The sequence below is a fragment of the Lathyrus oleraceus genome, chromosome 2, assembly GCF_024323335.1.
Source record: "Lathyrus oleraceus cultivar Zhongwan6 chromosome 2, CAAS_Psat_ZW6_1.0, whole genome shotgun sequence".
Lineage (NCBI taxonomy): Eukaryota > Viridiplantae > Streptophyta > Magnoliopsida > Fabales > Fabaceae > Lathyrus > Lathyrus oleraceus.
Window position 1 is genome coordinate 197390487 of NC_066580.1, and position 72089 is coordinate 197462575.

The 72089-nt window shown below is 37.4% G+C and overlaps 1 protein-coding gene, 1 long non-coding RNA gene and 4 pseudogenes across 2 annotated transcripts in view; 4 read left to right on the top strand and 2 right to left on the bottom strand.

The window, feature by feature from the left end:
* Positions 1–888: 888 nt before the first annotated feature.
* On the bottom strand, positions 889–1506 carry LOC127122586 (NAD(P)H-quinone oxidoreductase subunit K, chloroplastic-like). The gene is made up of 2 exons (XM_051052894.1): positions 1369–1506; positions 889–1278 (listed from the first exon to the last, which is right to left on the bottom strand). The coding sequence occupies exons 1-2, from the start codon at positions 1504–1506 to the stop codon at positions 889–891; spliced, it is 528 nt and encodes a 175-aa protein (XP_050908851.1).
* Positions 1507–8299: 6793 nt separating this feature from the next.
* On the bottom strand, positions 8300–9795 carry LOC127121304 (ATP synthase subunit beta, chloroplastic-like; annotated as a pseudogene).
* Positions 9796–11514: 1719 nt separating this feature from the next.
* On the top strand, positions 11515–49781 carry LOC127118863 (ribulose bisphosphate carboxylase large chain-like; annotated as a pseudogene).
* Positions 49782–51215: 1434 nt separating this feature from the next.
* LOC127118864 (maturase K-like) lies at positions 51216–52738 on the top strand (annotated as a pseudogene).
* A 672-nt stretch (positions 52739–53410) lies between these two features.
* On the top strand, positions 53411–54490 carry LOC127118865 (photosystem II protein D1-like; annotated as a pseudogene).
* A 15963-nt stretch (positions 54491–70453) lies between these two features.
* The window catches only part of LOC127118866 (uncharacterized), a 1703-nt gene continuing 67 nt past the window's right edge, over positions 70454–72089 (top strand). The window contains exons 1-2 of the long non-coding RNA XR_007802418.1: positions 70454–71093; positions 71789–72089. The exon at positions 71789–72089 is cut by the window's right edge and continues 67 nt beyond it. This is a non-coding gene — a long non-coding RNA (uncharacterized LOC127118866). The remainder of the gene's footprint in view (positions 71094–71788) is intronic.

The following is a 72089-nucleotide window of genomic DNA, read 5'->3' on the forward strand; positions in this document are numbered from 1 at the left end:
ATATTTCTAATATAGACTCATGATTCAATTCTTTTTTTTTTTGAAGTTAAGTAAGAAACTTGTATTTGGTGAATTCAATTCCCACTCTTTTTTGTTTGTCCATTCCTTCACTATGTATCTATTTCGACATAAACAATAAGGAATCAGACTCTAGGAAAAGACAACTTATCCTTCCTAGAATCTTGTTTTCCCCTTTTCTATTTCTACTTTACCTAATATTTTGTACCTTCCTATTTTTTAGGTTTAATATTGAGTTAATTCTATTAGAAATTCTAAGATTTCTATTCTAGAACATGAAAATCTAAAAACAGCGACATAATCATATGGTTTGAATTAATTCTATAGTCTTCTTCACAATATACATACTATGACTGACTAATTGTACGGTACAAGGAATTCTCTAAATATAGTATAAAAAAACTAGAAAGAACCAATGGTCTTTACAAAATTTATCAATAAAAATGAAGTTCTTTTTACCGGCTTAATATGTTGATAAATTCACATTCCTAAAAATTCATTTCGGACAATTGAACCTTCTCAAATTGTTTCTTTGTAAGAACCAAAAAGATTTGTGCCAAAATAATAGATGCCAAGAAGAGCAAGAGACCTTGGACACGTAATGGATCTTGAAGCACTATTTCTGCATCCTCATGAACAAATCCACCCACATTGGGATTACTCGTTAATGGTTGATCAAGTTTGATAGATTCACCCTCTGAAACAAGAAGTTTTTGGTCCTGGTGTTATAATATCAATCACTTCACGTCCATCTGATGCATCTACTATCGTTATTTCATATCCACCTTTTTCTTTTCGCATTATTTTGTTTACTACACTTGTTGTTGTAGCATTAGAAACATTATTATTACTCTTGCTTCCTATAAAGATTTAGTAAACATACCTCCTGAACATACCTCCTGTAATTGTACAGGCTCCCATAACAATAACATATTTTGGTTCGGGAATTTGCTCATATAATCGAACTAAAGAAGGAGTTGTTTTCATAGTTACGGTGCCCGCTGTTAAAATGAGGTATGCCTTCCTAGGACTAGAGCGGGGTACCAGTCCATAACGATCGAAGTTAAATCGCGATCCTATTAGTGAAGCAAATTCAATGAAGCAACAACTAGTACCATAGAGAAGTGGCCATAAACTGGATAGTCTTAACCAATTTGAAAAATCATTTAATGTAGTAGAGATAACTGAATTTTTGGTTTTTTGATCAAGTAGGGGAAACTCAATGGAATTCATAAATGTCTCAATGTTTTGTTTAATTGTCTAAATATTCAAGAATTAAGACCATTCTAATGCTCCCTTTCGCCATGCATAAACTAAACCAACAATTAGGATAAGCACAAAGATGAAAGCTTCTAGAAATATGGATACCCCCAATACATCAAAACTCATTGCCCATGGGTAAAGAAACACTGTTTCAACATCAAAAACAACACAAACTAGAGCAAACATATAATAACGGATTTGAAATTGTAACCAAGCATCGCCCATCGTGTCTATTCCAAATGCATAACTAGAAAGTTTTTCTGGCCCTTTCCTAATTGGAGCTAAAATTCTAGAAATTAGAAATGCCAAAATAGGAATCAAGATCGATATTATTAGAAATGTCCAAAAAATATCAGATTCATAATGCAAAAACATACATGTACTTCTATATGAATGTGGAAAATATACTGGATTCATATTAATTCTTAGTTGATTTGAATTGAAAATTTCCAATTCTTAGATTCATTAATCTAATCTAAATCGAAATGCTTTATATTTTATTAAGTTTACATTATTTTTAATAAAATTGAAATTAGTATCTGAGTATACTAATATCATTGTTGGAAATCCCTAAAAACCTATGGAGAATTTCAATCAATATTGATGAACAAGATTGTTATCACCCACACAATAGCAATGAAAATAAAGAACAACGGAGAAAGAAAGAGTGTAAAGACCGGTGAAGGAGAAGAGTAATAAAACTTTGTAGAGTTTCTCTCTGCCCACAAACTGTGGAAAACTTCTTATTCACGTTACAACTGCAAAATACTGTGAATACAATGTTATGAATACTCTATTTACCTCATTACAAAAAATAAGGGTCACTCCCTCTATTTATAGATTTAGGTTAACTTGGACTTCAAGCCAAAACCCAAAACTATAAAAGCCCAAAATAGCTAACACTACTAGAATAAGCATAGCTGGTTTGATACTTCCTTACACTGTCGAGCAACCTGCTTCGACACAAGGAATTACAATTCAATACACCACCTGATTCATTGTGCCTAAGTTATCTACATTCATCATAGCTCTTAGTCTTCTGAGCACTTTGACCTGCACTCCATTCATAATGATGTCTACAATCTGATTCTCAGTTCTACAGTGTTCCACATTCACCTTCCCATCTGCTACCTGCTCTCGAAGATAATGGAACATCATTTCTATGTGCTTGCTTCGACCATGTGCTATCAGATTCTTCGCCAAATTGATAGCTGACATGTTGTCGATCTTCATAGTAATTGCTCCATGAATCTTCATTGTTATCTCTTTGACCAGATTCACCATCCATGTTGCTTGACATGCACAAAGAGAAGCACCTATGTATTCTGCTTTGCACGATGATAATGCTACTACTGGCTCTTTTCTCGAACTCCAAGCAACTGGTGCACCACCTAGCATAAACACATAACCAGTTGTGGATTTTCGATCCTTAGCATCACTACACCAACTTGAGTCGGTGTATCTCACTAATTTGCATTCTTTTCCTTCATCAGCTGCAGGAAACAAAATTCCATAGTCGAAAGTTCCTTTCAGATACCTTAGTATCCTCTTTTCCTCTGCTAGATGTGATACCTTTAGCTTTTGCATGAACCTACTCATTATACCTACATTGTATGCTAAGTCAGGCCTTGTGTGACAAAGGTATCGAAGTGACCCAATAAGTCTTCTGTATTGGGTTGGTTCAACATCATCTTCATCTGAATCTTTCGACGGTTGTAATTTGGGTTCAGCTGGAGTCGAAGTTGGGTTGCAATCTTGCATCTCAAATCTCTTGAGAATTTCACCTACATACCATTTTTGGTGCATCATCAGACCTCTACCACTCTTGTAGAATTCGATGCCAAGGAAATATGAAATGTCACCCAGATCTGACATTTCGAATTCCTTATTGAGACCACCTTTGAAGTCTTTGATCTCATTCTTGCAGCTACCTGTTATCAACAGGTCATCGACATAGATACATAGTATAAGCAATTCACTCTTGCTTCTTCTCACATATACTCCATTTTTAGATTTGCACTTCACAAATTTCTTCTCCCTTAGAAAACCATTTATCTTCTTGTTCCAAGCTCTTGGAGCTTGTTTAAGTCCGTACAGGGCTTTATGCAGCTTGTACACCTTTCTTTCTTCGCCTTGTTTCATAAACCCAACTGGTTGTGCAACATACACTTCTTTTTCTAAGGGGCCATTCAGGAATGCACATTTCACATCCAACTGACACATCTGCCAGTTGTTCATGTTTGCTAGACTGACAATAAACCTGATTGTTTCGATTCTAGCAACAACTGCAAAAACTTCATCGAAGTCGATTCCTTCTTTCTAAAGAAATCCTTTCGCCACAAGCCTCTCCTTGTGTCGAGTCACTTCTCCTCTGGGATTCAAATTCACCTTGTATACCCATTTCACATTGATTTCCTTCTTGTCTTGGGTCAATTCGACAAGTGACCAAGTGTTGTTGACTTCGATTGACTTCAGTTCTTTGTCCATTGCTTTCATCCACTTTGAATCTTCCAATGCCTCAACTACATTGACAAATTCTACATTTACATAGAAAACATAGTGTACCGGCTCACCTTATTCACCGAACACATCATCTGATGTAATCACACATTCTTGCAACCTTGCAGGCATGTGTCTTGTTCTTTGAGGTCTACTTGTGCTTGCTTCACCTCTAACTTCTTTCAGTCCAATCCCACTCCTTAAACTCATCTATAATTACATCTCTGCTGATCATTACTTTCTCATTCACTGGGTCAAACAACTTATATCCTCCAGTCGAATGATATCCTATCAGGATCATCTGACTTGACTTGTCATCAAGTTTTCTTCTCAACTGATCTGGCACATGTCTATATGCTATAGATCCAAACACCCTGAGATAACTCAAGATAGGCTTGACACTATACCAATATTCTTCTGGCGTGATTCCTTCTAGCTTCTTCGTCAGACATCTGTTCAGGATATATGTCGCAGTCGACACAGCTTCTCCCCATAATTCTTTGGGTAGATGCTTGCCTTCCAACATACTTATAACCATATTCATGATGGTTCTATTCTTCCTTTCTGCGACTCCATTTTGCTGTGGAGTGTAGGGTGGCACCACCTCATGCACAATCCCTTCTTTCACACATAATGCGTCGAAGTCTTTCGACACATATTCTCCACCACCATTAGTCCTTAAAATCTTGATCTTTCGACCGCTTTGTCTTTCGACCATAGATTTAAACTTGGCAAATACCTCAATCACTTCACTTTTCTTCTAGATCAGGTAAGACCATAGTTTTCGACTAAAATCATCTATGAATGTAACAAAGTATTTGTTACCTCCAATTGAATCCACCTGGAGAGGACCACATACATCAGAGTATATGAATTTAAGAATTGCCTTCGGCCTACTTCCTGCATCCTTATTGAAGTTGTTCTTATGTTGCTTTGCTTGCACACATTCTTCACACACTTCGTTTGGAATGTCGATTTATGGTAATACTAAAACCATATTTCTTCTCTTCAAATATCTGATGTCTTTGAAATTGAGATGGCCAAGTTTGTAATGCCATATCCATTCATCTTTGTTGGTTGCTGTTGCAAGGCACTTATGCTCCATCACATTTAGTTCAATCTTGAAGGTTCTATTTTGAGACATTGGAGCCTTCAAGATCAACCTTCCATTTGAGTCAATAACTCTCATAATCTTGTCTTCGATCGACACCTTGTAGTTATTTTCGACTAACTGCCTTATACTGAGCAAATTACTCTTCATGCCTGGTATGTACAAGACATTTGAAATTATTGACCTCTTGCCATCTTTCCTCATAATCAGAACATCACGAACACCTTCAGCTGCTAGAGTGTTGTCATTTGCAAATTTCACCATGTTCTTCATTGAGGGCTTTATGTTGACAAACCAATCTTTCCTTCTAGACACGTGTGATGAGCATCTTGAGTCCAAGTACCACTGGTCCTTGAATCTCTCTTCATTTCTTGTTGTAACCATCAGCAACGTCAATTTTTCTTCATGTTTTGCCAACTTTGCATAAGTTTCTTGATTCTTCTGCTTTTCTGGACAATCACTAGAATAGTGACCATACTTCTAACAAGTGTAACACTGAATGTGACTCTTGTATGGCTTTTGACCACCACCTCTTCCTCTACCTGAAACACCACCTCTTTGGTTGGCTTGGTTCTAGGGTTTTCTCTAATTCAACCAGTTTCCTTCTTGCTGATTTTGACCAGTCGAATTGTTGTAACCTCCTCTGCCTTTGTTGCCATTCCAGCTTCTTTTGCCTTTTCTTTCTTTTGCTGATTGAGCCTGCAAAGCCATTCACTCTTCGACTTTCCTGCAACTCTTTCAGCCATTCTTTGTTCATGAGATTCAAGCGTCCCTTGAAGCTCTTCCTTTGTCAATTTTGACAAATATTTTGACTCTTCTATGGCTACTACCACGTGGTCGAACTTTGGATCCAACAACCTCAAGATCTTTCCAACAACAGATCTTGATGTCAACACTTCTCCACATACCTTGATTTGATTCACCAGTTTCGTAACCTTGGTTAAGAAATCAGTTATGCTTTCATTATCTTCCGTCTGAAGTAATTCATATGTTCTTTTGTGAGTTTGTAACCTCACCTCTTTCACCTTCTCCGCGCCTCCAAACGATTTCTCCAGAATTTCCCATGCTTCTTTCGCTGACTCTGCATCGCTAAACTTTTCAAAGTTATCTACATCAACATATTGATGGATTATAAAGAGAACTTTATAATCTTTCTTCTTTAATTCTTTATATGCAGACTTTTCTTGATCCGTCGCAGCTTCTGCAAGCGTTGCTACTCCTTCCTTCACAAGATCCCAAAGATCTTGATGACAAAACACAACCTTTATCTGCTTACACCAATTCTCATAATTGTTGTTCTTGAGAATCGAAAGATTTGCTATAAAATGTCTGTTTGGATGATTCGTTGCCATGGTGATTTTCATCCCATGAATCGATTAAACTAGAGCTCTTGATACCAGATGTTGGAAATCCCATAAACCTATGGATAATTTCAATCAATCTTGATGAACAAGATTGTTATCACCCACATAATAATAATGAAAAGAAAGAATAATGGTGAAATAAAGAGTGTAAAGAACGATGAAGGAGAAGACTAATAAAATTCTGCAGAGTTTCTCTCTGCCCACAAACTATGGAAAACTTCTTATTCACTTTGCAACTGCAAAATATCGTGAATACAATGTTATGCATACTCTATTCACCTCATTACAAAAATAAGGGTTACTCCTCTATTTATAGATTTAGGTTAACTTGGATCTCAAGCCAAAGCCCAAAACTATAAAAGGCCAAAATGGCTAACACTACTAAAATAGGCATAGGTGGTTCGATACTTCCTTACTCTGTGAGCAACCTGCTTCGACACAAGGAATTACAATTTAACAATTCTATCATTCTTTCTATTCCAAAAAGTATTTCAAGTATATTTATACTACTAGTATTACTAGTATTTCCTATTCAATATAGTACTAATATAATAAATATAGTATTGTTACGAATCTATTTGTAATGACAGATATGAGATAATAAATAGAAATATGAGTAGTATCGGTAGTAATATTAGGGCTATACGGACTCGAACCGTAGACCTTCTCGGTAAAATAGATTAAAATATTCTTATCAAAATGATTTGAATTGTTAAAGACTCAACATGCATTTTTTAGTGGGCTTTTTCATTAACGGATAGAAATATCAATTAGTCTACCATCTTTTTTCTTTCCACAAAGAAAAAGGAAATGACTCCTTGCGCTCTGATTTCTTATTTAGATGAAAATCAAAGAGCACTACCAAAGTTTTTTTAAGAAGAAGGTTATCCTGACGTAGGTCTGCTTCTGGCCTGGATCAACTTAAGTTAAATGGACTCTCTATCAACCTACTTAAATAAAAGTATAAAATAGGAAATGAAACTTCATACACCTTAAAGTTCATAAGATAGTAAGAAAAGAGAATTTTTTTGAGGTCCATAGACTCATTGCCTAGCATTGAATAGATTAAGTATTCACATTATTAATATCTCAAATCCATTATGGATTCCATTTGACGTCTAAATGCTTTGTCAGGTTATTGTTCTCATATTTTGTTCCTAGAGTAAGACATTGATTTATCAATTAAGATCAACTCTTTTAATTACATGATGGACTCCTACGAAAAAACATTGGCGCGTGTGTAAACGAGGTGCTCTACCTAACTGAGCTATAGCCCTTGTGCTTTTGATATATACATATTGGATGATATTTGACAAATAAATTCTTTTCAAGATAAATATTACATTACATGATCCAATATCTTTGATTTATATTGCGTTTGTATTGTTTATAATTAATATAACATTTAGAATCCATTGATCTGATAGACATCTACTTTTTTTATTTAGGATGATAAATGACCTACTTAACTCAGTGGTTAGAGTATTGCTTTCATATGACATGAGTCATTGGTTCAAATCCAATAGTAGGTAAGGTATTGGGAGAACTTATTAGATACCATTGATTCCGGTATCTAATAAGTTTCTCTACTCACCATTTTTTATTGTAATTTTCCATCTTTTTTCTATTTTTTGGCTGCACCAACTTGTTAGGAGATCCTCTTGATAGTCTCTATGATAGCCTCTACTTGTGTATTAGCTCGCCGGAGAGATAGATTTGCTTAAATTGTTTCTCTCTTTCCTTCAGCCTTATTTAAGTTAGCTTCTGCTATTTGAAGAGTTTGTTGTGCTTCTTGTGGATTAATGTCACTAGCGCTTTCTGCATCAGTTACTAAAATAGTGATCTCATTATTGCCTATTCTAGCAAAATCGCACATAAGAGCCATCGTTAACCATCAGTCCTTAAGGCGTATTCTCAAAATACCTATATCTAAAGTTCTGGCAATATGCACTAACCAATTTTTCCATTATTAGTAGATAAAATAATTTCTTTCGCTTTGGAATCCCAAACAATTCGATTGGGGTTAGCATACAAAGATTAAAAGTCATTTCTTGAATTTGTTCTCCATTTCTAAGTTAAGTTCGTAGCCTTCGCAGTAGGTTCATTGATATTACCCACCAAATAAAAGGCTTGTTCAGGAAGACTATCTAATTCTCCAGAAAGAATCAATTGAAATCCTCTACTTGTTTCTGCTAGACCAACATATTTTCATAGAGAATCGATAAATACTTCTGCTACGAAAAAAGGTTGTGAGAAGAAACGTTCAATTTTTCATGCTCTTTCTACATTTAAGCGATCCTCTTCGGATACTTCGTCCAACCCAAGAATTATATCCTGAAGTTCTTTGTAACGATGTAACATTTGTTTAACTCTTTGCGCAGTTTCATAATGTTTTTCACCAACGATACGAGGTTGAAGCATGGTTGACGTTGAATCTAAAGGATATACTGCTGGATAGATACCTTTGGCAGCTAATCCTCTTGATAGTACAGTAGTTGCATCCAAATATGCAAATGTCGTGGCAGGAGCAGGATTGATCAAATCGTCTGCAGGTACATAAGCTGCTTGAATAGAAGTTATAGACACTTCTTTGGTAGAAGTAATTCTTTCTTGTAAAGTACCCATTTCGGTACCCAAGGTGGGTTGATAACCCACAACGGAAGGCATTCGGCCCAATAAAGCGGATACTTCGGATCCGACTTGGACAAAACGGAAGATATTATCGATAAATAGAAGGACGTCTTACTCATTGACATATTAGAAATATTCTGCCATAGTTAGGGAAGTTAAACCAACTCTCATACGAGCTCCGGGGGGTTCATTCATTTGACCGTAGACTAGAGCTACTTTTGATTCCACAATATTTTTTTCATTAATTACTCTAGATTCTTTCATTTCCATATAAAGATCATTTCCCTCACGAGTACGCCCACCTACTCCGCCAAATACAAATACACCTCCACGAGCTTTGGCAATGTTATTGATCAATTCCATAATGAGTATTGTTTTACCTACCCCAACTCAACCGAAAAGTCCTATTTTTTGGCCACGACGATAAGGAGCTAAAAGATTGACTACTTTAATTCCTGCTTCAAAAATGGATAATTGTGCATCTAACTGTATAAAAGCAGGCGCAAATCTATGAATAGGAGATGTTATGCGAGTATCTACAGGACCCAAATTATCAATAGGCTCTCCAAGCACGTTGAAAATTCGACCTAGGGTTGCTACGCCGACTAGAACATTTAGAGCATCTCCCGTGTCAATCACTTTCATTCCTCTCTTTAGACCATCTGTAGCACTCATAGCTACAACTCTAATTCGATTATTTCCTAATAATTGTTGTACTTCACAAGTTACGTGAATTTGTTTGCCAACCGTATCTCGACCTTGAACTATCGGAGCATTGTAAATATAAGGCATCTTCCCTGGTGGAAAAACTACATCAAGTACCGGACTGATTATTTGCGTGATACGCCCTAGATTTTTGTTTTCAAATATAGAAACCTCAGTATCAGAAGGGGGATGAGTTATTGTCATATTGCATAATATCAATTTTCTTTTTAAAAAAAATGCTCGATAACAAAGTAAGTGGTTAATGATATTGAATAATAAATGTAAGTTAATAATCTATTTTCTTGGTACCATCCAATCAATTCAATTGTTTTAAAATTTCAATGATTGAATTTTCAAGGTCAACCCAATCATCTAGATTATAGACAATACTATTTATATTATCTATGGAATTAGAACCTGGGTTTTGTTTATGATTTCGTTTTTCTATTTCATTGGTCCTTCTTTTTTATTTCCCCGACATAGGATTTAAACTTAGCATATCATTTTTACCAATTTTTCTTTTTATTGAGAAAATTATGTCGATTTTTACATCTAAGATTTACATATACAACATAGATCACTGTCAAGGTCAAGAATATATTTTTTATTATTTAGATTAGAAAATGATATTCCAAAATTAAAAAAAAAGACTAAAAAAAACGATTGGGTTGCGCCATACATATGAAAGAGTATAGAATAATGATGTATTTGAAGGTGAGAAAAACAAGAAAGGGGGGGTTTGAATTGTTTGGAAAAATAAGCGCTTTTCAAAATGAAAATCACACAAGGATTTTATACTGGTTCGCTTATAACACAAAGCTACTCCAGTCCACCCGGCCGAGGTGATTTCGCCTTCAACGAGGACTTAATCCACTAATCTTGAAAGATTACAAACAACGTCTAAGATACAAAATCTCTTAGCCCTCTCAAGTATACAGACTACACATAGTCACTTGAGGAATTTAACAAACAAAAGATGAAAGATTTATGTAATCTAGAGTGCTTCTAAGAAAGCAAATATTACAATGTAAAGAACAAAAGTTTTTCACGTTATAAGCAAAAGCTTCGTGAAGATCTTAGAGAGAAGAGTGTTTTTCTTGAGTGTTGATGTTTCAGTATAGTTTTGGCTTATTGGCTTGCTGATGGTTAACATCTTCAAGGTTGATTGCAGCCTATTTATATATCAGTTGAAGTAGTAGTTGAAACTGGTGGATATTGAGATGAAGTTACGCCATCACATAATTAGCTAATGCAGGATGACTTTTTCTTCTTGAAATGACTACTTACCACAAGTAGTATTTTCTTTATTGAGATTGGAGATTAACGTCTCTTTCTCAATTAGGAAATCCATTTGAAAATCTTTACTTGTCTTCAACGTTACTCTTTCATGATTAGCAAATCCATAATCAGAGTATTTGTGTTTCTGGAGAACCTTGGAATCTTGCTTCTGATGTTGATCTAAATAGATTCTTCAGATAGCGTTGTTCAGAGTCAGAGGTTCTAGGACTTACTTCTTGTTCAGATGCTTCTGATACTTGTTGTTTAGTTCAGAGTTAGACTTTCTTGAACTTGTTTCTACTTCAGAGCTTCTGATAATTTGATAATTTTGTATCTGATCTGCTTTTGTATCTGATGATGTTATCAGATTTCTTTCTTCTATCTTTAGAATTCTGCACACTTAGAAACTTTTCGTTAGGGTGCCATTTTTGGTTTCATCCTTTGTTATCATCAAAATCAAGGAATCTGTTGTAGAACAATTTTTGTTCTTACAGTATTTCCCAAATCAAATATCATGGTAAAATTTAACAATGACCCATTCGGATTCATTGATAATATTAGTTGATGGACCATCTGTAAAGAGGTTTTATTAACTCCTAAGTTATGTCGAGTAAACCTTGTTGTTGTTGATATAATTCTTAATTCATGCGTTGTAGGGGGAGATTTATGTCACCACAAACAAAAAAGAAAGCAAAGGTTGGGTTCAAAGCTGGTGTTAAAGATTATAAATTGACTTATTATAATCCTGACTATCAAACCAAAGATACTGATATCTTGGAAGCATTTCGAGTAACTCCTCAACCTGGAGTTTCGCCTAAAGAAGCAGGTGCAGCGGTAGCTGCAGAATATTCCTCTAGTACATGGGCACCTGTGTGGACCGACGGACTTACCAGCCTCGATCGTTATAAAGGACGCTGCTACGAGATCGAGCCTATTCCTGGAGAAGATAATCAATTTATTGCTTATGTAAGTTATCCCTTAGACCTTTTTGAAGAAGGTTCTATTACTAATATGTTTACCTCTATTGTAGGTAATGTATTTGGCTTCAAGGCCTTACAAACTCTACGTCTGGAAGATTTGCAAATCCCTGATGCTTATGTTAAAACTTCCCAAGGTCCTCCTCACAGAATCCAAGTTGATAGAGATAAATTAAACAAGTATGGACGTCCCCTATTGGAATGTACTATTAAACCAAAATTGGGTTTATCCGCTAAGAATTATGGTTGAGCAGTTTATGAATGTCTTCGCGGGGGACTTGATTTTACCAAAGATGATGAAAATGTGAACTCCCAACCATTTATGCGTTGGAGAGACCATTTCTTATTTTGTGTCAAAGCAATTTATAAATCACAGGCCGAAACAAGTGAAATCAAAGGATATTATTTGAATGCTACTGCGGGAACATGTGAAGAAATGCTAAACAGAGTTGTATTTACTAGAGAATTGCGCGTTCCTATCGTAATGCATGACTACTTAACAAGTGGGTTCACTGCAAATACTACCATGTCTCACTATTACTGGGATAATATTCTACTTCTTCATATCCACCAGGCAATGCATGCAGTTATCGATAGACAAAAAAAATCATGGTATGCACTTTCGTGTATTAGCTAAAGCCTTATGTTTGTCTGGTGGAGATCATATTCACGCTGGTATTTGTTGGAACAGGGATAGAGTATCGGGATTTGTTATCGTCTCCACAGGGATTATGTGATATTGTCGCCGTTCGACAGTTGTTAAGTTCTTAACTTATAGTAACAAGGGGGTTTTAGTTTTCGGTTACGGTAGCTTGCATAAAAAGTAAGAAATTGCAGTAAAAGTTTTGGTTTTACGATTTGAGAAAGATTGTCAAAGTTAGGGTTCGACGATCACTTTGCATGCATATGTTCAATCAAACAAAACTCATAAACTCCATTAGATGATAAACACATTCACAAAATCCTCCCAATGTGTTTATTTCTAACACACATTGTGGGTTTTTCCCATTTTGATCCATTGTTGATTTCTCACACAATCTATCATAATGACAACTTTTAGGTTTAACTTTTTAGTGAACAAACTCATTCAAAACTATCTCTAGCTAAAGAACAAGGATGGATGAAAACCTAGGTCAAGAGTTGGAAAACACCTTTCAATGATAAACCAACACAAAGAGTTATCAATAAAATAAGGTTTTCACCATACATTCATCATCAAAGAGTTTACAAATGAAGATCAACCCATATACATACAAAGCTTATGATCATCTACATCTAACCTTAACAAAATGAAAGACTTAGCTACTCATTTTCATGGTAGCTTGAGCAACAAGTTTCAGAAGAAGGTTGATCAACATCCGAGTCGAAAAATCGAAATTGGATGGGAATCCACCTTCTTTTTGTAAAATATTGTCAAGAGAAGAAGAAGAATGAGAAATTGGGTTTTTAGGGCACAAAAATCACCTCAGCAAAAAACAAGTAAAAAGATGAAGATAATATCCCTTCCAAAAAGTAGCCCATACTACTTATAGAAATGGTTGCTGAGCTGACATGCTCGCTAGGCGAGCAGAATGGTTCGCCTAGCGAGCCCCAAAATAAGTCACCAGAAGAGCCTGCGTCCAGAGGAATCATCCCAGACAAGTTTGAATCTGTTCGCTAGGCGAACAATCCTTCGTTAGGCGAAACCCTCGCTTCTCTCTTTCGCTCCAGCGAGTCTTGATGTTTTTGCTACTGGAAGTGTTCGCTACTTGCTCGCTGGATGCTCGCCTAGCGAATACTTCGCTACTTCCCTCGCCATAGTGAGTTTTGATCTTTTTGGTTCTGTCCAAGTCTGGGAGTGTTCGCTGGCATCTCGCTGCGTGCTTGCCTAGCGAATACTTCGCTACCTCACTCGCCTAGCGAGCTTGCTTATGTTTGCTTTCTTTCTTGGTTCCTTTGCCATCTTTCTTATGCCTTAGTTTTCTACTCTTTCATTCCTAATTCCTGCACAATAACACACAAATTAAAGGTACCAAGATCATTTCACATAGTATTGCAAATCAACAAAAGCAAGGGCGATTTCGAACACTTTTTCGACAAAAAGGAGTGAAAGATGCCCACATTTGATAGCTCAAATAAGAAAACTTGGGCATCTAACAACTCTCCCCAACTAGATTCTTGCTTGCCCTCAAGCAAAGTATGCCTCTTGAAGGACAAGAGGATTTGCTTAAAGAAAAAGGTTTCTCCGAAATCGGATAAAATGGCTCAAACACAAGAGAATCAACCAGACACAAGTTCCCAATGGTTAGAATAATACAATACACAAGAACTAAAGCCTTATAGCAATGCAAAACATGTATCAATCCACAACAATGTTATCCTGAATGAATCACCCTGTCTCTCCTCTTCGAATAAGGATTGAAGAATTTACGCGTTTGCAACCGCTGGGACAATTTCACTCTCCAACAAACAATGCAAAAGTCAATTCAATTCATACAATGTCTAACAATTATAAATGAAAATGCGGAAGCACGAATATCACTAAGGTCTTTTCCGGTTGTAGCTTGGTCAGGTTTACAAACAAAGGTCATATCTAAGGCCATTGAAAACGAACTTGCCGATGCAAAAGAGACATTCACTGTAAAAGCTATTCACACATCTCAACTTCGTTCCACTTGTTTCTCATTTGAAACCTTCACAACTCTTATTTCACAACTCAATTTTGTTTTTCACTATTTTTCTTCCAAGCAAGCATTCATTTTCATTTTTTTTTCACCTCGTATTCATAAAACAAATGTTTCTCTTTTCTAATTTTTTTTCACTGCTTGCTCGGTTATTCATGAGTTGTGGCACCTACCGATTCTCATTTTCGTTCTCCCCAACTTATCTTTTACTCACCCCAAGTGAATGCTCTTGACTTTTTACGGAAAAAGAACAATTATCAAATATTTCAGGGTTTCAAGAAAAAAAGATTTTGACGTCTCGCCTTATTTCAAGCTGAGATTCAACTGTTTAAGCTCAAAGGGGTTCACGAATACTCTGCTCACGGGTAAGTTGTATTTGGAACTGGTTGTGCTCGAAAGAAAACAAGCGCCTTGATCATTTCTAATTGCTTCCACAAATTCACAATAATAAAAGACAAAGCATGAATCAAATGAATCAACACAGTTTATTAGAATCTAGCATTTTAGTGTACAATGGAGGTTTCCTCACAATTTGTGGTTCTAAGCCCTAGGTGAATCATTCATTCAATTATGTTGTAAAAGGAACAATATTCAATTACTAAAAGAGTAAAGTTCTTAATGCATTCTAAAATTCTAACCGGAGGTAACCATGTACCTTAGCATTATTCGCTTGTTTATTTTTATCATTGTCATCCAAGCTCGGATGCACCTTCATTGGATACTTCTTTGAGGAGCAACCAATCTAGAAGGTTTGACCCTCAATAACCAAAAATTTATTAAACAAAAGAAATTCAAACCAAACACAATAATTTAACACATAAACAACAACCATCACTTCAAAATGTTAAAATGTGTGTGGGGGACAAAACACCCCAAAAAGTACATAACCAAAATACCAAATATCTGAAAATACAAGAAAATAAAACATAACATAAAAAAACTTAGTCCTCATAGGACTCAGAACCCTCTTCACTACCGGCCTCAAAACCGGAACCATCATCGTCACCATCATCAGCATCATCATCATCAGCATCATCAGCGCCACCAGAACCATCAACACCAGAAGCACCAGCACCCGCCCCCTCTCCGAAAACAGGCCTGTCCTTAGGCCAACTAGCATGTTGCATGAACTGCTCACGCGTCATCATAGGATGCTCTCCAGAAGGGTCACATACCTGCAACTGTAATACGTGCATAGAGTCATGTATATCAATCATGGCGCGCTGAGTCGCCGTCATCCAATCCCAATTGTAATTGCAAACAGCTTGCTGGAAAGGATCAAACCCCTAAGAAAAAGCACCAGGACCATCAGCAACCCCGGTATCATCAGCAGCTGTACTACCTCGGAAGTTCTTCGGCTTACAGTACTTGTCCACATATCGATCGTCGATTGCGGACGGAATCCTTACCTGACTGCGGGAGGGTAGCTTCACCCTCGATTGTAGGCACAAAGCCATGATGAGACAAGGAAAAGCAAGGGGGCAGTTAACTCGCACCCCCAATTTCAGCCTGCTCTCAACCACGGACTTCATCTCAATCGCAATGATTCGTGCCACATCGATATGTACATTAGTTAGAATACAGTGGACCAAGTGTGCCACTGGGATCGGCACGATCGACGTGTGTGACTTGGGCTTAATGTTAGTCAGAACCAGCATCAAGATCAGCTGAGCCAAGGGAATCATATCCTCCCGATGGTACCTCACAAGAACCTCAGATGGGTTCACCTCAACCGACTTTTCCTCAAACAACAGGGTCGCAGAAATAGTATCAGTGTTCCTGTGGAGCCTCAAATCTCTGTGGTATGCATCCCTCTCATTAACTCCCAGATGGAGCGGTTCACTAAGCACTCGGTTAATAACATCCCTATCAAAAGCGACATGACGTCCTGACACTCTTGTAGTCCAAGTGAAAGGCTCGTCGTCATTTGGCAGCGCGTTTGCATAGAACTTGCGCACTATGTCAATATCATAGCTTTCTTCTCAAGTAAGATTTTCCTTTTCTCCAACGCCACATAACGCGCAGCTTGCTTCGCCCCAACGAATTTATCGATGTCAAATTGAATTGGCACAGTGCGGGAAGTGCTCCCGACCTTTCTCTTTTTTCCAGCACTTGACCTGGATGCCATCTGTAAAATCATAGAAAAGAAAAAACACACAACCATAAAACATATTAGAGATCAAAACAGAAAAACCAGATATTGTCATGGTCGCTACAGCTTCGCTTAGCGAGGACCTAGCGAAGATTCGCTACGGGTTCGCTTAGCGAAGTAACAGCGAATGCTCGCCACAGATTCGCCTAGCGAAGATGCTAGCGAATGTTACGGGATTCTGATTTCTCCACTGTTAACAATCCAATTTCCGAAAATCCAAAGTCTAATGATACCCATTCCAGAAACAAAGTAATTTAACATGCTAGGAATCATTCTAAACATACATGCAAACCTAAACATACATGCAAACCTAATGATACCCAATCTCCCAAATTCAACCCTAATGACTCATTTTTCAGAATTTACAACATTGAAAGCACAAAGGAATGGAGACAGAACAAACCTGATTGAAGAGGTTGATTGATTTTGAAATGCAACAGTTAGGGTTTGCACAAGGATAATTCTCAAAGTTTTTGTGTGAGATGGAAGTGAAAAGTGTGAAAGTGAGAGTGAGTTCGTGACCCTATGTTCAGACTAAAACAAAATAAATGGGTTTTGGGCCCAAATGAGTGGCCCTCTAAAAAATAAAATAAAGTTCTGTCACGCAACGTTCGCCTAGCGAAGAGCTAGCGAACGTCTCGCTACTGTCTTCGCCCAGCGAAGATGCTAGCGAACATGACAGGATCTTGTTTTTTTTCAAAACAGCACTACACAACACAATTCAGTAAGGTTCCACCAATTTGAATACCAATACCACACAACACAAAGCTGTAAATACTTACAATGTTGGGGTGCCTCCCAACAAGCGCTTGTTTAACGGCGGATAAGCTCGACGGTTTGAGATGCTCACAGAGGAGCATCCAAGCAGATTGCACATTTCTCGCAATCCACAAGACCGCCAAGATAAATCTTCAAATGTTGGCTGTTAACTGTCCAACTATCTTTCTTCTCCAATTCCTCAATGACAACAGCTTCATACTCTTTGACTTCTTTGACACGAAATGGCCCGGACCATTTAGATTTCAATTTTCCGGGGAATATCCTCAACCTAGAATTGAACAAAAGGACCAACTGTCCGGGCACAAATTCCTTCTTCCTAAGCTTTTTGTCATGATACTCTTTCACCTTTTCTTTGTACAACCAACTCAAGTGATATGCGGCATTGCGCATTTCTTCCAACTCAAGCAATTGCATTTTTCTTTTTTCACCGACCAAATCCTTATCAAAGTTCAATAATTTCAGAACCCACAAAGCTTTGTGCTCCAATTCGACTGGAAAATGGCAAGTCTTACCAAATACCAATTGAAAAGGAGTTAGCCCAATTGGAGCTTTAAAAGCGGTACGGTATGCCCATAAAGCTTCATCCAACTTTTGCGACCACTCTTTTTTAGAATTCGACACGGTTTTTTCAAGAATTATCTTAATCTCATGATTAGAGACTCCGGCTTGACCGTTTGCTTGTGGGTGATACGGAGTCGCCACTCTATGTGATACACCGTAATGTTTCAAAACGCTTTCTAACGGTGCATTACAAAAGTGCGACCCTCCGTCACTAATCAACACACGGGGGGTTCCAAAACGGGAAAAGATGTTTTTCTTCAAAAAATTTATTACCGTTTTAACATCCGCCCGAGGTGAGGCAATCGCCTCAACCCACTTAGAAACATAGTCAACCGCCACAAGCATATATTCATTACCATATGTGGGTGGGAATGGTCCAACAAAGTCGATACCCCAACAATCGAATACTTCAACCTCTTGGATGTTTTGGAGAGGCATCTCGTCTCTCTTACCAATCCCACCACTTCTTTGGAAACTATCACAACTTTGCGCATGGGCATTTGCGTCTTTGAAAATAGTAGGCCAATAAAATCCTGACTGAAGGACTTTAGTGGCCGTTCTTTCCCCATTGTAGTGTCCGCCGTAAGGCGAGTTGTGACAATGCCAAAGAATGTTTTGCGCTTCATCTCCAGTAACACACCTCCTTAAAAGGTTATCACCACCCAATTTAAACAAGTATGGGTCATCCCACACGTAGTACTTAGCATCCGAGAGAAATTTCCTTTTTTGGTTCGAAGTTAGGTCGGGAGGCACCAAACCACTAGCCTTATGGTTCGCAAAGTCCGCAAACCACGACCTAACTTGAACTTTGAAAAGTTTTTCATCAGGAAACTCTTCCCGGATTTCCTTCTCGGAAGCGGTAACCTCCACATTAACTAAACGAGATAAATGATCTGCCCCCAAATTTTCCGATCCTTTCTTGTCTTTGATTTCAACATCAAATTCTTGCAACAAGAGGATCCAATGGATGAGTCTTTGCTTCGAGTCCGGTTTGGTGAGCAAATATTTAATCGCTGAGTGGTCGGTATACACTATGACCTTGGAACCAATAAGATAATGTCGCACCTCGAAAAAAATGGGGATACGACTTCAAAGCGAAGCGCGATTGCACGCTCGCAATGATGGATTGAACAGAGTCGCCACCGAACTTTATTTATTCCTAAAAAGGAAAGGGGAAATATCGATAAAACCCAAAACAAAAGAAAGGATAAGATATGGTCATCGCAACCAATATCAGGGTTCGGGAGTCGATTACGCAAGGGGAAGGTATTAGCACCCCTCACGTCCGTTGTACTCAACGGGAACCATTAGGTCAGTTGTGTGCGTTAATGTTAGTTTGAAATGTTAGGCTTTTCAAGTTATTAGGTGCGAAAGAAAGAATAGAAGAAAGGAGAATGTTTTTGGATTTTTGACGAAGGACTAAACCTAAGTTTTTTATTAGTGGGCCTGACAAGATTTAAAAATCCTGCTCCTACGTATCTCAAAAGAGAAATCAAGGCTTACGTAGTTCTGGGTAGAAAAATGTTTGTTTGTTGGCCGATTTTAGCGAAAGCTATACTGTATTAATTGATGAAAACATTGTTTTACCCAAAACAGATGAGGAGTGGACGCATACCACACATCGAACGAATTTATAAATCTACATTCGGAAAAGTGTCGTTTATCTCTACTCAACAATCGTGGCCGAAACATTGTTTTGTATCACTTAAGACAATATATATTTCATTTATGAAAAAGGTTCTTGATTAATCGCACGACGGCGAGAAAAGAGTTGGATTGGTTAGATGTATTTTGAGTGATGGCGAGAACTTGGATGAGCGAGATATACATCTCGAATCCTAGCCTCAGGAGTGCATGGTATACACCATGTTCCATTTCCATCTTTATTGAAAGAGGTTAAGATAGGAATTAAGTATTTTGGAATTTGATTGAGAAAGGGTTTGAAGAAACCGCATTGACAATTTTAGGCGATGGCGAGAGTTAAGATTGGCGAGGCATACGTCTCGAATCTTAACCTCAGGAGTGCATGATATACACCATGTTCCATTTCCACCTTTATTGAGAAAGTGTTTAAATAAGAATTAGGTATTTTGAGTTTTGTGGTGAAAATGACTTGACCTAGATCAAGTATTGATGGACGTTTAAGAGAAATTTGAATGAGTGTTTGAGAGAAAACAAAGTGGATAAATTTGGATGATGGCGAGAGCTAGGATTGGCGAGATATACATCTCGAATCCTAGTCTCAGGAGTGTGCGGTATACACCACGTTCCATTTCCATCTTTATTGAAAAGGTCTTGAATATGAATTAATATTTTTTGAGTCTTTATTATGAGAAATGGCTTGACGTTGGATCAAGCGTTTGATGGAAGTTTGAAAGGAATGGAATAGAATAGGAGGGAGAAATGGCTTGATTTGTTTATTGAGAAAAATACTCGACGTTGGATCGAGTCATATTTTTGTATTTTTGAAATTGTTGATTTTATTCTTGTGTTAGTATCTAACTAAACAGTCAAACAAATAAAACAGTACAAAATTATTACACATCGGGGGAGTGGGGTACATTTTGTCAAATGGGGATTCAAAATCATGACACAATTAAATCGGACCCAAACAACAAATAATGCAACAGTATGAGTGTAAGTGCAAGAGAACCGGCTCATTGTAAGAAAGCCCAAGAGTAAGCCATGTGAGGTTGGTGGCGATGCTTAAAAGCAATCGACTTACAAGGGTATAAAAATGGGCTCGACATTGAATCGAGAAAAAATATGATTTTAATAATTTAAAATGGTTTTGAATGAATGATGCAATTAAAAGAAAACAAATCTATGTTATGATAATGAAACTATGAATATAATAAAGCATAAACATAAAAAATGTTAAAAGAAAAAAATACTACACATGGGTATTGAACTCACTCCACTAAAGATCATACAAACCACCCCTCTCCACCAAACCACCTATGACTAGTTATTATTTTAATACTAATTTAGATATATAAACCAAGATAAATTAAAAAAAGAGTTAAAATAAAAAAACTAATAAAAAAGAAAATCTGTTGGACTAACCTAATTAAACCCAGCCGCTTGGCTGTTGGGTTTTTCAATGGGAATATGAATTGAAAAGGAGGAAAGATTTATTAACTATTTAGGAAGTTTAAACAAAATTTTTAATGGTTTCAAAAAACTTATTCTGTTTAAAACGAATTAAAGAAAAAAAAAGTTGGAATAGTAACAAAATCGTTCTCTCCCAATCTCACTTTTCTCTCACACTCTCAACAATCGCCTTCCCCAATCTCATGAATCTCTCTCACTCACTCTCAGCAAAACTCACAGTCGCGTCTCTCTCAATCTCACTCACACCAAACCCACAGTCGCGTCTCTCTCAATCTCACTCACACCAAACCCTCTTTCAATCGATCGCGTTTTCAACCTCTCATCTCCCTTAAGAAATCGCCCAGTCATTGTCTCTCAAGCAAAGCGCGACAAGACAAAGAAGCCATGGTCCCCAAGAGAAAGTTGGACAGGACGGCTAACCTTCGACGGTGACGGCGAGCTCAGGTAATGCTTTCTTCCCTTCACTTCTTCAAATGTTGGTTTTCTTTTATCTTAGGATTAGGTTTTTGATTTGCTTTCAAGTTTTCAATTCCGCCTCTCTATTAGGGTTTTTTTTCGTTGTCTTCACTGATTCGTCTCTCCCTATTTATGTTCACAGCTTAGGGTTTCGGATTGGTCCCTTGGGTTCCAAAAGAGTATCTCTGTAAAACTCCTTTTGATGCTCAGAAATTGGGTTGTCCTGTTTAATGCTAAAACCGAAAACGGTATTCTGAACTTAGCTTTCTCTTTGAATTTTGTCCTAATGCCAATTTGGGAATTTTTCGAATCTTTACTGCCTTGGCTAGTTAGTTTGTGTTTTTTGTTACTGCAGTGAAATGGTAAAAACGTGAGGCGCTTGGTTTTCACGGTGGTCAATGGATCTAATGCATGCTGAGTTCCAAGTGTGAGTGTGTTCTCTTTGGTCGAGAATCGGTGAGCTACCTTAGCACCAACAGCTGTTTTGGTAAAGGGGTTGACAACATGGTAGTATGAAGCATTCAGGACATTACCTTTCTCATTCAGAACCAATGAAGCAACCAAATCATCTTTGGTGAAGTTCAAACCAGCATCAAACTTAGTTAATTCGCCCGTTTTTGGGTCGTAAGAAGAATCGTGACCGAGAGCAATTACATTAGTTCCAATAACAACAGAGAGGTTGACAATTGGGTTTGCTGTCAAATTTGTTTTGTTTGCTTGGAAACCAAAACCTGCAGGTTTGAGGTCTGTTTAGATACCGGCTATCAATGGGTGAAAGTCCTTCATCTAAAGAGATGCAAGTAACAGCAACATGCTGAATTATCCACGACTTATCTTTTGGAAATGGAAAGGTAGTTCAAGCAGAATGGAAGAGGTGATTTGAGGAAGACTGTTTTTTCGAAGTTGACATGAAGAAGTTGAAACTTGTGATGTTAATGTGTTATCTTCAATGGAAATTGCAGAATTGACCGAACTATAGGTGTTGTCATCAGGTTTTTCTTCACTTGCTGTCACTGATTCACATAGCTTCTCATTTATTTCTTCAGCCACATTCTCGGTCATGAGTCTATCCTTCAGAGCTTCCAAAGCTGGTTTTGTTATCATGGATGGTTCAAAAAAATGCAGGTGTTTATAGTTATGCTTGTAGTAGCTATGTGGGTGTTGTTTATTGAGTAATACCATGTGCTCGTTGTGTGTAGCACATTCTACATTGCATGTGCAAGTGATAAATATACTGTAACATAACATCATTTATTTGCTATATAACTTGTATATTAAAAATGTATTGAGTGTGTGTGAGGTTACTGTCATGGTTGTCTTGGTGATGCGGCATGTTGGATGCCTTGGAGTGTTTTATGCAATTCCTGCAGGTCTTTTGCATCAACTTTTCAGCAACTCATTTTTCTGAATTTGATTCAGTATTGTCTTGTATCTTGTATGTGTAATATGTATGAACAATGGGAACATCATTTTCTATCTTATGCTCAGAATTTGGCACTTACATCAACTAGGATATGAACTGTCTAGCATCCATTTTGTATGAAGATATTTTGATCATCAACCTTGTTGATTTTGGTATTAATCTTCAAATAGTGGATGCTATTTGGACTTAAATCATTTGCATAGACTTAAGCATCCTCCCTTTTTTGTACGGCAAGAGTGGCAAAAGGACCTATACCAGCAAACATGTCACAAATGATATCTCCAGCTTGGAACATTGAAAATAACCTCTTGCATTTACGTCCCCATCATGTAATTCTAATAAACCAGACTGTAACAAACCCAAAAGTGGTGCCCTATTGCTTCACTTCTATAATCATATCATGCTCTCCTGCTAGAATTTCAAAGCCTTGCAAAATTGGCAGGGTATTCGAAGGGCCCACAGTTTCAAGTGCACATCGAACATGCTCTCGTCCACCAATATCACCACACAAAAGGTGAAGAAATCATCAATTGAACTTGTAACAATTCCGGCAGATCCGCACACCTAGGTGCAACAAAACATATGCTAGATATGGCTTCCTTCAAGTTTAGGGGACATTCTCTTCGAGATTCAATAATTGGAAGACGGATAGAACAAGTTCACAAAAAAGTTCTAGGATCTCTCTTTGCATCTTAGAAACTCCATGTATTCATGTGGTGATGTTTTAAGGTCATGCATGTAAATGAATGAATGACGTAATTGAAATATGAATGATTATGTAGAAACGGTCATTTTTCTCAATGACGTTGATAACTTGCCCCCAACCTGCAGGGCCTCCACTCTCAATATTAATGGATTTCCTTTTTTTTTATAATGCGAATGAAGCAAATATGAATGTAAATTTGGAACGTGAAAAATGTAAATAAATAATAAATAAAAATAAATATGAAATAATAAATATGATCATGAATGAAGGATATGAAGGTGAGTGAAGAAAGAATGCAAACGAGTGATTGGCGGGAAGAAAATTTCAGGGCCAAAATCGGGGTATGACAATTGCCCCTATTTAAGTATCTTCTACTAGAGAATATGAAGCAGGACACTCTTCATATGATCATAGTGGAAGATGGTTAAATACTAAGAAGACCCGGATTTTGATCCTGAATCCCTATGACATGATGTGATATGACATGATATGATATGCATGGACGCATGATTCTTTTTTGTAATTTTTATCTGCTAGGGATATAGCGGACCCTTAATAGGAGGTGCTACTTAGACAGACCAAGCTGTGGGGAATGCTGATGGTCCACAGGAAGACGGACAAATGGTAAGAAACAAACTTGCTAGGGAAACAGTCCTGCTGGAGAATCAGACACACACTGGGGAGTAATCAAAGTGAAAGTTGATAAACAACATTCAGAGTACAAGAGATTTCGGTAGTAAGTTCACATATGACTTATTAGACCCGAATAAGAAAGAAAATGTCACAACAGGTTCAGATATGACCTGACAATACTGGAATAAAACACAACAACAACAGGTTCATATATGACCTGACAATGCTGGGGAATATTAAGAAATTCTGACAGCAGGTTCAGATATGACCTAACAAACTCAGAGAAAAAAACAATAAGAGTGTATCAACAGGTTCATATATGACCTGATAATACTGGAACAAATCATAGAGAGAGACTCTTCAGAGCAGGTTCAAGTATGACCTGACCCCGGAATAAAAGCTCAACAACAGGCTCATACATGACCTGAATAGTATTGAACAAACAGGAAAAATCTTCAGGACAGGTTCATGTATGACCTGACACCAGAATAAGGGTTCAACAACAGGTTCATACATGACCTGAATAGTATTGAACAAACACAGGAAAAAATCTTCAGGACAGGTTCATGTATGACCTGACATCGGAATAAAGCTCAACAACAGGTTCATATATGACCTGAATAGTATTGAACAAAAATTGGAAAAACTTTTCAGAGCAGGTTCAAGTATGACCTGGCCCCGGAATAAAAGCTCAACAACAGGTTCATACATGACCTGAATAGTATTGAGCAAAAATTAGAAAAACTCTTCAGAGCAGGTTCAAGTATGACCTGGCCCCGGAATAAAAGCTCAACAACAGGTTCATACATGACCTGAATAGTATTGAACAAAAATTGGAAAAACTCTTCAGAGCAGGTTCAAGTATGACCTGACCCCGGAATAAAAGCTCAACAACAGGTTCATATATGACCTGAATAGTATTGAACAAAAATTGGAAAAACTCTTCAGAGCAGGTTCAAGTATGACCTGACCCCGGAATAAAAGCTCAACAACAGGTTCATACATGACCTGAATGGTATTGAACAACAGGTTCATATATGACCTGATAATGGAATAACAACAATTGGACTCTGACTGTAAGCAATGGACTACAACCAGCTTTTAACGGATTTTGCCAACAACAATTGGACTTGAAAATGACTGCGAAAACCGGATGTTGGTTTAAGGATACCAAAGACAAACTGGAATTAGAGGTCCAAGGATATAGGATCAACAACAAGACCTGGGTCAATGCAAAATGAGCACGAAGTACATCTCGGCTATGCATGATTTGAATTTTTTTATGCATGATATATGAATGATCATGACTATGAGAATGCTGACACTTGGCAGACTGGAAGTTTGTAGGGACAGAGATTCTGATTCCTCAACACCAATAACTCATACCCGTACACATAACAGGCGCATCCAGAGGAGAAACTATCATGATTGACAGTTATAAATAACCAAAGGTCCATCCTTCTAAAGAATTAATGAGTTATATTCCATGGGGACTTTTGTTGGTGATCCTGGAGTATTTATGCAAACTTTGAGCCTTTCGGGGAAACAAATGATTTTCCTTTGATTTTCACATCTATCAAAGTAATTTTGTTCTAAATTTCAAATTCTTTTTCAAGTTTCAAAACTTCATTATTAACAAATAAATGACATCTGGCATAACAAAGAAAAGCGTAGATGAACACAACTAACAATGATTGGGAAAAACTTGTATTTTATTCAAGAATGGTAGCACACAAATGGCGTAGCTCCATAGAGCGTTACAATTTTTTTTTGAAAATGGCAATAAGGAAAGGTTTACATTGAATTCCATGACCACTAACATCCCTAATAGGTATGATTCCCCCAAAACCTTGCTCCTAAGGGGAGTGACTGGATTAATCCTCCACCTCAAATTCTTCGGTGTTAATCAGTAACAACTGATGCAGTTTATGCCTTTATGCCCCTAACTTTTGCCTGGATCGCCCTTTTGGGTTTTCAATCCACCGGGGCGCTCTTTTTGCCTAAGTCGCCTTTTTAGGTTTTCAACTTAGCGAGCTACCATTTTTATTCATCCCTAACTTTTGCCTAGGCCGCCCTTTCGGGTTTTTAGTCCACCGGGATACCCTTTTTTTGTGTGCCTAAATCGCCCTTTCAGGTTTTCGATTTAGCGGGTTCTTATTAGGCATAGTATTTTTTAACTGCATCAGAGTTCACGGGGTGTGAGAGTTCTTCATCATCCATAGTTGTGAGAATCAAGGCACCTCCGGAGAAAACTTTCTTTACAACATATGGGCCTTCATAATTGGGAGTCCACTTCCCACGTGAGTCTTTGTGTATTGGCAAGATCTTCTTAAGCACGAGGTCTCCTTCTCTGAATTCCCGAACACATACTTTCTTGTCAAAAGCCCTTTTAAGCCGTTTTTGGTATAATTGTCCATGGCACAAAGAAGTCAATCGCTTCTCATCTATGAGGTTCAACTGGTCAAATCTATTTTGAATCCACTCAGCCTCTTCTAGCTTGGTCTCCATCAAGATTCTCATTGAAGGTATCTCCACTTCAATTGGGAGAACTGCTTCCATCCCATATACCAAAGAGAAAGGGGTTGCCCCTGTTGAAGTGCGGACGGAAGTCCGGTATCCATGCAGTGCGAAAGGTAGCATCTCGTGCCAATCCTTAAACGTTTTCACCATTTTCTGCAGGATCTTCTTGATGTTTTTATTAGCGGCTTCAATAGCGCCATTCATCTTTGGACGATATGGTGAAGAGTTATGGTGCTCAATCTTGAAGCTCTCGCATAATTCTTTCATGGTCTTATTGTTCAGATTCGTCCTATTATCTGTGATGATCCGGTTTGGAATTCCATAACGGCAAATGATCTCTTTCTTGAGAAACCGTGCAACCACTTGCTTTGTCACATTAGCGTAAGAGGCGGCTTCTACCCATTTGGTAAAGTAATCAATGAGAACCAGGATGAAGCGGTGACCATTGGAAGCTTTAGGCTCAATGGCGCCAATCATGTCGATGCCCCACATTGAGAAAGGCCAAGGTGACGTCAAAACATTTAGCAGGGTCGGAGGCACGTGTACCTTGTCGGCATGGATTTGGCATTTATGACATTTTCTAGCATAATTGAAACAGTCGGATTCCATGGTCAACCAGGAATAACCAGCTCTCAAAATCTTCTTGGTCATGGCATGCCCATTGGCATGAGTTCCAAAGGATCCTTCATGAATCTCTTTGATCAACAAGTCCGCTTCACGTCCATCCACGCATCTGAGCAGAATCATGTCGTGATTTCTCTTGTACAACACACCATTGCTCAAGAAGAATTTGGATGCTAACTTCCTCAATGTTTTCTTGTCAAGGGTTGTTGCATCTGTTGGATATTCTTGATTTTGCAAAAAGCATTTGATGTCGTGAAACCAAGGTTTACCATCGACTTCCTCTTCAACTGACTGGCAGTAGGCAGGCTCAATTTTCCGCTCGATCTGAATGAGAGGTGCTTCATTATGGAATCTAACTTGGTACATGGAAGCCAACATAGCCAAAGCATCAACAATTTGATTCTCAGTTCTCGGGATATGACGGAAAGTGATTTCGTCAAAGTATTTTATTAATTCCATGACATAGGCACGATATGGGATCAACTTGGTATCACGGGTTTCCCATTCGCCCTTGACTTGGTATATCACTAATGCTGAGTCTCCACACACTTCGAGGATTTTGATTCGGAGATCAATGGCTGCTTTAATGCCTAGGATGCACGCCTCATATTCTGCTATATTGTTCGTGCAATCAAAACAAAATCTTGCTGTGAAGGGAGTGTATCCACCATTTGGATTCAACAGGACAGCTCCTACGCCATGCCCCATGTAATTGGAGGAACCATCAAACATGAGCTTCCATCGAGATCCGGGTTCAGGTCCTTCATCAAGTCCTGGGATTTCACAATCTTTTACTACCATAATGTCTTCATCAGGGAAGTCAAACTTCAACGGCTGGTAATCTTCAACGGGCTGGTTTGCCAAGTAATCAGACAACACACTTCCTTTGATGGCTTTCTGAGACACATATTGAATGTCATACTCAGATAGTAACGTCTGCCAACGGGCGAGCCTTCCAGTCAAAGCGGGCTTTTCAAAGATGTACTCTATTGGATCCATTTTTTAGATCAACAAAGTAGTGTGGCAAATCAAGTATTGTCTTAGACAACGAGCGGCCCATGCTAAAGCACAACAAGTTTTCTCCAAGAGTGAGTATCGGGATTCACAATCGGTAAATCTCTTACTTAGATAATAGATGGCATGCTCCTTTCGACCGGTTTCGTCATGTTGTCCCAGCACACATCCCATTGACTTCTCAAGCACAGTTAAGTACATAAAGAGTGGTCTCCCCTGAACAGGTGGAATTAGAATAGGGGGCTCTTGCAGGTATTGTCTGATCTTCTCAAAAGCCATTTGGCAGTCAGAATTCCATTCAACTTCTTGATCTTTTCTGAGCAACTTGAATATAGGTTCACACGTAGCAGTCATATGAGATATAAACCTAGAGATGTAGTTCAAACGTCCCAGGAATCCTCTAACTTCTTTCTCTGTACGCGGAGAAGGCATTTCTTGTATTTCCCTAACCTTGTCTGGATCTACCTCAATTCCTTGTTGACTAACAATGAAACCAAGCAACTTTCCAGATCGGACACCAAAGGTGCATTTAGCAGGATTCAGTCGTAGTCGAAATTTCCGAAGACGCTCAAATAGCTTTTGCAAGTGGTCTATGTGATCCTCTTCACTTTGGGATTTTACAATCATATCATCCACATAAACCTCAATTTCCTTGTGCATCATGTCATGGAAAAGAGTGACCATTGCTCTTTGGTAAGTTGCCTCAACATTTTTGAGACCGAACGGCATTACCTTGTAGCAAAATGTTCCCCAAGGGGGGATGAATATGGTATTTTCCATGTCTTCTGGATCCATCTTGATTTGATTATAACCCGAGAATCCGTCCATAAAGGAGAAGACTGCGAACTTAGCAGTGTTGTCTACCAGAGTGTCAATATGTGGCAGGGGGAAATCGTCCTTTGGACTAGCTTTGTTTAGATCCCTATAATCAACACACATCCTGACCTTGCCATCCTTTTTGGGTACAGGTACTATGTTAGCTACCCATTGGGGGTACTTTGCAACTGCTAGAAAGCCGACATCAAATTGACGTTTCACCTCGTCACAAATCTTTTAGAGCCATGTCAGGTCTTGCTCTTCGGAGCTTCTGCTTCACTGGCGGACAATCTGGCTGTAGTGGTAACTTGTGGACAACAATGTCAGTATCTAAACCCGGCATATCCTGATATGACCAAGCAAATACATCTACATATTCATGTAGCAACTTGATCAATCTTTCCTTGATGCTTGCCTCAAGTGTAGTCCCAACTTTGACCTCTTTCTTGTCTTCCTCGGTGCCAAGGTTGATTGTTTCCACTGGTTCTTGATGTGGCTGAAAGGCCTTTGACTCGTGCTCGAGCATCCTTTCCAGTTCTTCTGGGAAATCACCATCTTCCTCACTCTCCTCTTCCGCTTGATAGATGGGGAGTTCAAAATTATATGAAGTAGCGGGGTCATCGAATTCAACTGGTTTATTGATTATTCTGCATGTTTTTTTAATGATGTTTTTTTTTTAGAAAAATGGAAATAAAATGCAAAAGAAGGGAAACAAATTTTTTTTTTGTAGTTTTTGAAAGGATTGCCATTTTAAGAAAAACAACAGATAAATGAACGACAAGAATTTGAACAAAATGCTCTTTATTTGTCATAATGATTTTTTTTTGAAATTCAAAAGGGGCCCTACAAATGATCCATTAGCCTTTGGTAGAGCTAAGGATTTTCAAAAAACACACAAAGGAAAACAACAATTACTTTGACGCAGGAAAAACTTCTGGAATCTCAACCGCTTCCCAATTTGTCAGGGCTGCTTCACACCGGTATATCAGATTTGATGTTTCCTCATCTTCAGTGTCATCTTCCACTGCACCCACTTGTTCTCCATGGATAAATCCTTTGCTCAGGAAAACTTCTTGTATGCTTCGCACACGGTCCTTTGCAGGGACCAGGGCTCCACCATTAGCAGAAGGCTTGTACCCCAAACCAAAACGGTCATTTTTCTCAATGACGTTGATAACTTGCCCCCAACCTGCAGGGCCTCCACTCTCAACTGCTGATTTTGCGCTCTTCAAAGAGGCGAATGACAAACTAGCTTCCTCAACAGGATCCTTAACCTCTTCAAGTGTGGCATTTGATATTTCAAGGGCTTGAAAAGAAGTTTCTAAGGCGTCCTCATCAGCCTCAATATAACGGAAAGAGGAGAGTTGACTGATAATAAAGTCTTCTTCACCAGAGACAATAACGAGCTTGTTATCAACAACGAACTTCATCTTTTGATGTAGAGTAGAAGTTACTGCCCCAGCAGCATGTATCCATGGGCGTCCCAAAAGGCAGTTATAAGCTGGATTTATGTCCATGACTTGGAAATTGATGGGGAATACATGCGGTCCAATCTGTATCGGTAACTCTACCTCCCCAACTACTGTCCTTCGTGAACCATCAAATGCTTTCACCACAAGCGCACTAGGTTTCAACTCCGAACCTTGGTAAGACAATTTAGCAAGTGCCCTCTTTGGTAGAACATTGAGGGATGATCCAGTGTCAACTAAAACTCTGGCTAGAGCATCTTCTTGGCACTTTATGGATACATGCATAGCGCGGTTGTGATTCTTCCCCTCTTTGGGTAGATCTTCATTGCTGAAACTTAGAGTATTGCAGGCTGTGATATTGGCGACCACTCCATCGAATTGGCCGACCGTTATATCTTGGGTAACATGAGCCTGAGCAAGCACTTTCAGTAGAGCCTCCCTATGAGCTTCGGAATTCAGAAGCAAGGACAAGATAGATATTTTTGATGGCGTTTGATGTAACTGATCAACTATCTTGTAGTCAGATTTCTTTATTATTCTTAGGAACTCACTTGCTTCATCTGTTTGCACAGCCGGCTGTGCCCCTCCATGTTCTGGGGTAGGATTTACATTTGCAGCTCCCTTTGTTGGCTCTTGAGGGTTCATATCAAAATTGGGAGTATAAATCCAACCACTGCGGGTCATCCTGCTTGTCCCTGCGATGTTAGTGATGTCGGTGTCAACATTCTCCAAACCTTTCTTATCTTCAGCAACTTCGGGCTTTCCATCTACCACTCCATCTACCACTGTTATGCCGTACTTCCAGGGTACCGCCTTGTTACTTTCAAAAGGAAATGGGGTAGGCATGCAAACTACCACAGGTGATGGGTGAATAGCATCTCTTCTGTGATAAGTTACCTCGAATGGTTCTGGTATATTAAAAACGGGTTCAATGACCGAAACTTCCTCATTCGTTGTTGGACCACAAATTTGCAAAACGCCTTGATCCATCAAGTTCTGAATATCATTTTGTACCACTTCACATCCTCTTGGATGAACGGCAGATTCCTCACAGTCGTCGTGACATGTATCAATCAATCTAGCCCCCACCAATCTTGCATGGAGCGCTAGCAACGGAGTTTTAACATCTTCCACGTTTTTGATTATACACACATCAGAAGCATCCTCAACGGCATTGACATCACCATGCGCTGGCAAAGGGTTACTTTTGACATTGGGTCCGACATCTCGAAATGACAGAATCTTCTTCTCAACTAGGTCTCGCACAATATGCTTTAAAGCATAACATCCTTCTAAATCATGTCCAGGGGCACCCCCATGGAAAGGACAATGAGCATTTGGATTGTACCATGGAGGTAAAGGATTTGTTGGAGGACCCAAAGATCTTGGCGTCACTAACCCTTTCTGTAGCAATGATGGGTACAATTCAGTGTATGTCATAGGGATTGAAGCAAACGGAACTCTACTTCTTTGTACCCTATTTTGATTTGGAGGATTTTGCAGACGAGGAGCCTGTGCCCTTGGCTGCTGATAGGCAAGTGGCGCGGGCGCTTGCTGGTATATCAGTGCTTGTTGAGCAGGTTGATAAACAGGAGCTTGTGATTGGTTAAAATTTGGCGTGACAGCTGCCACATACGATTGTTGAACATATTGTACTGGATAAGCTGGTTGTTGTTGAGAAAATTGGTGTTGTTGAGTAAATTGATGTTGTTTCTTCCATGAATGACTCCTTCTTTGACTGGTTGACACTGCATTCGTATCCCCCTCCTTCTTTCTTTGAAATCCTCCAGGAAACTTTTTGGCATTACTACCAGATGTTTCAGAGGTAGTCATCATCTTTCCATTCTTCAATCCAAGTTCGACCTTTATGCCCACGGCGACCAGGTCAGAGAAGCTTGCTGATACACTACTTACCATTTGTTCATAGAACACGGGTTTGACTGTATCCATGAACCAATCTGCTAATTCCTTCTCAGCAAGAGGTGGTTCGACTTGCGAGGCCACTTCCCTCCATCGTTGCGCATATTCCTTAAAAGACTCCTTATCTTTCTGGGACATGCTGAGCAATTGCCTCCTATCTGGGGCCATATCCATATTATACTTATAATGTTGGATGAAAGCATCAGATAAGTCTTGGAAACAACGAATCCTACTCTGATCCAGGCTTAAGTACCACTTAGAGGGAGCACCCCTCAAGCTGTCTTGGAAGCAATGTATCATGAGTTTGTCATCCTCTACATGCGCAGCCATTTTTCGATAGTACATAATAAGGTGACTCTTAGGACACGAGTGACCCTCATATCTATCGAAATCTGGGGTCTTGAACTTCGCAGGAATCACAAGACCTGATACTAAACACATCTCCTTAGCGGTAGCACCAAAGACTTGGTCACCTTCCATAGCCCTCAATCTCTTCTCAAGCATCTGGTAATTCTCCTTCATCCCTCTTATGTCCTCTTGCCTTTCCTCATCTTCATCTGAAAAGTCTGGAGCATGTTGTTGATCCTCAAAGTAGGGTTGCACATGTGCACGAACGAGAGGAGGTGCGAACGTGTGAACCACTGGATGATTTTCATTGATGGTCGGTAGAGGAGCCGTCTGCTAAGCGGATGGTGCAAAACCAGGGGCGCCTTCAACTGTAGGCGTGAAACCGGGAGGTAAACCATAGGTTGGCCAGGTTGGTGGTACCGCCCTCGTAGGTTAGGGTTCAATCGATGGACCTGCGATTTCAGAAACAACCGTTGTTTGGGTATCTAGCTTTGCCCTGATGACCTGTAATATCTCCATGACCTGACCCATGTTTCCACGCAGGTCTTCGAGCTCTGAGCTCACCCGCTCCAATTCATGCTCTTGATCTGCCATTCTTTGACGAGCTCTGGCACGAGTATTATACTGGTGTTGAAAATTCAGCGTGAAACTGGAGGAAGAAAGGACATAATGAGACTCTGTTTTGAAAAATGCATGAATGCATGTATGAATGCATTTTGTTTGCAAAACTCTTGGTTAGTTTCAATCATTCATTTCAAAAACGTCACAACACTTGTTTGCAAATATTCAAAATAATAAGGAAATGAAACACAATAAAATGAATCTCAAAAGCGATTTTTTCATTAATCTCGTATCTAAGTTCAAATACAAACAACGTGCTCATGGTTTATGGGCTTTCCGAATCGTAGCAAGGTCGGTAGTTAACCCTTCTAACATTGCCTTACAAAACTTAATGAAATTAAAGACTTGATGCGGGGTGTTCTCTGGACACATGCACCAATCCGCCTCTTGCAGTTTCTCGGGTAGCTCTTGCATGATGGAACTCGCAAATCCGGACAGCTTCAGAAATTTTCCCTTCCACTCAGTGTAAAGCCCTTGGAGATCTTGGATAATGCGCAAGTCTTCAGCCTTAGTCACCTCTATGTCCCTATAGAGGTTTCTCCAATATCTGCATTCATTCAGCAACACCATATAGGCAGCATCCTGATCCCCACCTTCAAGTGCCTGGATTCTAGCATCGGCTCGATCCAAATGATGTTTCAACCGTGTGCAAACTCTTTCTGACTCTTCAGTCTTCAGCTTCTCACGTTCCAGAGTATCCTTGTATTTTTGAATGGTATTCTCCAGTTCACGAGTACGAATCTCGGAAATCAGCCGTGCTTCCCTTTTCATTTCAAGGGTCAGCTCCAGAGTCTTGTTGAGTTTTTGAATCCGGAGTAGAGCTCTATCCAACTCTTCTTCCTTTGATTTGAACACAGATTTAGTGCTATAGAGCGCTTGTCCAAACTTTTCTCTCCTCGCTTCAGACTCTCTAGCTCTTTTGTTGGAGACTTCAAGCTCTTTGTCCTTCTTTTGTTGATCGTCTTTCAAGTTCCCATTCTCTATCGAGACTCGGCCAAGCCTGATTCTCAAATCAACATTTTCCAACTCCAACTCCTTGATACGGGCATTGAGCTTCTCCACATCTTCAGGTAATATGGGCTCTGGCTCAGGAACCAATGGATAGATAGAGGGATCAAATGGATAAGGGAGTTTAATCATCTGAACCCTTTCTCTAACCCAACAAGTGTAAGGCTCTTGAGCGATGACATTTCTCCTACCCAACTCCTTACCCTTTCTGATAACTGCTTGCCAAGACCTCTTGATCTTTTTCACCATGGGATGATCCGCTTCAACACCATGTAATATGAAAGGCTCTAGAGCTTCAGCTTTCGGAGGGCCATTCATAGGGTACCCATGCTGCCTCAGAGATAACACAGGGTTATAGTTGATGCAACCCTTGGTTCCTATCAAAGGAACATTGGGGAAGTCTCCAATGCTGACAATCACATTCTCGGTTTCCCAATCCCTGATATACCACTTAACATGACTGGAGGTGAGGGAATCTAACTTCTGGAAAGGCTTGAGTTCCTTTGAGACAAAAGGACCTTCTTCGGGCATGTGGGATCTAAACCAAGCATGCAACAACTGTGCACAACATAAGATGATTCCTCCCTTCTTCTCATGACGATCATGGAGAGTGTAGTAGAGATCTGCCAAGAGGAACGATACAGAGTTACCAGAGAGGAAAATTCTCACCGCCATGTGGTCCACAAAATGGTCAATATTTGGGAAGAGGACTATCCCATATATCAACACGGCTAACACAACATAAAAGGCTTCCCAATTCCCTTCTTTTTCCATCTTCTTGGCCTGATCTTCCAAGAACTTCCTAGAGAAACCACTGAAAGGTCCTTTCACATCCCAATTGTCTACGACTTCGGAAACTTTCAGACCCAAAGCTGAAGCTATTCTCTTGGGAGGAATATCTTCATCGAGCTTAGGAAATGGATTATGGTCCTTCAAGTTCCGGCCTATGATCCTCTCAACCTCCTCCAAGGTAGGAGCCAACTGGAAGTCAGAAAACGTGAAACAACGTAGAGGTGGATCATAGAACTGAGCAATAGTCACTGCGGTCATCATGTCCATCTTCTCATTTAGGATGTCCAGAATTCTTCCATAGTTTTGTACAAAGCTGTTGAGTTTGAGAGGTGTTACTTTGGCACTCAACTTCTGTAGGCTGGTAAGGTCCACGTTCTTGTATTTGAACTGAAAAGTGCCTCTTCTCTCAGGATTCATCTTACTAACAAGTCTTGGATTCCTGAAATAATGCGAAACAAACTAAGAGTTTTGCTTTTTATGCATATGCAATGAATGGATGGATGCAATGTTTTTTTTTTTGGATAGGTTCAAAGGTCTGAGGTATGGATAAATTTGATTGCTTTCCAAAACGGGATTCTCACCGGGTATGATCTAGGGCTTTGTTACAAAGGATCCCCAGAGTCATTGATTCACAAGACTGTTTGACGCTTACGGGAAATACTTTCCGGTCGTCAACTCCATCAAGGGAATCTATTCTGGGTGAGGTTCTCGTACCGATCCTTACGAAGTATTCACTTCGGGAGTCTGTACTACGCAACCATCGACTGGGTTCTAAACAGGATACTCAGAGTCATGGATTCAAAATACTGTTTGACGCTTACGGAAAATACTTTCCGGTCATCAACTCCATCTAGGGAATCTATTCTGAGCGAGGTTCTCGTATCGATCCTTACGAAGTATTTACCTCGGGAATCCATACTACGCAACCATCATTTCTAGTTGGCCAAAGGTTTAATATTCTAAAAAAGTCCTTAGAGTCATGGGCCCCTTTGAAACATCGACGCTTACGAGGTATACACCTCGGGCGACAATATTTGCAAAAGAATCTACTCTAAGTGAGGTTCTCGTACCGACCCTTACGAAGTATTCACCTCGGGAGTCCGTACTACTCAACCATTGTCCTATCTTATGTTTTTTCACTCTAGACTCGGGTGTAGAGTCTTTCCCACATGGTTTGCAATCAAATACCCAAGTACCAACAATCACAATAGAACCAATATTCAATAGATATAACAATATAACAATAAAGATAAAAAACAATAAAGAAAAGCCACACAATTAAACAATCAAAGGCACACAAACGTCCTAACTAGGCTTGACTCGCTTAGGATTGATTAGTCCCCAGCAGAGTCGCCATCTGTCGCACCTCGAAAAAAATGGGGATACGACTTCAAAGCGAAGCGCGATTGCACGCTCGCAATGATGGACTGAACAGAGTCACCACCGAACTTTATTTATTCCTAAAAAGGAAAGGGGAAATATCGATAAAACCCAAGACAAAATAAAGGATAAGATATGGTCATCGCAAGGGGAAGGTATTAGCACCTCTCACGTCCGTTGTACTCAATGGGAACCATTAGGTCAGTTGTGTGCGTTAATGTTAGTTTGAAATGTTAGGCTTTTCAAGTTATTAGGTGCGAAAGAAATAATAGAAGAAAGGAGAATGTTTTTGGATTTTTGACGAAGGACTAAACCTAAGTTTTTTATTAGTGGGCCTGACAAGATTTAAAAATCCTGCTCCTACGTATCTCAAAAGAGAAATCAAGGCTTACGTAGTTCTGGGTAGAAAAATGTTTGTTTGTTGGTCGATTTTAGCGAAAGCTATACTGTATTAATCGACGAAAACATTGTTTTACCCAAAACAGATGAGGAGTGGACGCATACCACACATCGAACGAATTTATAAATCTACATTCGGAAAAGCGTCGTTTATCTCTACTCAACAATCGTGGCCGAAACATTGTTTTGTATCACTTAAGACAATATATATTTCATTTATGAAAAAGGTTCTTGATTAATCGTACGGTGGCGAGAAAAGAGTTGGATTGGTTGAATGTATTTGAGTGATGGCGAGAACTTGGATGAGCGAGATATACATCTCGAATCCTAGCCTCAGGAGTGCATGGTATACACCATGTTCCATTTCCATCTTTATTGAAAGAGGTTAACATAGGAATTAAGTATTTTGGAATTTGATTGAGAAAGGGTTTGAAGAAACCGCATTGACAATTTTAGGCGATGGCGAGAGTTAAGATTGGCAAGGCATACGTCTCGAATCTTAACCTCAGGAGTGCATGATATACACCATGTTCCATTTCCACCTTTATTGAGAAAGTGTTTAAATAAGAATTAGGTATTTTGAGTTTTGTGGTGAAAATGACTTGACCTAGATCAAGTATTGATGGACGTTTAAGAGAAATTTGAATGAGTGTTTGAGAGAAAACAAAGTGGATAAATTTGGATGATGGCGAGAGCTAGGATTGGCGAGATATACATCTCGAATCCTAGTCTCAGGAGTGCGCGGTATACACCACGTTCCATTTCCATCTTTATTGAAAAGGTCTTGAATATGAATTAATATTTTTTGAGTCTTTATTATGAGAAATGGCTTGACGTTGGATCAAGCGTTTGATGGAAGTTTGAAAGGAATGGAATAGAATAGGAGGGAGAAATGGCTTGATTTGTTTATTGAGAAAAATACTCGACGTTGGATCGAGTCATATTTTTGTATTTTTGAAATTGTTGATTTTATTCTTGTGTTAGTATCTAACTAAACAGTCAAACAAATAAAACAGTACAAAATTATTACACATCGGGGGAGTGGGGTACATTTTGTCAAATGGGGATTCAAAATCATGAAACAATTAAATCGGGCCCAAACAACAAATAATGCAAAAGTATGAGTGTAAGTGCAAGAGAACCGGCTCATTGTAAGAAAGCCCAAGAGTAAGCCATGTGAGGTTGGTGGCGATGCTTAAAAGCAATCGACTTACAAGGGTATAAAAATGGGCTCGACATTGAATCGAGAAAAAAATGTGATTTTAATAATTTAAAATGGTTTTGAATGAATGATGCAATTAAAAGAAAACAAATCTATGTTATGATAATGAAACTATGAATATAATAAAGCATAAACATAAAAAATGTTAAAAGAAAAAAATACTACACATGGGTATCGAACTCACTCCACTAAAGATCATACAAACCACCCCTCTCCACCAAACCACCTATGACTAGTTATTATTTTAATACTAACTTAGATATATAAACCAAGATAAATTAAAAAAAGAGTTAAAATAAAAAACTAATAAAAAAGAAAATCTGTTGGACTAACCTAATTAAACCCAGCCGCTTGGCTGTTGGGTTTTTCAATGGGAATATGAATTGAAAAGGAGGAAACATTTATTAACTATTTAGGAAGTTTAAACAAAATTTTTAATGGTTTCAAAAAACTTATTCTGTTTAAAACGAATTAAAGAAAAAAAAAGTTGGAATAGTAACAGAATTGTTCTCTCCCAATCTCACTTTTCTCTCACACTCTCAACAATCGCCTTCCCCAATCTCATGAATCTCTCTCACTCACTCTCAGCAAAACTCACAGTCGCGTCTCTCTCAATCTCACTCACACCAAACCCACAGTCGCGTCTCTTTCAATCTCACTCACACCAAACCCTCTTTCAATCGATCGCGTCCTCAACCTCTCATCTCCCTCAAGAAATCGCTCAGTCATCGTCTCTCAAGCAAAGCGCGACAAGACAAAGAAGCCATGGTCCCCAAGAGAAAGTTGGACAGGACGGCTAACCTTCGACGGTGACGGCGAGCTCAGGTAATGCTTTCTTCCCTTCACTTCTTCAAATGTTGGTTTTCTTTTATCTTAGGATTAGGTTTTTGATTTACTTTCAAGTTTCAATTTCGCCTCTCTATTAGGGTTTTTTTTCGTTGTCTTCACTGATTCGCCTCTCCCTATTTATGTTCACAGCTTAGGGTTTCGAATTGGTCCCTTGGGTTCCAAAAGAGTATCTCTGTAAAACTCCTTTTGATGCTCAGAAATTGGGTTGTCCTGTTTAATGCTAAAACCGAAAACGGTATTCTGAACTTAGCTTTCTCTTTGAATTTTGTCCTAATGCCAATTTGGGAATTTTTCGAATCTTTACTGCCTTGGCTAATTAGTTTGTGTTTTTTGTTACTGCAGTGAAATGGTGAAAACGTGAGGTGTAACACCCCGATAATAATGTGATGATTATTTAAATTAAGTTAATAATATATTTATTAATTTAATTAGATAATTGGATTATTATTATTATTATTTTTGGAATTATTGAATTATTATTATTATTGGAATAATAATATAAATTGGAAAATATATAAGTTGGAAATAAGGAAAAAGAATCCCATTTGGTAAAGAAAAGTTTTCACGTGAAACAGAGAAGCGGCTGAGAAGAGGAAAGGGGCAAAGAGGCAGAGCAAGAGGAAGAGGGTTGAAGAAGGAAGAGCTTCAAGCTAAAGGATTCGCCGGATTTATCAGGTAAGGGGGGTTTATCATCGTTTAATGGGTATTATGGGATAGTATGTAATGGGTAGTGATAAACCATTGATTTGTCTCTGATTGGAATGATGCATGATGAAATTGGGAACTTTTGGATGAACGAAATTTAGATTATAATCGAAAGAAATTCGTAGGAATTAGATGTAATAGTGTTAGAAATTGTGAAATCGAATAGGGTATGATTCGTGTTAGATGACATAACGAACGATGTGTGAAAATTGGACTGTGGAAGGTTGAATTGGGTAGATCTCGTAGCAGAGAAAGCCATAGCAGATCTGGAAATTCTGGGTTCTGGTCATACGCGTATGGCACTAGGCAATACGCGTATGAGGTGGTCTGGTACGCGTATGGCACTAGGCAATACGCGTATGAGGTGGTCTGGTACGCGTATGGCACTAGGCAATACGCGTATGGATGAGGAAGATGATGTTTTGAACGTGGTTTTGTCCCTGTTGGTACGCGTATGAGGATGTGGTACGCGTAGCATACGCGTATGAGGTAGGCAATACGCGTATGGGATTGGCTGAGAAATGGGCCATACGCGTATGGGACTAGGCAATACGCGTATGGGCAGGATGGTGATTCTCCTGAGCTGTTGTCGTGCAGTTTTTAGCTGTTCAGCTGAGTCACGTAATTCAGCTGATGTATGATATATTAGGGATCATTTCCCGTCGTTTTGAGTAGTATAGGTATTAGTAGAGTGTGCTAATACTGTGGTTGTTGTTTGGCATGATCTGATATGCTTATGTGATAAAATATTGATGATGTATGATGATATGCATAATGTTGTGAATGTATGTATTATACATGTATTTGTGAATGGACTGTTGTATGGCTTAGAGTAGGAGCATATGTCCATTGTGGATTGTTGTTGATGTTGCATTGCTAGATGATTAGCGTGCATAGCATAGCCCTTGGGGTTGTAGCTAATTCCCATGGTGAGGAATTAGTGAGTGAATCATTGTGGATTTGTTGTTGATGTTTGCATGCTAGGTGATTAGTGTGCATAGCATAGCCTTTGGGGCTGTAGCTAATTCCCATGGTGAGGAATTAGTGAGTGAGTCACTAGGTCTCAAATGAGTGGGACTAGTGAGCTTAGTAGCCGTATCTGGATTGATCGGTGAGCTTGAACTATATGTTCAAGAATAGTCGGTACCGCATGTGTGGAGTCTCATTGCATAATGTATGTATGGCGTATAATATGAATGGATGTATTCCAATATTATACGTGTGGTTGTGTTGACATTGAGTATGAGTATGAATTGTGTTGGTATTGAGTATGATAATTGGGTTGATGTGCCGTTACTGAACGTGTGATATGATTAGGGTGATTAATGTGTTAAATTACTTAACATGACATGATATTTTATAATGCTTATTATATCGATTGAGGAACTCACCCTTACAACTATTTTTCAGGTAACGAGCAATGAGTTGAGTAGAAGCTAATGCTTGGAGTCTAGTGTAGTCTCCTTAGTGGGTCATGCTCTGATAGATGTAACATCGGGAGGGAACATTTTAATTGTGTTGTTGATTGGTTGTGAACCATTTTACATGTAATATGTTACATGTTTTGAATGATCGATTTGATCTCTATCCACTGCGTATTATGCAACTGTTTTATTTGATAAATAAATGAGCATGACAAGCTACTTTGAGGAATAATGTGAAATATTGTGTGACACCCTTAATTTGCATATTTACTCTGATAGATACTTATTTGTTGTTTTAATTAAATATTTTGGGGTATTTTAGAAGGGTGTTACATGAGGCGCTTGGTTTTCACGGTGGTCAATGGATCTAATGCATGCTGAGTTCCAAGTGTGAGTGTGTTCTCTTTGGTCGAGAATCGGTGAGCTACCTCAGCACCAACAGCTGTTTTGGTAAAGGGGTTGACAACATGGTAGTATGAAGCATTCAGGACATTACCTTTCTCATTCAGAACCAATGAAGCAACCAAATCATCTTTGGTGAAGTTCAAACCAACATCAAACTTAGTTAATTCGCCCGTTTTTGTGTCGTAAGAAGAATCGTGACCGAGAGCAATTACATTAGTTCCAATAACAACAGAGAGGTTGACAATTGGGTTTGATGTCAAATTTGTTTTGTTTGCTTGGAAACCAAAACCTGCAGGTTTGAGGTCTGTTTAGATACCGGCTATCAATGGGTGAAAGTCCTTCATCTAAAGAGATGCAAGTAACAGCAACATGCTGAATTATCCACAACTTATCTTTTGGAAATGGAAAGGTAGTTCAAGAAGAATGGAAGAGGTGATTTGAGGAAGACTGTTTTTTCGAAGTTGACATGAAGAAGTTGAAACTTGTGATGTTAATGTGTTATCTTCAATGGAAATTGCAGAATTGACCGAACTATAGGTGTTGTCATCAGGTTTTTCTTCACTTGCTGTCACTGATTCACATAGCTTCTCAGCTATTTCTTCAGCCACATTCTCGGTCATGAGTCTATCCTTCAGAGCTTCCAAAGCTGGTTTTGTTATCATGGATGGTTCAAAAAAATGCAGGTGTTTATAGTTATGCTTGTAGTAGCTGTGTGGGTGTTGTTTATTGAGTAATACCATGTGCTCGTTGTGTGTAGCACATTCTACATTGCATGTGCAAGTGATAAATATACTATAACATAACATCATTTATTTGCTATATAACTTGTGTATTAAAAATGTATTGAGTGTGTGTGAGGTTACTGTCATGGTTGTCTTGGTGATGCAGCATGTTGGATGCCTTGGAGTGTTTTATGCAATTCCTGCAGGTCTTTTGCATCAACTTTTCAGCAACTCATTTTTCTGAATTTGATTCAGTATTGTCTTGTATCTTGTATGTGTAATATGTATGAACAATGGGAACATCATTTTCTATCTTATGCTCAGAATTTGGCACTTACATCAACTAGGATATGAACTGTCTAGCATCCATTTTGTATGAAGATATTTTGATCATCAACCTTGTTGATTTTGGTATTAATCTTCAAATAGTGGATGCTATTTGGACTTAAATCATTTGCATAGACTTAAGCATCCTCCCTTTTTTGTACGACAAGAGTGGCAAAAGGACCTATACCAGCAAACATGTCACAAATGATATCTCCAGCTTGGAACATTGAAAATAACCTCTTGCATTTACGTCCCCATCATGTAATTCTAATAAACCAGACTGTAACAAGCCCAAAAGTGGTGCCCTATTGCTTCACTTCTATAATCATATCATGCTCTCCTGCTAGAATTTCAAAGCCTTGCAAAATTGGCAGGGTATTCGAAGGGCCCACAGTTTCAAGTGCACATCGAACATGCTCTCGTCCACCAATATCACCACACAAAAGGTGAAGAAATCATCAATTGAACTTGCAACGATTCCGGCAGATCCGCACACCTAGGTGCAACAAAACATATGCTAGATATGGCTTCCTTCAAGTTTAGGGGACATTCTCTTCGAGATTCAATAATTGGAAGGCGAATAGAACAAGTTCACAAAAAAGTTTTAGGATCTCTCTTTGCATCTTAGAAACTCCATGTATTCATGTGGTGATGTTTTAAGGTCATGCATGTAAATGAATGAATAACGTAATTGAAATATGAATGATTATGTAGAAACGGTCATTTTTCTCAATGACGTTGATAACTTGCCCCCAACCTGCAGGGCCTCCACTCTCAATATTAATGGATTTCCTTTTTTTTTTTAATGCGAATGAAGCAAATATGAATGTAAATTTGGAACGTGAAAAATGTAAATAAATAATAAATAAAAATAAATATGAAATAATAAATATGATCATGAATGAAGGATATGAAGGTGAGTGAAGAAAGAATGCAAACGAGTGATTGGTGGGAAGAAAATTTCAGGGCCAAAATCGGGGTATGACAGATAGGACCTAAACTTTTCAAGCGCATACACTATCGCAAGTAATTCTTTTTCAGCGGTGGCATAGTTAACTTGAGCCTCATTAAGAACTTTACTTGCGTAGTGTATCACATGAAATTTTTTCTCTTTTCTTTGGCCTAATACCGCTCCGATTGCATAGTCACTCGCATCACACATGAGCTCAAAATTTAAATTCAAATTTGGAGCGACTATAATTGGAGCGGTAACCAATTTTTCCTTTAAAATTTCAAAAGCTTGTAAACACTCATCAGTTAAAAGAAATACCTGATCCTTAGCTAGCAAGTTACTCAAAGGCCTAGCTACCTTTGAGAAGTCTTTGATAAAGCGCCGATAGAAACCGGCGTGCCCTAGAAAGCTTCGGACTCCCTTCAAATTCACCGGAGGAGGCAACTTTTCAATCACTTCAACTTTAGCATGATCAACTTCAAGCCCTCTTGAAGAGAATTTATGGCCAAGCACTATCCCTTCGGTCACCATGAAGTGGCACTTCTCCCAATTAAGAATAAGATTTGTCTTCACACATCTTTCAAGAACCGTTTCTAAGTTGTCCAAGCATAGACCAAAGGAACCACCAAATACGGAGAAGTCGTCTATAAAGACTTCCATTGGTTTCTCGATAAGGTCGGAAAAAATAGCTTGCACACATCTTTGGAAAGTCGCTGGTGCATTGCACAACCTAAAGGGCATTTTACGGTATGCGAAAATCCAAAAGGACATGTGAAAGCCGTCTTTTCATGATCGGCCGGGTCAACCGCAATTTGGTTATACCCGGAATAGCCATCTAAGAAACAATAGTATTGTTGCCCAGAAAGTCTTTCTAGCATTTGATCCATGAACGGGAGTGGAAAGTGATCTTTTCGAGTTGCGGTATTCAACCGCCTATAATCAATGCCCATACGCCACCCCGTTGCCACTTTTGTCGGGATCAACTCATCCTTTTCATTTTGAATCACGGTAATGCCACCTTTCTTCGGAACCACATGTACAGGACTAACCCATGGGCTATCCGAAATCGGGTAAATCATTCCCGCATCCAACAACTTAACAACCTCCTTTCTAACAACTTCCTTCATAGTAGGATTTAAGCGGCGTTGCGGTTGAGCTACCGGCTTAAAGTCCTCTTCCATTAAGATCTTGTGCATGCAATAGGAAGTACTAATTCCTTTGAGATCAGAAAGAGTCCAACCCATGGCTTCTTGATTCTTTTTCAAAATATTGATCAAGCGGGCTTCTTCATTCTTTGACAAAAGATTGCTTATGATAACCGGCTTTGCTTCGGTCTCGTCGAGGAATGCATACTTCAAATTAGAAGGTAACATTTTCAATTCAATCGGCGATTTTTCTTCATTAACCTCCTTCTTCAATACTTCCTCCTCAACTTCCCACAGATGTAACTCTTTTAGACTATCAAGTTCCCTTAGGCATTCATCAAGAGCTTGCTCTTCTTCAATTGTGAAAACTTCAAAGGAGTCACCAAGAGCTAACTCCATAGGAGATATCTCATGAATATGTTTAGAAACTTCAAAAGTTGCCTCTTCAATCACATCAATGCGAAAGCTATCACGACTATCCTTTGAATGCTTCATGGCTTCGAATAGATCAAAAGTAACTTCTTCATTTTGGACCCTTACTTTCATCAAACCATCGTCAATGTCAATCATCATGCGTGCGGTTTTCATGAACGGTCGGCCAAGAATAAGCGGAGCATCGTCATCCTCTTCCATATCAATCACAATGAAATCAACCGGGAAGAAGAATTTGTCAACTTTGACCAATACATCTTGGGCTAACCCATGAGGATGGGTAGTCGACTTATCGGCCAATTGCAAAGTCATCCGGATGGCCTTCATTTCAATGTTGCCAAGCCTCTTCACAATAGACAATGGTATTAGATTAATGCTTGACCCCAAATCAATTAGTCCTTTTCCGACATAGACATCACTAATTGTAACCGGCAAAGTAACTCGTCCCGGGTCAACCTCTTTTCTTGGAAGCGTCCGTTGAATGATTGCACTACAACTAGCATCTAGAACAATTGTCTCCGGTTCCGTGTACCACCGTTTTTTAGTAAGTATGTCTTTCATGAATTTCGTATACTTAGGCATTTGCTCCAATGCTTCGGCAAACGGAATGTTCACTTGAAGTTGTTTGAATATATCCATGAACCGGGCGTAACGCCGTTCATTCTCCCTCTTAGATGGAGCATGTGGATACGGAAGGTTTTGGATTGGAGTAGCGCCCACTACCTCCTTTCCTTTAGAAACTCTAGAATTCCTCTCTCTTTTCTTTTTTACTCCCTCCACCTCCACTTCATCACTCTTATTTTTTTCAACTTCCACACTTTCTTTATTTTCTACCTCACCATTTTTTTCATTCTTTTCAACTTCTTCCTCACTCCACTCCCCAACTTCAACATCAATGATATCCTCTATTTTTTTCTCCTCATCTTTTTTCTCATCCTCTCTTTTTTCACTCTCACTAATCAACTCCCTTCCACTTCTCGTCGTTATCGCTTTACAATGCTCTTTTGGATTCGTTTGCATGTTCGCCGAAAAAGATGGTCCGGGTTGTTGTTCCGCTAGTTGTTTAGCAAGTTGACCGACTTGAGTTTCAGGATTTTTGATTGCCGCATTGTTGCTCTTTTGATTAGCCATCGACAATTGCATAAATTGTGTCAATGTCTCTTCTAACTTTGAAGTCACGACCGGCGGTTGTTGAGGTTGGTAAGGATTTTGACGGCTAGAAGTACCACCCCCATAACCTTGGTTATGGTGATAGTTAGCCCTTGGTTGGAACCCTTGATTCCCTTGAAAGTGTTGTTGTTGATTTTGAGGATGTTGTTGATACGGTTGTTGTTGTTGTTGTTGCCTCGATTGGTAGTCTCGTTGGTTTTCCATGTAATTCACCTCTTCGAACCCGAGAGGTGGACAAAACCCGGTGTCATGATCACCCTTGCAAAGCTCACAACAAGCTATTTGTTTAGCTTTTGAAGGCTCTTTCAACTCTTTTATTTGTTGAGTTAAGAGTTCAACTTGTTGTGAAATGAGTTTATTTTGGGCAAGAATAGCATCGTTTGTCCCAAGTTCAAGCACTCCCGGTTTCTTCAAAGTGTTGCCTCTACTTTGACTTTGGAGGTCATTTAGAGCCATACGGTTAATGATATCAGTAGCTTCGGCGGCGCTTTTAAACAACAAAGAACCACCCGAGGTAGCATCCAATAAAGTCTTGCAATTAGGTTGAAGTCCATTCTTGAAAATGTGGATTTGCATCAATTCGTCAAAACCATGCCATTTGCACTTTTGAAGCATGGATTTAAATCTTTCCCATGCCTCATTCAATGATTCGTTGGCTTCTTGCAAAAACACGGAGATAGCCGTTTTGGATTCCATGAACCGGTTGTGGGAGAAAAATCTTTCAATGAACTTCTCTTCCAACACGTTCCAATCCGTCATGACTGCAGGTGTTTGATCCAAGTACGAATCTTTGGCTTTGCCGAGCAAAGCATGAGGAAATAGTCTTTTGAACAACGGTAGCTCTTGAGCTTGATCAACTCCGGCTGCCAATGTTATCTCGTAAAATTTGGTGAGATAAGCAAAGGGGTCTTCATGGTCCATTCCGGTGAATGGACTTTCGTATAGCAAGTTAAGAGTTCCCGTCTTCATCTCGGCTTGCCTTCCCGTGTGGTTGGCAAACTGAGCTGTATTCCTCGGACTGTTCACACATGGTGTGGAAACGGGCGGTGGTGGTGGTGGATCCATGATAGGTGTGAAAGGTGGTGGGTGTGTTGTAGAAGAACCTTCTCCTTGTTCTTGTTGTTGTCTAGCTTGTTGCCTCCTTCGTCTCGTTCTGCTATTCAGTCTCCTTGCGGTTCTTTCGATCTCGGGATTAAAAAGAAGTTGGTCCTCAGGAACCTTCCCTCGCATAAAATGAAAGCTGCACACTAAACCAAACAAATTAACAAGCACAAGTCAAAAATTCAGAAGTTAAAAATTCAGCAACTATTACGATGCTCGCAATATCAATTCACAATCCCCGACAACGACGCCATTTTGTTAGAACAAGGATAGAGTATCGGGGTTTGTTATCGTCTCCACAGGGATTATGTGATATTGCCACCGTTCGACAGTTGTTAAGTTCTTAACTTATAGTAACAAGGGGGTTTTAGTTTTCGGTTACGGTAACTTGCATAAAAAGTAAGAAATTGCGGTAAAAGTTTTGGTTTTACGATTTGAGAAAGATTGTCAAAGTTAGGGTTCGACGATCACTTTGCATGCATATGTTCGATCAAACAAAACTCATAAACTCCATTAGATGATAAACACATTCACAAAATCCTCCCAATGTGTTTATTTCTAACACACATTGTGGGTTTTTCCCATTTTGATCCATTGTTGATTTCTCACACAATCTATCAAAATGACAACTTTTAGGTTTAACTTTTTAGTGAACAAACTCATTCAAAACTATCTCTAGCTAAAGAACAAGGATGGATGAAAACCTAGGTCAAGAGTTGGAAAACACTTTTCAATGATAAACCAACACAAAGAGTTATCAATAAAATAAGGTTTTCACCATACATTCATCATCAAAGAGTTTACAAATGAAGATCAACCCATATACATACAAAGCTTATGATCATCTACATCTAACCTTAACAAAATGAAAGACTTAGCTACTCATTTTCATGGTAGCTTGAGCAACAAGTTTCAGAAGAAGGTTGATCAACATCCGAGTCGAAAAATCGAAATTGGATGGGAATCCACCTTCTTTTTGTAAAATATTGTCAAGAGAAGAAGAAGAATGAGAAATGGGGTTTTTAGGGCACAAAAATCACCTCAGCAAAAAACAAGTAAAAAGATGAAGATAATATCCCTTCCAAAAAGTAGCCCATACTACTTATAGAAATGGTTGTTGAGCTGTCATGCTCGCTAGGCGAGCAGAATGGTTCGCCTAGCGAGCCCCAAAATAAGTCACCAGAAGAGCCTGCGTCCAGAGGAGTCATCCCAGACAAGTTTGCATCTGTTCGCTAGGCGAACAATCCTTCGCTAGGCGAAGCCCTCGCTTCTCTCTTTCGCTCCAGTGAGTCTTGATGTTTTTGCTACTGGAAGTGTTCGCTACTTGCTCGTTGGATGCTCGCCTAGCGAATACTTCGCTACTTCCCTCGCCACAGCGAGTTTTGATCTTTTTGGTTCTGTCCAAGTCTGGGAGTGTTCGCTGGCATCTCGCTGCGTGCTTGCCTAGCGAATACTTCGCTATCTCACTCGCCTAGCGAACTTGCTTATGTTTGCTTTCTTTCTTGGTTCCTTTGCCATCTTTCTTGTGCCTTAGTTTTCTACTCTTCCATGCCTAATTCCTGCACAATAACACACAAATTAAAGGTACCAAGATCATTTCACATAGTATTGCAAATCAACAAAAGCAAGGGCGGTTTCAAACACTTTTTCGACAAAAATGAGTGAAAGATGCCCACATTTGATAGCTCAAATAAGCAAACTTGGGCATCTAACAGTATTGTAGTAGGTAAACTTGAAGGAGAAAAGGAGATTACTTTAGGTTTTGTTGATTTACTACGCGATGATTATATTAAAAAAGATAGAAGTTGCGGTATTTATTTCACTCAGGATTGGGTTTCTTTACCAGGTGTTATCCCTGTTGCTTCAGGGGGTATTCACGTTTGGCATATGCTTGCTCTGACCGAGATATTTGGAGATGATTCTATACTCCAATTCGGTGTAGGAACTTTATGACACCCTTGGGGAAATGCACCTGGTGCTGTAGCGAATCGAGTAGCTCTAGAAGCATGTGTACAAGCTCGGAATGAGGGACGTGATCTTGCTCGCGAGGGTAATGCAATTATCCGTGAAGCTTGCAAATGAAGTCATGAATTAGCTGCTGCTTGTGAAGTCTAGAAGGAAATCAAATTTGAATTCCCAGCAATGGATACTTTATAATCCAGTAATAATAATTCGTTCTATTAATTTCCATTAAACTCAACCCAATCTTTTACTAAAAGGATTGAGCTAAATACTTACACAATGCTTGTTGTATCTATAATAAATCCTATCGACTCGAAGGATCGATATATATATATATATATATATATATATATATATATATATATATATATATATATATATATATATATATATATATATATATGTATATTTCAACACTAATATTGACAATAGTGTATCAAACAAATATAATCTGATCGTGGATAAATGGATCGATTGACTCATGTCAGATAGGTTTTTTACTTAATCTTAATGGTGGATTCGTTGTATTTTGGTTGATACAAACAAGAAGTTTTTTTTCTTATTCAAAGTGAAATAGAAATATGAAAAATATGTAAAAAATAATAATAATTTAAAAGTAATAGACAAATAACTACAGTACTGTACTAAATAAGTGGTCTATCATTTTTTATTCTAATTTTTTTTCTAATTTTTTTTCATTGTAATTTAATGTAATATGTAACATTTGATTCTATTATTTATAGAATTGCATCTTTTTTTATTGTGATTGGCTATACACATCCTTTTTTTTAGTTTGATTAGGGTTGCTAACTCAATGGTAGAGTATTCGGATTTTTAGTGCGGCTCCATTTTTTACATATTTCTATGAACTAATTGGTTCATCAATACCATCGGTAGGGTTTTTAAGACCACGAATGATCCAGAAAGGAATGAATGGAAAAAGCAGCATGTCGTATCAACGGTGAATTCTAAAAAAAAATCATTCCTATTGGATCCGACCAATATTTTTCTTTGAATTGTTGACTCAGAACAAATGAATTACGTTGAGTTGAATTAATAAAGGGATAAAGCTTAGCTGCTCCAATTATAGGGAAACAAAAAGCAATGAGCTTGCATTTTTTATTTGAATGATTACCGCATTTAATTATACGTTAAAAAATGATTAGTGCTTGCTCTGGAAAAAGTTTTTCCCACGAATGGATTAAGGATTTTTGTTATGAGTCCTAATTATTAGCTATACCCCATTATGTTATGGGGTAGCAAGAAATGTGTAGAAGGAATAGTATATTGATAAAGATATTTTTTTCCAAATTCAAAAGAGCGATTGATCCAAAAAATAAAGGATTTCTAACTAGCTTGGTAAAATGAGAAGGAACAAGCGAGGGGAGATAGTCCATTAATCAGTTTTAACTCGTTTTCTAGGTATCTATTCATATTTGTTTTTTATTTCAATTCAAATATAGATATAGAATACATTGTTTTGACTGTATCGCACTATGTATCATTTGAGAATCCAATGAATCTCTGATCCTTTGACCAAATAGAATTTAGAAAATGAAGGAATATTAAGTATATTTAGAACGATCTAGATATCTCCAACATGACTTCCTATACCCACTTCTTTTCAAGGAGTATATTTATGGACTTGCTTATAGTCATCATTTTCATAAATCCATTTTTTTTTTGGAAAATGTAGGTTATGACAATAAATATAGTTTACTAATTATAAAACGGTTAATTACTCAAATGTATCAGCAAAATCATTTATTCATTTTGGATAATGATTCTAACAAAAATCCATTTTCGGGGTATAATAAGAATTTGGATTGTCAAATAATATCAGAGGTTTTGCCATCGTCATGGAAATTCCATTTTTCCGACAATTAAGCTCTTCCTTCTAGGAGGCAGAAATCCTCAAATCTTTTAAAAATTTGAGATCAATTCATTCCATTTTCCCCTTTTTGGAAGATAAATTTACATATTTAAATTATGTGTCAGATATACGAATACCCTATCATATCCATCCAGAAATCTTAGTTCAAATCCTTCGATACTGGGTGAAAGATGCCCCTTCTTTTCATTTATTATGGTTGTTTCTTTATCATTTTTGTAATTGGAATAGTTTTATTACTATCAAAAAATCAATTTCGACTTTTTCAAAAAGTAATCCAAAATTATTCTTGTTCCTTCATAATTTTTATGTATGTGAATATGAATATACCCTCGTTTTTCTACGTAATAAATCCTCTCATTTAGGATTCAAATCTTTTAGCATTTTTTTGAGCGAATTTTTTATTTATGGAAAAAGAGAGCATCTTGGAAAAGTTTTTGCTAAAGATTTGTCGTATCCTTTAACATTCTTCAAAAGGATCCTAACATTCATTATGTTCGATATCAAGGAAAATGCATTATGGCTGCAAAGAATGCGCCTTTTTTGATTAACAAATGGAAACACTATTTTATCCATTTATGGCAATGTTTTTTTTTTATGTTTGGTCTCAACCAAGAATGATCACTATAAACCCATTATCCGAACATTCATTTCAGCTTTTAGGCTATTTTTCAAATGTCCGGCTAAATCGTTCAGTGGTACGGAGTCAAATGTTGCAAAATACATTTCTAATCGAAATTGTTATAAAAAAATTGGATATAATAGTTCCAATTATTCCTCTAATTAGATCCTTGGCTAAAGCGAAATTTTGTAATGTATTAGGGGAGCCCATTAGTAAGCCGGTTTGGGCCGGTTCATCCGATTTTGATATTATTGATTGATTTTTGTTAATATGCAAAAATCTTTCTCATTATTATAATGGATCCTAAAAAAACGTTTGTAATCGAATCAAATATATACTTCAGCTTTCTTGTATTAAAACTTTGGCTTGTAAAGACAAAAGTATTGTACGCGCTTTTTTGAAAAGATCAGGTTCAGAAGAATTATTGGAATAATTCTTTATAGAGGAAGAAAAAATCTTCCTTTGATTTTTCCAAGAGATTCCTCTACTTTGCAGAGGTTACATAGAAATCGTATTTGACATTTGGATATTCTTTTCAGTAACGATCTGGTCCATGATGAATGATTGGTTATGATAGTTAAATATTATATATATATATATATATATATATATATATATATATATATATATATATATATATATATATATATATATATATATATATATATATATATATATATATATATATATATATATATATATATATATATATATATATAAAGAATTATGAAATATTCAGAGTTGAGTTTCAAGATTCCTCTTTTGGAAAAGTAACTCAAGTTTAGATATATACATAGGGAAAACCGTGTGCAATGAAAAATGCATGCACGACTTGGGGAGGTTTTTTTTATTGTTTTATTTGATTAAACATGGACTTTTCTACTCCATCCGACTAACTCCGGGTTCGAGTCCCGGGCAACCCATTCTAATTAATAGATAAATTATATATTGTAATTAATATAGCAAAAGAATGAATAGATCACTATTACATATCATAGAGAAGTCATATCTAGAGAATATAGAAAACCTTTTTTTTTGAATGGATGGTGAAATGAGGTAAAAAAATAAAATTTGTCTAAATCTAGATCAATAACAGGATACAGTGGATATTGGTATTCGTTGTCACCCGTATATAAGTAATGTTATACTATTTTATAACAAGCCCTTAATTCTATAGTTATAAAGAATTCGTGTGCTCGAGAGTCCCTAATAATTCAATTTCAATATACCCAAGATTTTACCATGACTGCAATTTTAGAGAGATGCGATAGCGAAAACCTATGGGGTCGCTTATGTAATTGGATAACCAACACTGAAAACCGTATTTATATCGGATAGTTTGGTGTTTTGATGATCCCTACCTTATTAACCGCAACTTTTGTATTTATTATCGCTTTCATTGTTGCCCCTCCAATAGATATTGATGATATTCGTGAGCCTGTTTCTGGATCTCTACTTTATGGAAACAATATTATTTCTAGTGCCATTATTCCTACTTCTGCGGCTATCAGTTTGCACTTTTACCTGATATGGGAAGCTGCATTCGTTGATGAATGGTTATACAACGGCGGTCCTTATGAACTAATTATTCTACACTTCTTACTTGATGTAGCTTGTTACATGGGTCGTGAGTGGGAACTTAGTTTTCGTCTGGGTATGCGCCCTTGGATTGTTGTTACATATTCAGCTCCCGTTGCAGCTACTACTGCAATTTTCTTAATCTACCGAATTGGTCAAGGAAGCTTTTCAGATGGTATGCCTCTAGGAACCTCTGGTACTTTCAACTTTATGATTGTATTTCAGGCTGAGCATAATATTCTTATGCACCTATTTCACATGTTAGGTGTAACTGGTGTATTAGGCAGCTCCCTATTCAGTGTTATACATGATTCCTTAGTAACTTCTAGTTTGATTAGGGAAACCATAGAAAATGAATCTGCTAATGAAGGTTACAGATTCGGTCAGGAGGAAGAAACCTATAATATTGTAGCTGCTCACGGTTATTTTGGCCGATTGATCTTCCAATATGCTAGTTTCAACAATTATTGCTCTTTACATTTCTTCCTAGCTGCATGGCCTGTATTAGGTATCTGGTTTATCGCGTTAGGTATCAACACAATGGCTTTCAATTTAAATGGTTTCAATTTTAACCAATCTGTAGTTGATAGTCAAGGCCGTGTGATTAATACATGGGCTGATATTATTAACCGTGCTAACCTTGGTATGGAAGTTATGCATGAACGTAATGCTCATAATTTCCCTCTAGACCTAGTTGTGGTTGAGGCTCCATCTATAAATGGATAATATTTTGGTTTAAAGATATGAATTTTTGTAAAGGAGTAATATCAACATTGTGGATATTACTCCCTTACTTTTTGTTAGTATTCTTTTTCTGTATACATATAGAGAAATGAATATTTCTTATTTTTTAATATTTTAGAAGATTAGAAGAAAAGAATAATGAAAAGGTATGAAAATTTATATAATTTAGACATAGTTAGAGGGCGGATGTAGCCAAGTGGATCAAGGCAGTGGATTGTGAATCCACCATGTGCGGGTTCAATTCCCGTGGTTCGCCCGCCCATGAATCTCTTCAAATTCAAACAAAAAAGAGAAAATAATTTATACTCCTGTTAAGACTTCCTCCTCCTCTTCCACCTCCTCCTCAGAACCCCTAGAATTTTGTTTTTACTTTAACAATTTTTGCATTTCTTTTTCTTTTGTTTATGTACTCTGCACTTCCAGTTTGGCATGTTTTAACAAAAAAAAGTGTTGGTTTCTTTTTATTTACTTTGTCTTTTTATTCTTTTTTATTGATGACAAAGGGGGAGAAAACACATCCTTCTAAAGGGGAAGAATTAAGAGTTCATTTTGATATCTAAATTCCTAAGTAAAAAACCCAAACATTGTTTTAATGTTTCTATTAACAAATACTTCGAGAAAAGTTTGTTAAGTGTTTTTGCAAGGTTAACTCTCAAGATTCATAATGATTTGTTAAAGCTTTAGTCTCAAGAATCAGAATGATTCTTCAAAGAAGTTTCAGAATAAAGGTCTTCAAATAAGTTTTTGAAGAAATATCTTTAAGAAGTTTATGAAGAAAGGTCCTTCTAAAGATCTATCAAAAGAATGATGTTATCAACCAGTGTTCTTGACAACATCAATTAACTTCTGAAGATAAACCAGATTTTGACTAATTATTCATTCTGGTACTTCAATAGGTAAATCAGGCAAGTGTTCTTTCATTCTGAGTTTATCTTTATAGGACTATACATCTCAGGGGAATCTTTGTGCTTATGTAAAGATGTATTCTTATGTGATTACCCTATACAAAGATGTTCATCAAAATACATGTTTTGTCATCATAAAAAAAGAGGAGATTGTTAGAACAAGATTTGGTTCTGCATCTATACCTTGAGTTTTGATGATAACAACATTGTATTTGTGTGAGAACAATTTTGGCACTCTAATGGTTTATTATTGTATAGCTTTAACAAACAATTTTGATTTTGATCATATGATGTGTAACATCATCAGTTTCTGGACTTTGTGTTCTAAATTCGCTTTTGTGTTGCAATTAGAAGTTCTGAAAGACGTCAATATTGCTACTGCAATGTTCTTTCTGCTTTTGTGTTATCTCACCCATCAGAAGCTTCTGAGGAGACACTATGTTTCTGTTGCAATGTTCTCTCAGTTGTTTTGCTTTTAGACGTGACTCTGATAACAAGCTTCTAAAAAATGACAAGCTTTTGAAGTTGTGTTAAGTAGCTGAAGATTCTGAAGATCTCAAGACAGACAATTGAAGTTATCAAGGTTCTAATTGAGGTTTATGAAGATTCTGAAGACACTGAAGGACTCAAGCCAGACTACTGACGTTGTCAAGGCTCTGACCCAAGGTTTTAAAGTTTATGAATCCAACTCTCTATTTCTTCACTTCAAGCTTCAATCATCTTTTATCAGAAGCCAATGAATCTAAAGATAAGATCAAATGGGAACATGATCAAATAGTACATAATACAAATCGAACAACCTTTCCACTACCTGATTTCATGGGCAAGGACTGTACTATTCATCAAACTTGTCACTGATTTTGTGAGCGAAAGGATGTACGTGGTATCATTCCTTTCTCATCCAACAGTGGACATCCCCTCAAGGATCTTTCCCCATTTTGCCCTCCAACAGTCACATGCTTACACTATATAAGCATGCATTTGAGACTTGAAGAACCCTCGCTCGTGTTTCGCTCTATAGTTGCTGAACTACACAAGCTAATTTTCTTTGTGAAAAGCTCATCTTTTGTATTTAGTGTTATTTAAGTATTTATTATTCATTTGTGTAAAATCTGCTTTTGAAGAAGCATCTTGTAACACATAAACTTGTATCAAACTATTTCTTTGATTCCTTAAGAAGGTTATCCTTGAGAAGACAAAGAAAATGTTTCTTTGTGAATCCTTGAGGAGACTAAGGTTTAGTTGGATCCTTGAGAAGACAAAAAAGGGTATTCTTTGTGTTTATTGTAATCTGTTGATTATATTGGATTAAGTCCTTGTGTATAAGGCAAATCATCCTGGCGGGTGGACTTGATTAACTTTGAGTTTCAAGTGAACCAGAATAAAAATCATTGCATTTTTATCTCTTAATTATTCAACTTGTTAGTAGAGTTTTTGTTTTGGAAAAATATTTTTTTTTAAACCCAATTCAAACCCCCCATTTCTTATGTTTTTCGCACCTTCACATATCACATAGAAGAAGAAGAGGACAATGATAAGAAGGAAGAAAGGTTATGAATCATACCTGACAGTGGCGAAAGATACGACGAGCCTTCAATCATCATATTCTTTTTTCAAAATTGACGTTACCACGATTTAGTGCTCCACGAGGGGAATCAGAGCCCTAACATGAGGTGGCTCGATTCCCCTCTGGTACCATTTAATTTGAGAATTACGAATTAGGGTTCTTAAAGAATTCCCTTCGATTTGCTTAGGTCTTGAGAAACTAAGAGGTTTCTGTTACAAATTTATGATTAGTGCTTGATTTCGAGTGGGATGGTGGTTTTTGTTTGACTTTACGAGAACCTCCATCGCCGAGGGCAGCCTCTCGGCACGACAAAGGGAGTAACAGAAATAGACAGAGTTTAATCAGGATAGAGAGGGAACATGTTTAAACTTTAGTCCTGAGTTTTATTTAAGTTTCTTTATGAACATGTGTTTTTAAGATTCATTATGCACATTTAAGCACATTTAATTCACACGTTTGTTAATGACTCACTCACGCTGACTCACCATTGCCACACATTTTTCCAACCTTATCCAATAGCATATTCCATGAGCTGAATTTGGTTGGGCCCTGTTGTGTTAGGCTTTGGCCAAAGCTGTGATGAAAATGGCATTGTTTACTAGTTCACCCCCTTGCCTCCATGAACTATTGATCGAGCTTTATTCTTTGGCCCATGCACCATAATTGTGTTGGCACCCCTTATGGAAGTTTTGACCCCATTTTTAATTCTCTATTTTCTTGATTTTCTTTGCATATTTTTCTTGATTTATTTTTCACTTTTTTTCACCATTTACTTTACTATAATTGTGACATTTTTTACCATGGAAAATGTGATATAATTTGACATTACGTATTAATTCCACTTAGAATTATTGTTGAATTTTAGTTCATGTTTAATTGAACATTTTCTCACGATCAAGCTAATTGTTTGCCGTTTTTTACACAATCAAGCTAATTACCATGGAAATGTGTAGATTAGGGTAAAGGTACAATTAATTTATAATTCATGATAGGTTGATTTTTGACCTAGGGTTAATTTCATTTATTTGTTCATTGATTTTGGAATATCTTATAACTTGAAAATGTTATTTCAATTTGATGAATGTATGCGTTGTATGGGTTACTTTATTCCACCATGATCATGTGATCCATTCATGATTGGTTGTCCATGTTTATTTCATTTCTTACTTGAATTAATAAAATGTCATTAGACATGTTTCCATTTGATGCATTGTTATCATTTGTTTTAATTCATACTTGTCATACCCCGATTTTAGATCCATCTGCATTCATCCACTATGCATCATGCATTCATTTTAGTATAAACACTAATTCACGTCTGAGGTCAATCATTGACTTTCTGGTCAATTAGTTGACCAAAGTCAACCGTCCATTCCCAAATCCATATTTTCTCTATTTTGATAAACATTGGTCATTATCTAGGCCTTTTTGATCATGGTGCTTTTGATTATAAAATTGATTCTAATTATTTGACTTTTTAATTTTCAATTTGATTTTAATTTCAAATTAAGTCTAATTCCAAATTTCAATTTAATCTTAATTATGTTTTTACTAATGATTCAAACTCCAATTGATTTTAATTTTCAAATAAATGTTAGAATTGATATCAAAGTAATTTTAACAAATTATAGATTAATTTGATTTTAATTGGTTTTATTGGTTTTTTTATTTAAATTGACATTTAGATTAGTCTTGGATCATTTCTAAAATCCATATCCATTTCCATAAACCAAATTCATTTCCAATACATTGCATATCCATTTCCATTTCCAAATTCATTTCTAAAATCCATATCCATTTCCATAAACTACAAAGTCATGTTCCAAATTACATTTCACAATATTTTCTCACAAGTTCATCATATTACATAAATCCTACAAGTACAATCCTAATGAACAATCAAAGCTCCATTAAGAATCCAAATTCAAGCTTCCCAATAATTCATTCCAAAAAAGAAGAGTTCAACAACACATGATAACAAATCAATATCATAACATAAGGTTTCAACATCACTTTCCAATTGCTAATAGAACCTTCAACCCACAATCTAACAATTCAATACGTTTCCAACCGCTCATGTTACTCAAGAAAGAGTCGTTAACCGCCCTCCCGAGAAGAGGCAGGGTGTACCTTCTGCTTATAATCAATTCATAAAGGAAGAGATTCAGAGGATTAAAGCTAATAATCCTGATATTAGTCACAGAGAAGCTTTCAGTACAGCTGCAAAAAAAATTGGGCACATTTTCCTCATATTCATTTCGGGCTTATGTTGGAGAGTAACAATCAAGCTAAGATGGAGAATGTGTCTGAGAAGCGTTTGGTGTCAAGGGCTGCACTAATGAACATGAACAAATGAGAAATATATTGTTCATAATATGTGTTAGGAGAAAGGACTTCATCAATTTTAATTATAAGTGAGTGTTGTATGCAGCAGCTTGTTTGACATAGTAACTATTAGATGTAGTAACTGCACAAATCTTGGTCTGTCAACATGGCTGCAGCGTTTCAGTCACTTTCATGGCAAGATATTCAGGCACATAGCCACTGCATGAATCCAAAGTACAGGATCCGAACCACCGGTAGCATTTCCAAATGCAACGATAGGATTGCAATGCGCCACCACACCTAACAGGAACAGAAACAGAGATGGTAAGGAGAAGAAGAAATCTTTAACAGAACATCAAAACAAAAAAAAAACAGAATTGAGAAGAGTGGATAGACTGTGCAATAAAAAAACAACCTCAACTATTGGGTTGTTCAACTAGCAAGATGAAGCTGATGGTGGATCAGTTTGCCGAACTAGGTGTCCAAAGGAAAAAGTTGGATCAGGTTATCACTAAAAGTCCTCAGCTATTATTACAGAAACCTGAAGACTTTTTGCAGGTTGTTGTGTTCTTTGAAAATATGGATTTTGATAAAGAAAACATTGGGAGACTACTTGCTCGCTGCCCTGAAATTTTTGCCGCCAGCATTAGTAACACTTTACAGACAAAGATTGATTTCCTTAGTAGAATTTGTCTTTCTAAAGCTTTCCTTCCCATGGTTATCAAAAAATATCTAGAACTTCTTGTGTTTGATATCGACAGAACCTTGCCTCAACGGATAGTGAACTTGATGAAGCTAGGACTTTCAAAGAAGGAAGTTGCATATATGTGGATGGAAGTTCATGTTAAATGACTTGGCCTCTAGCTGCAACAACAGTTCATCAATACTAGACCTGCAAAATGATATTGCAGTAAGCCACCAACACACCATAATCAGATGTCAAACACCAACCATTTGAATCCTATCATTACCAATTCGAGCTAGAAGTCACACCATCCAAATGCCATGACCCTGCTGAAAAAATAACCATGACAATAACCTCACACCACACACATGTAACGCATCATGCCGTCAATATCCTGCAGCAACAAATCCAAACAAGGCCAGGGCACATTAAAACCAAGAATGAGAATTATAAAACTAAAATCATTCACAGCAAAGCATTGGACCTAATTGCAAAAGAGGCTAAGCATCGTCCATAAACTAAGTCGCTTACAGCATTGTATAACAGCAAACACAGTACCAATAACACACTCAACCCGTGTTCATAATCGGAGCTTTGCAAATAACTGAAGTTGCCCATGAATTGTTGTTAATTTTCACTGCAGTAAAAAATACAGGTAATTAGCAAGACTGTAGAAAATTCAGAAAAATACCCGAAATGGAATTGAGACAAAGTAGAGTAAGAAAGTGCGTAGATAGTATTACCGTTCCAGAATAAGCATCAAACAGGACAATCCGAATCTGAGCATCCCGAAAGGAGTTCGTAGAGATGCCCCTTCTGGATTACCAAAGACCAAATTGAAACGCTAATTGCAGGATATAAAAGGTGAGAGGTGAGGACGGCAAGGAGGAGGAAAAAATCAGAGGAAAAACCCTAAATCCCAAAATCAAAAAAACCTGGATTTGAAGAGGCGAAGGAGGAAGATTTAAGCTTCAACAGAGCCGTCGTCACCGCCGAAGGTAAGATTTTCACTTGATTCTCTCTTTGAAACCATAGATTTGCGCTTTTCTTGGGTAGTGTCGTGATGTGCGATTGAGAGAGCAACTGAGAGGTGATGAGCGATTGAGAGAGTAATTGAGAGATGATGAGCGATTGAGAGAGAAATTGAGAAAGGCATGAGCGATTGAGAGAGTGAGGACGTTGAGGGAGTGAGGACGATGGGTCTGTTACTGTTGCTCTCACTTTCTTTCTTTTATTTATTTTAAAATAAACAAACATTTAAGCCACTTAAAAACCATTTTAAAAAATTATACTTTAGTCTTCCTTTGCACATTTTATTAATTAGTTGTTGTGTTCCCAATCCATCAATCACTTGGAAATCCAACAGCCAGGCGGCTAGGTTTTTTTGGGATTCCTCTTTCGTTTAATTAGCAGTCCAACAGACTATCTTATGTTAGTTCTTATTTTTTAATTTTTATTTCAATCTGTTTTGGTTTATGTATTTCAGTTGTTATTAAAATTATAAATAACCATAAGTGGTCTAGTGGAGAGATAGCAGTTTCATTGCCTTTAGTGGAGTGGGTTTGATACTTGTGGTAGCAAATCTTCGTGTTTTTATTTGTTATGCATACTATTTTATTTAATTTTTTTATATATAACTTCTACTATTTATCTTACTGTTATATTTTATTAATTTAATTTAGCCGTTATTTAGTTGTTTATATTTTTAAATGTTTACCTTTTAGATCTAGTTAATGGTTGAATTTCCGATATTATTTTTTATTCGATTAGTCGATTTTTATGCGTTAACTAATTTAGTTAGATTATTAGTACCCATGTCCATACTTATACACATGTAAATAATCACATTCAACATTCAATTTCATTTCCTCATCACCTTCAAATACAATTTCAAGCCTTTCTTCCATTAACATTCTAACATTCAAATCTTTTTCTAAATAAAACGTGAAGAAAAAGATTATCTTGGATGGAATATCCAGTTATAATCCCGAATATTAGGCCCAAGTTGTAAGAGCTTGCAAGTCATAAATATTCGTCTTCTCACCAAAATATCCGTAAATATCTCAAATCACCTTCTTAATAAAACGTGAAGAAAAAGATTATCCTGGATAGAATATCCAGTTATAATCCCGAATATTAGGCTCAAGCTGTAAGAGCTTGCAAGCCGTAAATATTCGTCTTCTCTTCCACACTCCAAATATTCAAATCTTTTTTCTAAATAAAACGTGAAGAAAAAGATTATCCTGGATGGAATATCCAGTTATAATCCCAAATATTAGGCTTAAGCTGTAAGAGCTTGCAAGCCATAAATATTCGTCTTCCCTCCAAAACACTCGTAAATATTCGAACTATTTTCTTAACAATATTGGAAAGAAACATGCTGCCTGGGTGGAATGTCCAGACGTAGTCCCGAGTGTTAGACCCAAGCTGTAAGAGCTTGCCGGTCGTAAGTATTCGTCTTTCAAACTTTAAAATACTTAATTCCTACCTTAATACTTTTTCAATAAAGATGGAAATGGAACATGGTGTATACCGTGCACTCCTGAGATTAAGATTCGAGGCGGATGCCTCGCCTATCTTAACTCTCGCCATCGTTTAAAATTGTCAATGAGGTTTCTTCAAACCCCTTTCTCAATCAAACCTAAAAATACTTAATCTCTATTAAACACTTTTGCCAATAAAGATGGAAATGGAACATGGTGTATACTGTGCACTCATGAGACTAGGATTCGAGATGGATATCTCGCTCATCCAAGTCCTCGCCATCACTCAAAATACATCCAACCAATCAAACTCTTTTTCGCCGTCGTGCGACTAATCAGAAAACCTTTTTTTTTCATAAATGGAAGACATATTGCCTTAAGGTGATGCAAAAAAATATTTCGGCCACGATTGTTGAGTCGAGATAAGTGACGCTTTTCCGAATGTAGATTTATAAATCTGTTCGATGTGTGGTATGCGTCCACTCCTCATCTGTTTTGGGTAAAACAATGTTTTCGTCGATTAATACAATATAGCTTTCGCTAAAATCGACCAACAAACAAACATTTTTCTACCCAGAACTACGTAAGCCTTGATTTCTCTTTTGAGATACGTAGGAGCAGGATTTTTAAATCTTGTCAGGCCCACTAATAAAAAACTTAGGTTTAGTCCTTCGTCAAAAATCCAAAAACATTCTCTTCTCATCCTTTCTTTCTTTCCCACCTAATAATTCGAAAAGCCTAACATTTCAACTAACGCTAACGCACACAACTAACCTAATGGTTCCTATTGAGTACAACGGACGCGAGGGGTGCTAATACCTTCCCCTTGCGTAATCGACTCCCGAACCCTGATATTGGTTGCGATGACCATATCTTATCCTTTCTTTTAGAGGTTTTATTGATATTTCCCCTTTCCTTTTTAGGAATAAATAAAGTTCGGTGACGACTCTGTTCAGTCCATCATTGCGAGCGTGCGATTGCGCTTCGTTTTAAGCCGTATCCCCATTTTTCGAGGTACGACAATACTAATTCTATTTGTTTATGTGATTACATGAACCATTGAGATTTCAAGTTCAATCTAAGATGCTTTCATATTATGATCTTTAATCATCATTTACCTTGTATTGTTTGAGAACACCATGCCACTTAATTGTTTTAGGCATGGTGATTGGATTGTAAATTGTATGGTTTCCATTCCTACCTTTTGTATTGTTTGGTATCATCCCCCATTGTGGGTCACATTTCCTTCCTTCCCATGCAAGTGCAATAACTTAGGTTTATCATTCCTTTTATAGCTTTCCATGCATGCTAACAAAAAAGATAAAACCAAACAATAAAAATAAATCTTTCAAAAGACAAAAAGCATACTTGGTCCAACGTCAAGTGTTTTCCAAATCAAACTCACTACATAGCAACATGAGTGCTTCATCCAACGTAAAGTATCTCATTCCATTATTCATCTCATACCTTCTCTTCTCAACCTACTTCTATCTCTATCTCCATTCTTCACACACACTTTTTCACAATAAATGCCAAAACACTTGATCCAACATCAAATGCATTTTCAAAAACTCTTCTCAATAAATTAGAATGCAAAAATTGGGTGTACATACTTGTACACAACATTCAAGTAATTGGATTGTCGGTCGTACCTAGCTTGTGGCCCGATGCTTAACTTCGTCCTCAAAACATCTAATAATAAAACAAGTTCAATCCGGTGCTCCAAGAGATAAAAAAGAATGGTTAGGATGCCACTATCCTCTCTACTCCCGAGTATTCTAATTATTGGCCATACTTATCCAAGGGTTAAATACTTGTCTCCCCTCTAACTAATAATGATTAAACTTTCCAAATCATTTCACAAATCAAAACTTCTTTTGGATGAAAAGAGTGGTTAGGATGCCATTATTCTCTCAACTTCCAAATATTCAGACCGTTGGCTGTAATTAGCCAAGGGTTAGTTGCTTGTATTCGTACTAAAATTAACCCCAACTAATCAAATCAATTTTCTGCCTTAGAGCATCTTTTAAAACTTTCCTTTTTAGAAAGGACAGGTTACTTCCGTTCTACCGTGACCTAAGCTTAAGCCTCCATGTGTGAGCAAACAAGTAATTTTTACTGCTAGAGTGAGATCCAAGTGCATCCATTCTACCGCAAACAAACAAAAACTTAAAGCTCCCATGCTAGAGCATACAAACAAGTTTATTGTAGAATGTGAATGTCAACATTGTTCAGTAAAAAAAATCAAACAAATACTCCATTATGTGATCGGAACTATGGAGCTTTGACTTCCTTATTGCATGAATGAGGATACGTATGCACAAGGGTTCGAAACCTTGACGAGCATATTAATTTAAAACTTATTTTTTATTCCCATCTTATTCTTTTCATCTTATTTCACATAGTTCCCATAGAGTATTATGAATGTGAGGGGTGCTAATATCTTTCCCTTGCATAACCGACTTCTGAATCTGCTATTGGTTGCGAAGACCATTCTCTTTGGGGTTTTATCTCTATTTTCCCTTTTCTTTGAAATAAATAAAATCCAGTGGTGACTCTGTAATTTTTGAGACGTGACAGGTGTTACATGCCTACCAACTTCCACTTGGGTCATCCACGAACCAAAGAGGTATGGCTCTGATACCATTTGTAATGCCCTAGACTGCTTTCAGGATTAGCGACTGACCCCGCAAACTAACATGAATCTTTTCAGCATGCTTTGTCCTCACTCACACGCTTTCTGAGAAACTTCCCAAAAGTTCACCCATCCAAATACTACTCCAAGTCAAACCTCCTTAATTATGGAGTTCTTATTAGTTAAGCTACCGAAAAGAAAACGCATCTTGTTGGTATAGGTAATACCAATCTATCGTTATAAGAATTCTTTCAACCATGTAGTCTCATACCCGAATAACCTCAAGATCCCTCTCATTTCGATGTGAATTCGATGACCACTCTATTCCCTCTTCGGCCTAGAGTGTTACATCTACTGTCTGCCCTCTTCGGCCTCGGGTATTACATCAATGTTGTCACATTTGATCAGAATGCAACCTAGTTTTAAATCATAATCTAATAATTATTGCTTAAGACAAAGGACTTGTGCATAATAATTACCGGAGGCTGTGTATTATTCCTCATCAGTAGAAAGTGCAACACTATATTGCTTCTTGCTATGCCACTAGATTAGACAATTTCCAAAAATGTGACACGTTCCACTAGCATTCTTCCTATCTGATTTGTACCCTGTAAAATCAGAATCACACAAGCCTACCGAGCTACACTCACTTTTCTTAGGGAACCAAATACCATGGTTTGAAGTACCATTTAGATACTTAAAATATGCTTAATCATATTAAATGCAATTCTCTAGTGAGATCTTGAAACATATCACACATATAGACACTAAACATAAGATCAGGTATGCTTGCAGTTAAATAAAGCAAGCATCCAATCATACATTGATATTTAGTTATTTCAAAATCCTTTCATGATTCATCTTTCTCAATCAGCAAATCCTTTCATGATTCTTGTATTTAAACCTCTTCTACCTTGGATGCCCGAAAAGCTGTCACCATTCGTACATCCAAGTTTGAGATGATTAAATAGGGGTAGCTGTCATATCCCAAAATTTTCCCTACCTCCCCTTTTGCTTTTCATTTGGCTCGTGATCTTTAATTCGTCTATATAATCATGCCATATTCATCTATATCATTCATTCATGTTATCATTTTCAAAACAAGCATCATGGATTCTTTGGTCTCTTGTTAGTTATGGTTGACATATGGAACTATGACGGTACATCTAAGTAGAATGGATCAATATTGATATCTTGACCATGAAACCCTAATCATTGGTGCTTGAGATCTTTGTTCGTGTGGATTGCATCATGGTATTTTGATTTGGTCCATGAAAACCTAATTGCTTGACTTTTGGCTTCATAGTTCATGTGTGTTGTATTGTTAATTTGGATTTGATCAAGACTTACAAGGATCATTGAGATCATTTATGAAGGTTTGTAATGGATTTATTGGCCATAATTGTTCCTTTATTTTCTCCGAGGTTTATTCAAGACAGTTCATCAAGGCCCATTCAGACATTACAAGTTCATTTTCTAGGCATTGGATCAAGTTTGTTTGCAAGAGATCAACACAAGGTCAAAATGCATTTGAAGGAAAACTCATTTAAAGATCAAGTTACAATTCCATATTTCATTACAATAATCATCAAGTCATTACAAAGATACAAAACAAAACCTACAAAGAAATGCAATCTTTGACCTACAATTGACTTTGGTCAACTATTGAATTTTTGGTCAACTAGTTGACCAAAGTCAACTCTTTAACCCTAGGCCTAGTTCCCAAGTAATCTTCAATCCTTCTTCATCTTCAAAGTCATCATCATTCTTCTAGGTTCCACTTTGCCATTTTCAAGTGTCATGCCATGACTATGCAAAATCCATGTCCAAGCATGCTTCCGTCCTACAAAGAAAAACAACCCAAAGATAGCATACATAACAATGGATTCAATAATAAGCCATATCATGAACCTCATCATACATAGCCACACTCAATTACATCCCAAATACAATTCATATTAACAATCATTTAAGCAATTCAATTCCTAGTTCCATTAACCAAACTGATTCACATAATTATTAACAAAGTAATGATATAATGCAACAACAAATTAACACTAACATGACTCAAGCCTAGCCTTCAACAATCAACTTAGTTCATTCCAATCCAACGGTTAGCATACATCAAAGTTGACTATTTTCATGACAATCAAACATATCTAGTTACATAACAGCTCAAGTTCACTATAGTAATTTGTTAACTATGATAGCATAACTGAAACATACATTCACATTAACACCATTAACATAAATTCAAAAAGCCAACTAATTCTAACAAAGTTTCAAAACAAATATCATCACATTTAAAGCATCATGTACAAACACATCACTAACACCATTAACTCACTTATGTATTAACTGAACCAATTGCACAATTTTATTTCAAAACTATTAAGAACTTCATAACATCAACTTCATAAAGGTATGGTATGAACCAAAGGATTATAGGATTTGAACTCCAAAAAGGGGTGAAATCTAAACCTAAGAGTAAAACTGGCGTTGACCAATATGTGGGTATCCAGAAGTGTCGACCACTATATGTGGTATAACTGAAAACAAAGAGAATTAAGTGTTTGTGTATGAGACAAACAACTCTTGGTTAGCAAGGTGACACAAGATGAAGCTCAAAGAGATAATGTATTTGTCTAAAAAAGAATAGTATATCAGATGGAGTGAATGAAGGTAGAATATGAATTCATCCTGGAGATGAATGGAATGATAGAGAAAAGTAACCAAAGTGACAAAAGTAAAGGATTTGGTAACAGTGACTGAAAATGTGTAATTTGGAACCAAAGGCAATGGTATATTGGAATCTATAGGAGAAAAGGAATTTGTACCATAGAGGGAAACAACGTCTTAGCAAAAAAAGAAGGAATAAAATGTTTGTGTATGAGACAAACAACTCTAGGTACAAATGTGGATTGCCGCTACATTGTCCTAAAAGGGTATATATAGAATTCCCAAGAAACCTGTATTTGGTTTCAAGGAAATAGTATGTCACTGGGGTGAGTGGTTTAAGATTGAAGGTCGATAATGGATCATTGAAGATATGAATGGTTCCCTAAGGCAGACAGAATAATTAGGGTTGTGCTCGCCAAGGATTCACATCCTCGTGCCTACTTATTCTTATCACGTAATGAGAAAGTCAGAGAATTCGTAGTTCATAGAACCACGAGAACAAAGGGAGAGATAAGAAAGTGATGAAAAGTATAACCTGGACCAACAGAATAGTAACATGGGAACCCAAAAAGGAGAGTGAACTTTGAACTGAATAGTAAACATGCATCTTAGCCATAAAGAAGGAATTAATTCGGTACGAGCCAAACAACTCTTGGTTCACAAGGTGGACTGCCTCTATGTCATCCTAAAAGGGTATATATGGAATTCCCAAGAAAGTATTTATTGGGTATAAGGAACAATATATCACTATAGGGAATAAACAATTTGAAATCAAAGAAGAATGATATCTTGGATCCATGAAGGAATAAACTTTAAACCGAAGAGTAAACAGGCGTCTTAGCCAAAAAAGAAAAAAATGTTTGTGTACGAGACAAACAACTCTTGGTTCACAAGGTGGACTGTCTCTATATCATCCTAAAAAGATGTGCATGGAGTCCAAGGAAAGGTGATATTTGATCTCAAAAATATGGTATTGATTGATGAATGAAGAACGAAAGATTAATAAATAGGGTAGCTCACAGAGAATCTGAGTTCTCGTGCCTACGTATTCTCACCGTGAAATGAGAAAGTCAGAGCATTCGTAGTTCATCCCACTAGGGTTGACAACAAGAAATTGATAAGGCGAGAGGTATGATATACGATAAGAGATGAAGAAGACCTGACAATCATTGGATATGAACCACACTAAATTCTACGAGTAAAGGTGAATAGAATTAGAAACTGGGTCATTCGTCCCGTACCCAAAGATATTCAGAATGCGTTAATAGAATTCTCCACTCTCATTCATTCTTTACTACTTAAGGCTCGTGGCATGTAATTCTCATCGTAACTTTCAAGTTGCTGAAGAAGAATCCTTGATGCTCCTTGTGATGATGAAGACCTTATCAATCATTCAATTCGAATTGCAATAAATTCTATGATCAAAGGAGAATACATTGAGCAATTGGGTCATTCGTCTCGTACCCAAGGATACCCTAAACATGGATAAGAATTCTCCACTTTCATCATTCTTTGTTTCTTAAGGCTCATGGCATAAAACTTGAATCATGATTGATGAATTGTTGATGTAGACCTCTGATTGTTGCAATGTTGCTTGTTAGAGAGAGACTTGACAACCATATGATTTAAATCATGCTAAAGTCTATGAATATAGGTGAATACAATGAGCAACTGGGCCATTCTTCCCATACCCAAAGACATTCAAAATTAGTTAATGAAATTCTCCACTCTCATTCCTTCTCTATTACTTAAGTCTCATGTCATACAATTTGATCTTGATTAACAAGCTCTTAAATAAACACCTTTGATATGCCGTGTATAATCCACTGCTTGATTTGAATGAGACTCCTTGTATGAAAGTCTTGACTTGAGGCCTTGAGATACACAACTTACAGAAAGAGTCTCACAAGTGATCGAGGGACTTTTGATCACTTAAATGGACTGTGGGATTATACATGATCAAATGATTTAGTTGATCAAAATTACTTTTGATCAACTTGAATCTAGAGTTGGAATTAACTTGAAAATATATGGTTAACTTAGTTTAAGGGTTAAAATTATGCACAAGTTATTCCTAAGGGATCATGCTAGGATTAAAATCATATTAATCAGGTACTTCACAAAAATTAACTTGATTAAAATAGCTAACTATTCTAAGTCAATTCTAATCCTAAGGGATCATGCATTTCTAATACAAAAATTACCCTTAAGGGTAAAAAGGTTAAATCATATGAATATTCAATTAGGAACAATGTTAAACCCTAATCATCATTAGTCTAATTAAAAACCTAAAAATTAATCAAGTCTTAAAATTACTATTCTAATCAATTCAAAACCTAATTAGAATATTCTAATCAACTAAATATTCTAATTAATCCTAATTTTCATTCTAAATAAAATTCTAAGCTAATTACCTCAAGATCCTAATTAATCCCTAAATTTTAATTAAACTAATCATGCTGATTAATAAGGATTAATCTTGATTAAAACCTAATTAAGCTAAAAAAACTAAAATTAACTTGGGGTGTAAAACTTGGTAAAGGGGTGCCTATAGCGAAAACGCAGGCCTGATCACCAAGGCCTAAACCCATGCTATCCAGGATCCAGCCCAGTGATGGTGAAGATGCAAAGAGAAATGCTTGGGCCTAAACAATTGGCCCTAAACCGGATCCAAAATCCAACTAACCAGGGTACACACCTAAGCTGTGGAAATGCGTCTCTCCAACCTTTAAAATATTTGTCAGACCATGAACATCATCGTTTTGCTCGTTCTCACCGTAATCCCTGCATCCATCAAGAGACGGAGCCACAACGACTGTCGACGAAGCACTCCAGATCCAACGTCGTAGCCACCACTCGAACATGGACCGTTCCACGAACTTCTCAGTGCCTGAAGTGCTCCTTCCTTCGCAAAACTCAACCTTGACCTTCATCCTCTCGCCTCACCAAAGTTCACAAGGCTCAAACAGAAGCTGAATCCGACTCACCAAGATCCATAATCTTCAATGCTCGTGTATGGAAACAAACACGAAATAACAACACCGTTACATCGTGAATCTGAGAAAAATAAATGTATTAAAATCATACGAAGGACTTACCGGATTCAATATTTTCTACAACCAGCTATCAAAGAGTTTTTCTCTTTTGTTTTGATTGGCCTTCCTTCGATCCAATCTTCAATCTTCTTTTCTTTATGTTCTTGATGCAGAGTGAGGTTGCTGAGTTCGACGTAGAGGATTTCTAAGCTCGATGTAGAAGATTGAGCTTGTGCAGAATGAGATTGAGATTGTGCAGAGAGCTATGAAAATCGTTTATGTCGTTAGTTTTATGCAGTGAATAATTGGCATGAGTGAAATATTGTGTTAGAAACCAGTTAGCTGAGTTTGTTTTAAATTTTGTTAAATGTGCTAGGTGATGATATGCACTTCCATGTGTTTTGCTGCTAGCTTTATGTGTTGTGTTGTGAACTAGTAGGAATTGGTTATGATGACTCGCTGCTAATGGAATATCTCTGTTAAACCTTGTGAAACATCTACAATCTTGCCAATAACTCCATCTAAATGCTCGTACTAAACTTCAGATTGCATACTGCAATGTGCAATGTTACATGAACCTGTTTGTTTATTGCTCATTGGAAAACACAGGCTTGTTATGTGATGCATGTATGAGAAATGCTTTTGAATCGAAACTGACATGGATTAATTGTTTGCTGACTTGTGCTAGTTGTTTGGACAGAACCATGTTATGAATGTATGTGATGAACTATGCTATAGAAAATTGGATTATTAACATGCTATGGTGAAGTTATGTGGTGTGCTTATGCTTATGATATGGATGTGTGGTCAAATTGGATGAATGTTAAGCTTGTTATGGTTTGAAATGAATGTGAACCTTGCATTGCTTTTACAAGTGTGTTATCATATAAAGTTAGCTTGGAAAAATGAATGAAAATATGTGGTGCTGCAAGTATTGAATGCCATAGCTCATTAACATGTTTTTTCTTGACTTTGTAGGTAATTCAATGGAAGAAGAAATAACTTGGCTTTGAAGGAAATGGTGACATGAAGCATGAAGTGTACGATTATGAAAATGGTGGATGAAGAAGTTAGGACTAGGTTCTTCAAGTCTTAAGTGGTTGGATTTTTGGTCATGAAAAGTGTGGTTGAATATGGATGTTTAGGAACTTAGATTAGACATTAGTTCATGCTTGTTTGGAATGCATTTGTAATTTGTAATGTGTTTTCCATGAAAAATATGTATGAACATGGCTTTGTAAATGGAAATCTTGAAAGTTTATGGAATTGTATGGAAAGT

Coding starts and splice junctions, on each gene's coding strand:
- LOC127122586 (XM_051052894.1), bottom strand. CDS start 1,506: ATGGGCGATGCTTGGTTACAATTTCAAATCCGTTATTATATGTTTGCT. Junction 1,279..1,368: donor GGGTATCCATATTTCTAGAA/GCTTTCATCTTT, acceptor TTGAATATTTAG/ACAATTAAACAAAACATTGA.